Source organism: Fonsecaea monophora, assembly GCF_001642475.1.
Source record: "Fonsecaea monophora strain CBS 269.37 chromosome Unknown Scaff119, whole genome shotgun sequence".
Taxonomy (NCBI): Eukaryota; Fungi; Ascomycota; class Eurotiomycetes; order Chaetothyriales; family Herpotrichiellaceae; genus Fonsecaea; species Fonsecaea monophora.
Genome location: NW_019174050.1, coordinates 1 through 68,367, shown reverse-complemented (window position 1 = coordinate 68,367; position 68,367 = coordinate 1). Strand labels below are relative to the sequence as shown.

At 52.3% G+C, this 68,367-nt stretch overlaps 15 protein-coding genes across 15 annotated transcripts in view; 6 read left to right on the top strand and 9 right to left on the bottom strand.

Annotated features, from left to right (window-relative positions):
• AYO21_10417 (hypothetical protein) overlaps positions 1-237 on the bottom strand; it is a gene marked incomplete at both ends in the record, with an annotated part of 982 nt that extends 745 nt beyond the window's left edge. The window contains one exon of the mRNA XM_022660336.1: positions 1-237. This exon is cut by the window's left edge and continues 134 nt beyond it. Coding sequence (XP_022507359.1) covers positions 1-237 — 237 coding nt within the window.
• Positions 238-572: 335 nt separating this feature from the next.
• Positions 573-2,291, bottom strand: AYO21_10416 (hypothetical protein; the record flags this gene model as incomplete). Its single annotated transcript, XM_022660335.1, has 3 exons — positions 573-708; positions 758-1,158; positions 1,206-2,291. 3 exons carry the CDS (start codon positions 2,289-2,291, stop codon positions 573-575), a joined length of 1,623 nt encoding a protein of 540 aa, XP_022507358.1.
• Positions 2,292-3,299: 1,008 nt separating this feature from the next.
• On the top strand, positions 3,300-4,379 carry AYO21_10415 (hypothetical protein; the record flags this gene model as incomplete). Its single annotated transcript, XM_022660334.1, has 1 exon — positions 3,300-4,379. One exon carries the CDS (start codon positions 3,300-3,302, stop codon positions 4,377-4,379), a length of 1,080 nt encoding a protein of 359 aa, XP_022507357.1.
• Positions 4,380-4,922: 543 nt separating this feature from the next.
• AYO21_10414 (hypothetical protein) lies at positions 4,923-7,406 on the bottom strand (the record flags this gene model as incomplete). Its single annotated transcript, XM_022660333.1, has 1 exon — positions 4,923-7,406. One exon carries the CDS (start codon positions 7,404-7,406, stop codon positions 4,923-4,925), a length of 2,484 nt encoding a protein of 827 aa, XP_022507356.1.
• Positions 7,407-8,610: 1,204 nt separating this feature from the next.
• AYO21_10413 (hypothetical protein) lies at positions 8,611-14,848 on the bottom strand (the record flags this gene model as incomplete). The annotated part of the gene is made up of 2 exons (XM_022660332.1): positions 8,611-8,796; positions 8,855-14,848. The coding sequence occupies 2 exons, from the start codon at positions 14,846-14,848 to the stop codon at positions 8,611-8,613; spliced, it is 6,180 nt and encodes a 2,059-aa protein (XP_022507355.1).
• Positions 14,849-16,600: 1,752 nt separating this feature from the next.
• Positions 16,601-20,010, bottom strand: AYO21_10412 (hypothetical protein; the record flags this gene model as incomplete). Its single annotated transcript, XM_022660331.1, has 3 exons — positions 16,601-16,890; positions 16,959-19,149; positions 19,198-20,010. The coding sequence occupies 3 exons, from the start codon at positions 20,008-20,010 to the stop codon at positions 16,601-16,603; spliced, it is 3,294 nt and encodes a 1,097-aa protein (XP_022507354.1).
• Positions 20,011-21,450: 1,440 nt separating this feature from the next.
• AYO21_10411 (hypothetical protein) lies at positions 21,451-22,967 on the top strand (the record flags this gene model as incomplete). The annotated part of the gene is made up of 3 exons (XM_022660330.1): positions 21,451-22,587; positions 22,666-22,782; positions 22,857-22,967. 3 exons carry the CDS (start codon positions 21,451-21,453, stop codon positions 22,965-22,967), a joined length of 1,365 nt encoding a protein of 454 aa, XP_022507353.1.
• A 9,945-nt stretch (positions 22,968-32,912) lies between these two features.
• AYO21_10410 (hypothetical protein) lies at positions 32,913-33,788 on the top strand (the record flags this gene model as incomplete). The annotated part of the gene is made up of 1 exon (XM_022660329.1): positions 32,913-33,788. One exon carries the CDS (start codon positions 32,913-32,915, stop codon positions 33,786-33,788), a length of 876 nt encoding a protein of 291 aa, XP_022507352.1.
• A 10,806-nt stretch (positions 33,789-44,594) lies between these two features.
• Positions 44,595-47,464, top strand: AYO21_10409 (hypothetical protein; the record flags this gene model as incomplete). The annotated part of the gene is made up of 3 exons (XM_022660328.1): positions 44,595-44,619; positions 44,850-44,976; positions 45,379-47,464. The coding sequence occupies 3 exons, from the start codon at positions 44,595-44,597 to the stop codon at positions 47,462-47,464; spliced, it is 2,238 nt and encodes a 745-aa protein (XP_022507351.1).
• A 521-nt stretch (positions 47,465-47,985) lies between these two features.
• Positions 47,986-50,089, bottom strand: AYO21_10408 (hypothetical protein; the record flags this gene model as incomplete). The annotated part of the gene is made up of 2 exons (XM_022660327.1): positions 47,986-49,889; positions 49,951-50,089. 2 exons carry the CDS (start codon positions 50,087-50,089, stop codon positions 47,986-47,988), a joined length of 2,043 nt encoding a protein of 680 aa, XP_022507350.1.
• A 735-nt stretch (positions 50,090-50,824) lies between these two features.
• On the bottom strand, positions 50,825-52,573 carry AYO21_10407 (T-complex protein 1 subunit epsilon; the record flags this gene model as incomplete). The annotated part of the gene is made up of 3 exons (XM_022660326.1): positions 50,825-50,878; positions 50,932-51,011; positions 51,061-52,573. The coding sequence occupies 3 exons, from the start codon at positions 52,571-52,573 to the stop codon at positions 50,825-50,827; spliced, it is 1,647 nt and encodes a 548-aa protein (XP_022507349.1).
• Positions 52,574-54,101: 1,528 nt separating this feature from the next.
• Positions 54,102-55,077, top strand: AYO21_10406 (hypothetical protein; the record flags this gene model as incomplete). The annotated part of the gene is made up of 3 exons (XM_022660325.1): positions 54,102-54,117; positions 54,220-54,601; positions 54,696-55,077. The coding sequence occupies 3 exons, from the start codon at positions 54,102-54,104 to the stop codon at positions 55,075-55,077; spliced, it is 780 nt and encodes a 259-aa protein (XP_022507348.1).
• A 1,326-nt stretch (positions 55,078-56,403) lies between these two features.
• Positions 56,404-59,418, bottom strand: AYO21_10405 (hypothetical protein; the record flags this gene model as incomplete). Its single annotated transcript, XM_022660324.1, has 1 exon — positions 56,404-59,418. One exon carries the CDS (start codon positions 59,416-59,418, stop codon positions 56,404-56,406), a length of 3,015 nt encoding a protein of 1,004 aa, XP_022507347.1.
• Positions 59,419-60,204: 786 nt separating this feature from the next.
• Positions 60,205-60,759, top strand: AYO21_10404 (hypothetical protein; the record flags this gene model as incomplete). The annotated part of the gene is made up of 2 exons (XM_022660323.1): positions 60,205-60,317; positions 60,465-60,759. The coding sequence occupies 2 exons, from the start codon at positions 60,205-60,207 to the stop codon at positions 60,757-60,759; spliced, it is 408 nt and encodes a 135-aa protein (XP_022507346.1).
• Positions 60,760-63,061: 2,302 nt separating this feature from the next.
• On the bottom strand, positions 63,062-65,368 carry AYO21_10403 (hypothetical protein; the record flags this gene model as incomplete). Its single annotated transcript, XM_022660322.1, has 6 exons — positions 63,062-63,789; positions 63,843-64,031; positions 64,088-64,708; positions 64,765-64,885; positions 64,965-65,224; positions 65,329-65,368. 6 exons carry the CDS (start codon positions 65,366-65,368, stop codon positions 63,062-63,064), a joined length of 1,959 nt encoding a protein of 652 aa, XP_022507345.1.
• Positions 65,369-68,367: the final 2,999 nt, after the last annotated feature.

The window sequence follows — 68,367 nt, the reverse complement described above, 5'->3', positions numbered from 1 at the left end:
GCCTCGAATGTCATGTACCGTAACATCGACTGGTTGGATTGGTCTTTCGTAGGTCTCTGGCTTGCCAACATAAGTTGGAGGCGGTGGGCTTCCATCCTCAGAATCCTTGTGATAGTTCAACTGGGTATGGACATGGTGTTTCTCCTGTTGAGGCACCGAAGTACTCTTCAGTTGCGCCGTCAAAGGTTCGAACGAGGTCGAGTGACCGCCGGGTTGTTGAACTGCTGCTGATGCCATTGTTGTCGCTTTCGCTTGCTGGATAGTTCTCGGAGCTGTGCCGACAAGTGAAGGGCACCCTGTACTTATGGTCCAGGCCACAGTATTTCCTGATTTGTCAGATAGCACGCCATCCCGGGTTCTATACACGCGATGCTCAGATGGAGTGTGGGGTAAGCCATCCAAAACGTGTGTTTACCAATACCCGAGGCGAATGGGCATCTATGCCATTGGATGATGTGCCTCCAATTGCTCAGGCGTTCACAGTCTTATGTTCAGTGAAGCGAAGTATTCAGAGTGATTGTTTCATGATCTTCCAATCGGCGTCCCGTATGCTTATCAATACAGTGCACTGATTATAATTCCTTGCGGACGAGTTTCGTGATTGTTGTCCCGTCACCGAGCACGTCCGCTTCTTCCTCCAGCCTATAGCCTCTATAGTGAGGTAATGCAATGGTCCACACAAACCAATAGACGAGTCCGAAAACAAGACTATAAATATGGTCAGTATATGGCGTTTTGGGGCATAGAAGCTGCTTACATTGCAATCCCAACCAAGGCATATGTAGCATAGAAGAAATTGACATCTGAAGCTCCTTTGCTGGAAGGGAACAGCGGAGCACCAATCAACGCCACAGACAGGATGATTCTGAACCAAACAGCCGGAATCCAAGCTTTGAATGGTCGCCGGAGATCGGGCTTCTTGGTGCGGAGAATGATCAAGCCAGCACCAACAGCAAGCGCGAAAAACTGTCCTGCGTAGCCTTCGACATCTGCAATGAAAGCGTACACCGTAGCAGAAGGCGGGAGAACAATGACCAACACAGATGGCACGTAGTGGACAATGAGACCACCAAGGGGAGCACCAAAGGGTTTGGAAGAAGCCAGGATCTCTGAAAAAGGAAGAAACCCTTGCCGAGCAACTTCCTGATTGACTCGAGCCTGGCAAATCGTTAGGACGTTCATAGCTAGGTGGAGAGGATACATACCAGGCTAAAGGTGACCACCATGACATTCCCTACAGCGCTGAGAGCGATGGCAAGAGGAAGGAACTTGTTGCCAAAGCCAGCTCCAAAGACTCGCTCGAAGAAAAGAGCTGCTATGAGCTCTCTGCTGCGCTTGACCTCCTCAAGTGGCACCACCGAGAGATATGCGACATTGACCAGCACATACATCGTACAAGCCGTCAACAGCGCAGCTGGTCCGACCGTTTTGAGAGTTCGCACAGGGTTCTTTACCTCGTTGAGGACATTGTTGACGTTGCTGAGTCCTGCATACGAGTAGAGAATCTTGAAAAATGCCGTCGACAAAGTATTCCACGCCCAATCGGAGCCAGTCCACAGGTCATCCCATGCTGTGGCCGAGGCGGGGTCCGGGATGCTGCTGGGTGAGGTGTGAGGCCGAAATAAAACCACGAATAATCCAGTCAGGATCATGAACACGATCAGCCCAACCTTGACCCAACCGAGGACATTCTGAATCCAGATTCCTGTCTTGTAGAAACAGCTGTGTACGACGGTGATCCAGGTCAGTAGTCCGACTGCGAGTAATTTGGTATTCAGGTCGTTGGGAGTGGCGCCGGCGGCAAAAATGGTGTATTTTGCAAAGACGATACAATTGCTTGCCGTGAACCCGAGGAGGACAGCTTGAACAGCAACCAGAGTCGAGGTGAGGAACCGCGGCTTGCGAAAGGTATATTCCAGATACACTTTTACTCCGCCTGAGCGTGGAAGCATGCATCCATACTCCATGTCGATGGCTAGTCCAGCCCACGCAACGATGGCTCCAATAACCCACAGGACCAGAGCTAGGCCAGGACTGCCTACATTCTGGACAATGGTTCCAGGCATGGCGAAAATGCCTGATCCGATGACTCGAGAGATGACGAGGATGTAGGCGCTGCCCCAACCAATGTTCCTCCCCGCCGTCGATGTTTCTGGCAGCACATCGTTGTCAATATTTCTCTCATCCTTTGCTGTAGTCGACACGAGGCTCTCCGAATCGTGCACCGAGCCCTGCTCTGGGTTGGGGGATAAGAGAGGCGACGTTTCGAGGTCCTGCATCTCGGGAGCCATAAACCAAACAAATTCACGAGTGATGAACGGCGCTCTTCAGGCTGACCTGAACGACAAGACGACCACAGCGCAGCGGCATATAAAGGAAGGCTGGGATTGTGCAAACCGGCAGAGGGCGAAACATGCTACTGCACAGGCAGCCCCGTGCTGACAAACTTGACACGCTGGGACGTATGTCGACATGTCAATATAATATTTGATCGGATGTATCGCATCAGTCCGCGGGTCAGTCGCGTCACGGCGATGTGGCCAGTAGGGAGATGATTGGACTTGCTCATCCGGGGCCTGCATCACGCCATAACCTCTTATCTCAGGGGCTGACATTCCTGACACGGCAGCACGGCCAGGTCAGATAATATTCCCGCAAAGGCACAGGATGAGAACGCATTCTACTCCTTCCCAATGTGCTTTGCGATAAGGCAGGTTGGGCAGAGTTATACATGGTTCGTCTTTTCCCCCAAGCTGCCGTCATTCGACCAAGACAGCTAGACATGTGACAGCCTGATGAGGTGAGTCTTGTTGGGCACAGCAATTGCCAAGCCAAGATTAGTCACCCGGATAAACAGCGGCATCAGCGGACCACTCGGCAACTTCCAGGATGCCAAGCTCCCCCGCAAAAAGATGTACATGGGGTATCTAGTCACGTGTCGATATCTAAGCCTCGGTTGTTTGCTCTAAACTAACTAGCAAGACTGACATGCTTACACCGAGAGCAACAGGAGGTAACCAGCATATTTATGTCAACTCAGCTCTCATCATCTTCTCTCCTCTTGATAAGTCATCATTGCGAGGGAAATTAGCACGAGTCAACATCTTTGACTATTGAAAGTGGGGGAAGTTTTGCAATTGGACCGTGAACCGAGGGCAACGTCCAGATCCGTCTAGACGGAGCAAGTCCAGCATTCTGTCAACCGAGCCAGGGTCAGAGGTGTGTATATAATCACGTCAGTATTTGGATAAAGACACAGGTGAAGGGACAAAAGCCTCACGAATACGTGCATCTCCACCATGGCTTTCGAACAACAGTCCAGAGTCGACAAGATCAAAGTCAAGAATGACCCGCGCGTCTCTTTCCGCTCGGCGTTTTTGAACGGGAGGACATACGGCTACCTGTTCAGCCCGGCGTCAGGGTCGGTGCCGAAACGGGGCACCGTCTTCCTGATCCACGGCTTCCCCGACATCAGCATGGGCTGGCGCTACCAGATCCCCTTCTTCACCAAGCTCGGGCTCGACGTGGTGGCGCCGGACTCGATGGGCTACGGACGGACCGACGCGCCCAAGTGGACACTGCAGGACTACAGCTTCAAACGGGCGGCCGACGACCTGGCCGAGCTGTGCCGGCAGATGGGGCTGAGCAAGATCATCCTGGGCGGGCACGACTGGGGCGGGTCGATCGTGTACCGGGTGGCCCAGTACTACCCGAACCTGATCGCGGCGGTGTTCAGCATCTGCACGCCCTACTCGCCGCCCAACGCGAGCTACGAGCCGCTGGGGATCCTGGTGCAGAAGCGGCTGCCCAACTTCGGGTACCAGGAGCACTTTGTGTCGGGGGAGATCGAGGAGGCGGTGCGGTCCAAGGACGAGATCCGCCAGTTCCTGGTCAACATGTACGGCGGGCGCACTGTGGACACGCGCGAGGTGGCCTTTGACGCGCACAAGGGGCTTGACCTGGCGCGGCAGCGGCGGATGGGCGCGACGCGGCTCCTCACCCCCGACGAGCTCGACTACTACGTCGACGAGTACGCGCGGCACGGCGTCCACGGCCCTCTCAACTGGTACCGCACGCGCGAGGTCAACTACATGAACGAGTGGCGCGACTTCTACGACAACGGGCGCAAGGACCCCCGCCAGGCCGACCGCGACACCCAGCTGCGGCAGGAGGTCCTGTTCGTCCTCAGCACAAAGGACCAGGCCCTCAAACCCTTCATGGCCGCCAAGATGGGCGAGCGCATCCCGCGCCTGACCCGCCGGGACGTCGACGCCGGCCACTGGGCCCTGTGGGAGAAGCCCGAGGACTGCAACCGCCTGATTGGCGAGTGGTTGGAGGCCAAGGTGTTTCCGACTTTTGGCCGCGATAGTAAATTGTGAATTCCCCAGGGAAGAGAGAGATGTTCTTGCGGCGATGAAAAAAGGCCCGTCGTCCCCTTTTTCCCGAGGGACGATTCAAACGAAGAAGAAGAAGAAGGAGAATTGTCTAGAAATCTTCTGTATCTACCATATCACCTTGTCACACATACTTGAGTTCGGAAGAGATCCTATTGACTGACTTTACCAGTCTTGACGGACGTTTAGGAGATTGCTTGCAAAAGCGTTGTTGCTTTGAAGCATAGGTAAGAGTATCAAGCACACATGCGCACACTGTTCATGCATGGAAAGAGACCACCTCCTCTGTCTCTCTTTTTTTTTGTATCGGAGTATCATCCACAGATTATCCCTTGTCTGTCTATCTCTTATATCTTTGCTATGCTTTTATCTAGCTCTCTCTCTCTCCATCTCTCTCTTTTCAATGCCTCAACCACAAGTCCATGACTCTGACATTCTGAGAGAGTACTCACTCCCTCCGCACCAGCAATCCTCCTTTACAAGTTCAAACTCCTCCTCACTCACTCCATCACTAACTCATCGACTTCGTCACAAATGCATGCCTCGGACATCACTCAAAATCAACTCTGCCACCGGCCCGGTCAGGGACTCGTCGATGCCAAGACTCATCAACTTGCCCATCTTGACGTTGATGGCGCTGTCCCTGTCGTCGACGATGCTCCAGATCTTGTCCTTGACGTCGAACTCGGTCTGGTAGTCGAGCAGCAGCTTCTCGATGCGCGGCTTGTGGTCCAGCACGCTCAGTTGCGGGTCGCCGCCGCCGCCGCGTTCGCCGGAGAGAGACACGGTGATGGTGTACGTGTCGGTGCGCGCGGCCGGGGAAGCTTGAGGGGAAGGGACGTGCACGAGCATCGAGGGCGTGTCGGGGAATTTTGAGATGGAGACGCCGGTGTCCCTGGTGCGGTCTTGGCCGTCGACCGTGACTTTGAGTTCCTTGGGCGTCTCGGTGACGGCGAGGAAGCGGAAGCTCCACGTCCGCCCGTGCGTGATATGAGCCGTGAGTTCGCCCTTGGCCTGGTTCCATTGGATCAGGGAAGTGCGCTCGCCTGCGGTCTGAGGAAGAGTCTCTTTCTTGGCTTGATCCGAGTTGTCGTCGTCGGCAGGATCCTCGACGACGGACGTCTGCCCATCGCGGCCAATCACCACGAGAACCTCAAAGTGCTCTGGGTTGAGCCCACCGTTGCCGGGCGTCCGGTTCGCGTCCAGGGGGATGATGCTGCCCTCGTGCGCCAACACGGGGATCTCGTGCAACGGGCGGTACATGTTGAGTTCCCTGTTCCCGTCGTAGACGGTGCCCGTGAAAATGTCCACGTGGCGGTGCATGGGCGGCAACCAGGCCTTGACGCAGGCCAGATTCGTCCGCCGGTCCCGTGGCTTCACGATCGGCGCCACCATGAGCTCCGAACCAAAGAAGTACTGGTTCGGCACCTGGTAAGCCTCGCCGCGCTCGGGGAAGAGCCAGTACATGGGCTGCATGAGGGGCTCGTCCTGGGTCGAGGCGCGGACGTTGCACGTGTAGAGGTACGGGATCATACGGTGTCGAAGGCGCATGAATGTCTCGATGACATGTTCGCTCTCCTCCCGATACAGCCAGGGCTCCTTGGACGTCCACCTCGAGTTGGAGGAATGCAGACGCATGATGGGGCTGAAGACGCCAAACTGCACCCAGCGCGTGACCAGCTCGTCGTCGCGTTTCCCGTGGAAGTGGCCGCCAATGTCGTGACTCCACCAGCCGTACCCGATGTTGGACGCCGTGGCGGTGAACTCGGGCTGAAACTCCAGCGAGGCCCATGTTGTCACCGTGTCCCCCGAGAACCCCACGGGATAGCGATGGCTGCCTGGGCCGGCATATCGCGAAAAGATGAGCGGGCGTTTGCCATCCAGGGCGTTGTCGAGGAAATGGAAGTGATTGAGCAACCACAACGGGTCAATTCCCGGCACTTTGGTATGAGAGCCCTGTTGCCAGTCAATCCACCAGAAATCACAGGCAATCTTCTCTATACTCCGGTGGAGAATCCCCAGATACGCTTCCATAAACTTGGGAGTCGTCGGATCAAACAGGATAGGATTCTTCTGAGAGGTGTCGTGGCTCAGGAACTTGGCCATGTCCTCGTACGAATCTTCATGCGAATGGATGCCCGAGTGCGGGTGGTCGTTGAGGGTGATCTTCAGGTTCCGACTGTGAATCTCCCGTCCAAACGTGGCGGGATCGGGGAACAGCTTCTTGTCCCAGGTATAACCCGTCCATCCAGCATGAGGGACGCGAGGATCGTCCACCATGTGCCAATCCATATCCACCACCGCGACCGACAAGGGAACCTCTTTGCTCTTGAATTGGTCCATCAGGCCAATGTACTCGTCCTGACGGTACTTGTAGTATCTCGACCACCAATTCCCGAGCGCCCAGCGGGGAAGTAAGGGCTGTTTGCCGCTGACGGCGTAAAAGTCCCTGATGGCGCCCTTGTAATCGTGACCGTGGCAGAAGAGATATCCATCAATCCGATCACCAGGTCGTCGACCAGCCACGAAGCCCTGACCATCAAACAGCATCGACTTGCTATCGTCAAGGGCGGCATAACCAAACCTCGACAGCACGCCGTTGCCCATGTCACATCGTCCATCAACCTCGTCCAATGTCCGTGCCGTTCCACCCAGGTTCTCCTGTCTGCCATGGCTGGGTTGAGCATCGAATCGCCATTGCGCTCCCCAGAGAGTGACCTTGGCTGAGAAGCTGCACAATAGTCCACTCGCGCTGAACCGCTTCTTGTCGTAGCTCAGATGGAAATGATCATTGATGATCTCGAGTTCATCTGGCCTGTCGACCACCTGGAACTTGGGCACAGGAAACTCACGGTTGATGGCAAAAGTCGAAGCTCGATCTTCGAATTTGCCGTCATAAGACCATTCGTACCGAATCAGACGGTCGGTGAGGACAGTGAAGCGGTAATGAGGTCCCGAGACGATAGCATCGGCATGAGCCACTGGCTTGCTTTCAAAGTGATAGTGTTTCATTTGGAAAGAAGACTCTGTCTTTTTCTCGGAAATCTCAAAGGTTGATGAAGGAGGCAGTAGTACTAAGGTCTTATTCCTGTCTACGTACCATGGTACTCGGAGTAATGCTCGGAGAAATGTAGTCGATCAGCCATTTACCATCCGAATCCAAGTTTGCGATCCTGACCTCTGGGTAGTAATGCGGTCATAGCAGACGCCGATCATGTACCTCGTATATAGCAGCCCCACGTCTCCCAGTTGTGGCTTGGAGGATGAGGCTGAACCCAGATAGCGACACTAAAACGGAAGGAGGAAAAGGACGAATTTGATATCAAGTGCTGGTCTTTTATTGGATTGTTGTCGAGAACCGCGAGCGTGGCGGCATGAGAACCCCTTTTGGTTACAAATACCGCATAATATGCATGGCATGGCATGCTGTACCACGGCTGCGACAAACATATTGGCCACAAACTTGAAACAACCAAGGCGGGAGAGAAACAAAGTCATAGTCGTCTCTTTAGGAACCTGTAGCTCTGCTCTGCGCTGTGCTGTCTCTGCCCTATTGTCCTGTCATGTACCTGTACCGTCCTGTGCTGTCCGTCCCCTGCTGATCGCTTCTTCAGCTCCCTCAAAGCTGATCTCAAACCCTCCGTGTTGCTCCTCTCACTCTCAACACCATCGACAGCGACCGAACCAACTGCTGGACCATAAAAAGAAGCCATATTTCCAGAGGATAGCCATATCCTGAACAACCTTTCCCTTTTCTCTCAAGTACACAAGTAATAAGTTATGTGCATAGGGGACCCAATCCAAAAAAAGAAAGAAAAACTTCCAGACGCTCGACAACGCATTTCAGAGTGTTCGTAACGGCGTTCATCCCTTCCCAAATGCCCCCTCCCTGGTTGTTGTATGAAAACCCTCATCAAACAGCAGTTCCCATCCCAGCCGCCCTAGATTAGGCACCATGCCTAAATTGCAAAGTGCCGAATGATTTTGTTGTGTTCATAACTTCCATCCCAATGCCCTCCCAATACTAATAGCAGATCCTTCCATGCCTTGGAAGTATCAATTACCGAGCTATGAGCTCCCTAGTTGTACGTCTCATTCGTCGATGTGTAGCCGACAATTAGGGTCTCGAGCGGTGTGAATATCGCGTGCCGGAGTCAGTGTCTCCACCTTGTAGACATCATCGTCGTCAACATCGAATGAGGCGATCCCTCCAGCCTCATTCCGAGTCGGTTTCTTCTCCAGTGTCGGGAGTATGAATCTGGTTGCGCTCTTCTTTGACTTCCGCGAGGATTGTCGATATCTCGCGCAGAATCTCGCTGATTGGCTTAGCCTGATCAAAGAGGCTGACTCCCTTCTGGAAAGGCTGGTACATGTGTCGAAGTTGCAGGGTCGTTGCACATGCCTACCAAATGTGTTAGCTTGTCTCCCACACAGACGATAGAATTAGCTATTCTGCTTACCTCGACTCGCGTCACCTGGTGTTCCAGAAGATTCATCATGAACCCATCTGTTTGGACGCCGCCCCGTTCTTTCATTCGGGTGAGCAGACTCAATTCAGGCTTGTGCAGTCCGGCTGACCGCTCCGGAGCCTCTAGACAGCTGCACAACATCTCCAGGCGCAGAGCAATATCCCAGAGTTTCCAGACCTCGTCCAGCTGCAGATCCTTCAGTTGGCTATCTTTGCCGAGAGTGCCCGGTTGGCCTTTGTCGTCGCCCGTGGAAGGCGACTCGCCTCCCAGCTGGACTTTCTGCTCCGCACCAGGCGGTATTTCCAGCCGACTTGCCAACGAGTGAGGATACATCAGGTAGATGTATTCCGGGTTTTCGAGGCCCTTCAGCTTCTTCTCTCCAAGATCCTTGACCTCAAACCCTTGGCTGCTCAGTTGACGGAGCTCGCGGCGAATCTGGACCGACAACGGATCGTCATTAACTGTATCCTCTGAGCCGACAGAATCTCGCCGGTCATCGTCTGCATAGCTTTCCAGTGTCCTTTGAACCTCGGCAATAAAGTCGCTGCTCACAGTAATCTGTCCGCCGTCGGCCACAGCGGAGACTCTGGCAGCTTTATTGACCATGGGACCGAAGTAATCCATTCTTCGAGTGATCGGATCCTGCTCACACACGGGCCGCCCCCAGTGCATTCCCATTCTGACTGACAGCCCACGGTAGATGGTGTTCTGCTCCGAGTCCAACTTTTCCTGGCAATGAACCGTCTCCAGGATCTCCTGGGGCCAGGGCAATTCTAGAAGGTGACTCTGGCAGCTGAAACACCAAAGCAACGCTGATGTCACGGTGGGAAATGACACCATGAATGCATCGCCTTCCGTCTTAACTTCATAACCACCGATGATACGAAGCTGTCGCCGCATGAGCTCGTTGTGCATCATTATCGCCGATCTCATGGGCACTGGAAGGATTTCCCATAATGCCGTTGAATTCTTGATGTCAGTGAAGCATATCGCAACATCGCCCACTGGTGGTTCCGGCTCTTCGAGTCGAGCAAGCCGGGAGTCGCCAACGAGTGTCTCTCCCTTCCGCCGAGCTTTCCGGGAACTCGGGAATATAGCCCCTTCGTCGAGACCCATCTCCTTCGCCATCGACAGACTGGTCCCGCGGAAACGATGATTGCCTCTCTTTCTCAGGTCGGAAATTCCGAGGACCATGACCATGATCTTGTCTCTCGCACCAAACGCCATTGCAAGATCCCTTAGTTTCTGAGCAGCCAGCATGAGATCGTTCTTCTCGGCTCGAGCCGCGTCGACCGCGACATCCACCGTAACGTAATCCCAAAACTCTTTCGTGGCCACGACGATGAGCTCGTCCGACTCGGTAATCTGGCATTTGAACGTGTGTGGCGCGGCGATGACTGAGGGCATATGGCTGTAGTAGCCAAATGCTCGGCTAACTTCGAGGACATCGTTGAGTCTGCCTTGCCTAGAGACATACCCTCCAGCCTCCCTAATCCGTTCCCGTTCACCAGGCTCCGCTGGGTCGTGTTTTCTCGTCAATTGCCGATGCTGCCCATTGGATTGGATGAGAATGGCCTCAATATCACCCACATTCGCGACGTGCAGTTCCTGTCCACTGATATACAAGACTGCCGCCACCCCCCCTGAACTCAAATCGTCGGGACCCAGGATGTTTGCGACAGTCGAACCCCGGTGACCATTAGCCAACCTGTGCTCCTTCGTGTCGAAGTTGCTGCTCGCAAAATTGGCCATGTCCTTGTTGATTGTCAGGAAAGTTCGTCTAAGGGCATCTATCGGAGTGTCCTTCAGATTCTCTGCCTTTTTCAGCTCGTCATAGAAGACTGCCGAGAAGTTCTCGTGCAAATACTTGGCAATCCTGGAACCGCCGCTCGACATGGTCTGGCCGTCGAACATCCCAATGAGTATCTCGCTATCTTGGCCTCGAAAATTCGGTTTCAGGAGATCCAAGGTTGACAGATGCTCGTTCTTGCCCAGAGTATCTGCCATACCATACATCAATGCCCCAACGACGGATGCCGAGGTTCGTACACGGCGATCTTCGTTATCATCCGGAATCGTGTTCGTCAAAAGTGTCACATCCATAAGACCCAGCACGCGGAGGTACTTCAGGGTATTGAAGCTTGTGAGGTCCGTAGTGTCATTGCGGTTCATTGAATGGAAATGTGACTGGTTCTGGTGCGCAGCAGGCTTGATTTCTAGGCGTTTGTTGGCGGAGAAGTTCAAGTACTTGAGATTCGTGTTGCGGTTCCAGTTCCAGTCGTACGGCCAGTTTGAGACGTTGTACTTCAGTGAGTTGCTCCCGACATCGAGGGTTGACAGTTTGTGCACATTGCAGAGCTCGGCCGGAAGAACTTGGAAACGGTTTGCGTTCAAATGCAATATTCTCAGATTACTACTCTCTTCGAGGTCATCGGAAGGTAGAGATGTGAGCTCATTTCCTGAGAGATAGAGCTCACTCATTTGAGGCCAGCGTCGCAACACGCCCTGGGGGAAGTCGTCTAGTTCGTTGTATGACAGATTGAGAACGCGGAGCTCTGGCAAGAGGACGAGTTCCCGGAAGACGTCGTCTTCAAGGCGATTGTCAGCCAAGTACAGGTACCGCAGTGAGCCGGCAAATGTATTTTGTAGTCGAGCTTGTGATATGTTGGAATCCTTCCGAGTCGCGGTCGACATCGAATACTCTGTATTTGTTCTTGAGATCACGGATTGCTTTCGATGAGCACTCAACGAAACGACGGAATTCTTCCGTGCGCCTGGGGAGCTACCGATACTCATCATTCCCGATGACGCCTGGCTTGGTCGGCGGGCCTGGAAGTCTTCAAGCTTGCCCAGATCGTCGAAGCTGGGAGAAGTTGACAGGCCTGGAGTAGCTGTAGGTGTGTAGTCTTTGGGCTCACTTGGAGGCGGAGCCGCGTTCTGCTTGGGAAAGGTCTCCAACACATTTGAGGAAAGATTCAGTGTCTCCAGCTTCCTGCAGTACCAGATCTCAGGAGGGAGGCTCTTGACATTGCACTCCCTGAGGTTCAGAAATTTGAGCTCCGCGAGATTGCCAATGGACGGAGGAACTATGTTCAGCGGGTTTTTGGCCATGCTCAGGAACTCAAGTTTCGTCAGCCGTCCGATCTGAGAAGACATATTCGAAAGGTGGTTCTTGTCCAGGTTCAGCTTTTGCAAGTTTGGCATGTGGTCGAACATTGTTTCCTTGAACTCGACTAGTTTCGCTGAAGCAATATTAAGGCTAGACAGCGTAGGCACAGGCTGATCCAACTCGAACGACGTGATCGGGCAGTGATCCAGGACCAATACTCGCAACTTCGGAAACGAGCCTTTGAATGTCGTGATGTTGTTGTGACCGACAAGTAACTGTTCGAGATTCGGAAGACCTGTTACATTATCGATGTTGGTAATTGCGTTGAACCTTGCATCGATCTCCTTCAGATTGATCAGACTTGCGAAAGTCTCGTTGAAGGGGCCTTTCAGATCATTGTTCGTGACCCACAGGCGTTCGAGAGTGGTCAGTTGTGAGATTTTCGGGAGCGAGGAGAGCTTGTTGAAGCTGATGTCAAGGTCGACCAAGGACTTCAAGCTGCATATGTTTTCTGGAAATGTGGTAAAGTTGTTGGAGGAAACGTTCAGGCTGCGAAGCTGGCGAAAGTACGAAAAGTTGGGCGGCAATTCCGACAACTTATTGTTTGCCAGCTTCAAGCTCACAAGGCCCATTAATCTGTGCAGTTCAGCGTGTTCCAATTGTTCCAGCCGATTGTTTGACACGTCAAGCACAGTCAGCCGGCTCGCCCAGGCCAAGCTGGGTGGTAGCCGCCACGCTTCATTGCCCGTGAATTTGATCTCGCGCAGATTGATGCAGGCGGTGATAAAGTCCTTTGGCACCTTGAGTGCAAGGTTCCGTGAAAGATTGATGGAAATTATTTCCGAGGCCTTTGTATAAAGGATAATCGGTATTGTTACAAGCGACTTCCCGGAAAGATCCACATGGCTGAATTTCTGCATCTTGTTGAAAGCCGGGTCTTTGTCAAGGCCGCTGCCGTAACCCGTCTGTTTCTCATGGCTGAACGTGAATCGAATGAGGTAGCTGTTGTCCTCTCTGCCCACCTCTTCCACCCTGTCCCTTTCTGTGTACCCTGCAAGGTACAAGAGCTTTTTCTGCATGGCCACAGGACGTTCTCCCGACCCCAACTGTCTGGACAATTGATGTTTGCGCATGAGGAGTTGGTAGTTTTCAATAGAGTCATGGAGAACGGATTTTTTGGCAAGAGATTGAAGCACCTCTGCCACAGTCGCATTAATAGACATGGACAAGGTCGCAAACGTCCCATCGGTCCTGAAGACACGCATAAAGTAGGATATGCCATCCTCTTCCTGGATGGCCGGCAGGCCGTCCTCATTGATTTCTGGCAAGCTGTCAAGCACCTCATCTTCCTGCCCCTTAACAGCCCAACTATCCGGGGCATCCCAAGCGGGGGCAGAGAGTTCTGACATGGGCGTCGCGGAAGCTTTTCCCGTCCAGATCCCTGCTTCCCCAGGAGTTTTTGGGACTGGTGGCTGAGAAATAATGTCTGACATATCATCAAAATTCGTGTCAAGGCTGAAGACCCCCGCTTGCATCGGAGCCTGTGCACTTGTTGCTTTGCCCTTCTCCGAGGTATCACTTTGGATGCTAGGTCCACGATGTCTCCCATGACGAGTGAACCTACTCGTCTTTGATGACGCCGTTTGTGTGCGATCAAGCTTCGGAGAGGGGTCGGTGGCTTTGATCGTTGATGCGCTGTCAACCGATGCAACGCTCGTCTCTCTATCTCTTTTATTATCAGAGATATCCGAGGCGGTGGTTCTGGTCGACTGTGTTCTACCCTTCTTGTGCTCCTCTGGTGGCCGTGGCGGCTCAACAGTGGTCTTGATCGGCTCAGGCTGGGACGGCTGTTTGTCCTTACGCGATTTCGTGAGTTTCGAAAATATCGATCTCTTTTCGGATTGCGTCGGAGCGTCCTTGCGTGATTGAGGCGCTGGGCTGGCATTGCGCGTGAGCGTTGTAGAAGAGCTCATGGGCGTGCTGTTTGGCGGTGTATTGCGGTAGAAGGCCAGGTTGCTCGTCGATGACTCGCGACTTGTCGAAGGCCTTTTGGGCATTGAGGCCGGGGTTTGCAGGCCTTTTGGTGGGTCTTCTTTACTTCTTGTGTGTCGATGAAGCAAACCACGCCTGTGAGTAGAGGCCGGTGGAACTGGCTGTAAGGTTTCGTGTTGCGGCTGTTGCTGCTGTTGTTGCTCCTGTCGGATCGGTGCCGAACCAAAGTTTGAGACATCTTCAAAATTTTGATAAGCCCAAGGCGTAACATCACTAGAAGGAAGAGGAGCAGGAGTCTTGGGTCGATCATCAACGGTGGTCTGAGTCTGGACAGAACCACTCCGCTGTGATGGCTTGTCCGACGAACTGGCAAGTGGCACTGACTCTCCTAAGTCTGCCGTCGATCCCTTCCGGGAATCTGTAGGATCTTCACCAAAGAAACCCTTCAAGCTTTTATGGAACCGGCCATTAGCGGTGCTGCTCCTTGAACCTGTACTGCTGACCGTTGTAGCACTAGCTATCGACGGCCGTCTTGCATCACCATCATAATCCGGCGAATCTGATGTATTTGTTCTGGCCGTATCCGGACGCCTTGACGAACCTGGAGCATCCCGGCCGCTAGAATCGTTGAAATAAGATGAATTCAGTGGCCGCGTGCCTGAAATATGTGCCTGGGGATCGCGTTCCCAAGGCACTATATCGTCATCGTCAGGAAGCTGGGTGTCCCAAGGAGCGATGTCATGAAGCGCCCGAGATTGCGAGAACTGCTGACGGCTTGTAGTATTCGTGGGACCTCCGGTTCCAAAGATGGCCATGGCTTTCGGGGGCATTGACTGCGGAGGCCTGGTGTCCCACGGCGCCACATCATTGTTCGTACGGGACATGGCGAGAAATAGGAAAGCAAGGACTTGGTCCGGATCTGGGATTCCACGTCAATTCAACTGCGCAACCATGTCTCAGGCATGTTGGACAGAAAACACGAATGTAAAATAGCAATATGACCAAAGGAGTAGCCCAACGAACACAGAGCAAATAGCGCAAACCCAGGCAAGAGTGAGCAAACGGCCAACAAGCACGCAAATTGCTGTGCGAAGCAGCAATGATGTCCAGGTGCAGAAGTTCAGAACCTCAATGTCCAGATAGGCTCTTGCTCGCAAATTGTAATGTGCGTGCTGCGTACCTTCTCTTTTCCCCGGTAAATGTTCCTTCGACGTTGACTCTTCACCCTTGCCGCTGTTCCCTTCCGCTCATGGTCTGATATAGTTGATATGGATCTCGCGTCGGGCGCAGGGAGATGCAGTCACCATGCTCGGTTCAGTCCCAGGGTAGGCCGGCTCAGGAGCGAAATGCGAGGTTCTCGTGATGCTGAGACGTCTTCGAACACCGAGACGGACTCGACAGGAGTATGTAGATATACCGGCGAACCTCTAGATACGTATAAGTAGGTTCAGTTGTAGCTGGTCAGGCATCGCGGGCTTGCAGGCTCAATCGTCGACGGCGGCCGTGTGGAGGTAGTCAACTGTTCAATCGAGGAATAAGGGTTGTGTAAGAAATATGAGATAGGTGTCTTGATGATGATCGATGAAGAGGAATCAGCAAACATTGAACGCAGGTAGGCTGAAATTGAAGACGACGACGAAGTTGAGGTGCGAGATCGAGGTGCGAGGTGCGAGGTGCAGCCGATGAGGAATGGATGATGGCAACGAGTCAAGCACGCATGCGAGTACGAGTAGGCGTCGGCGTTGGTTGTTGGTTGGTTTGTGGAGATGGGGTTTGACCTCGAGGCCACCAGGCTTCCAGGGTTGCAGGCTTGCAAGGCCCGAGTTCTGGACCAAAGTTGATCAATGGGCATCAATTGGCTACCCGGGCGCCCACCCGCTCTCGCCTGCCTTAAATTTAGCCTTATGCCTTTGGCCGTGATGCCGGCAACTGAGCCCCTCACCTGCACCGACTTCCCTTTACTCTCTAGGTACTTGGGTACGGGCAACACCTTGCCTAAGTCATTGGAGTCCTGTACCAAGCGGCACCGCACCCCATCTCCAGACTGCGTTTCACAAGGTAAAAGTCCATGCACACCGGTCAGCTGTTCATGCTTCAAACTCACCACCCAGCCAACTGTCCATTCACCACTCACTGTCCCCTGCTTTATAAATTCTGACCATGGTTTTCACTATGGACAAATGTGGCCGAGACACAGAGAGTCGCTCTGCCTCACTCGCTGTGCCCATATCCGCTCCCCGGGTGCGCCCCCAAGCCTCCCACACTTCCTCCTCGCCAGCAGCCCTCACGGCGCCCGCCGACCGCCAGGGAACTTAATCAGGGCAAGCAATTCTGAGCCGTTGAATCGCGTGACGGATCGACCTTCTCTGACTGGTGACAGTATCCGGACACATCTCATGTCTAGCCTTCTCGGCACCACTGGGAGCTACAGAACACTCGGCCACATTCTTCCCTCATTGGACATTACAGGCTTCACACTGTACTTGTACAAGCGTCGGTCGATACGCTTGTCCCAAAATGATACATTCGAAGATACCCATCAGCTCTTGCTGCACAACAATCAAAGCCAAGCTTGTGAATATCCATAGGATTAGATTAAAAGGATTTATCATCTTATATGCACCCTGCTCACCTGTTCAGCATGCTTGGATTGCCAACCAGTAGCTCGAAAACTGAGAAGCCCCTTCAATATCCAACAGCGCCTTTGCCACAGACTTTGCTGAAACGATACACCAAGTCATTTCTTCGTATCTCCCCGGAACCAGAGTACGTCTTTGCCAGACGTAGTCATCATGTCCGCTTGAGGGGGTGGAACTGCCTCTGAGCCTGCCTTTGGTGCTGATCCAGTCCCATTCGTTGTAGTTGTTGTTGCTGCCGTCCCCGTTGTCGTCGTCGTCGTTGTGTGTATAGAAGCCCTTTCTGAGCTCTTTGCAGTAGTGACGCTGCTGCTATCCGCAATGCTCCCCCGGAACAGACTTTTCCATCCACTCTTACTTCCCTCCCCAGCATTGCTGTTTTTCTTCTTCTTTTTCTTCTGCTTACGTTCTCCCTCAAATTGTCCCGCAGAGGCAAAATCAGGTTCCACCATCGGTCGGCCTCCTGGAGCTGGGGGCGCAGGAGCCCGCTCCGGGGGTCCTAGCGAACGGGACGATTGGTGCGACCAGCGTTGTGCCGAATTTGAAGAGACACTCGAAGCTGATCGGGCATGGATAGGTGAACCTGGTGGTGTATAGGAGAGTTTGTCGATGATATCTGCAACAACATCTATTTTGAGCTTGGGGCCCGGACTATCCACTCTCTGCGAACTCCCGCCAGGGCTCGAGACTTGTACGGGAACAATCTTGCCGTCTTTCTTGGCGAGCTTCAACTTCAAGGGTCGAATCGGCTCTGGCTTGTTCGAACCCCCAAAGTCCTTGGGCTTCATGCCAGGTTTGATTGTGAGTTCGGAGGGCAGCTTGAATAAGTCGCCAGGGGGGCTTTTGCTGGCACGAGGAGTTTCCTTTTCTGGAATTTCGACTGGTCTTGGAGGCAACTTGAACACGTCGCTAGGAGGGCTTTTGTTGGCACGAGGAATTTCTTTCTCTGGTATTTCGGCCAGGGCAACGGGTCTCGGAGGCAGCTTGAACAAGTCGGCAGGCAGGCCTTTGCTGGCGCGAGGAATTTCTTCTACTGGGATTTCGGCCACAGCAACTGGCCTTGGAGGCAGCTTGAATGTTTGATGTGGAGCTTCCAGCTCTACAGGTCCGAACTCTTCCTTCGGTTTGGGTTGAGGGTTAGGGACATGGGCCTCTAACTCGGCAATAAATTCTCTTTTTGGGCTCAGTGTGTCGACTTGCTGAGCAAGCACGTTATTTGAGACGTTACCTGATGTTGTTTGAGATGTGACCTGGTCTTCAAAAATTGTGAACGCAGCGACGGGAATTGCTGATCTTTCGCCGTCATTGGCGTTTTCGGTTTCTTTAGACGGCGGAGGCGCTGCAGCTGCGATCTGAGGCTGCAAAGGTGTCACCACCGACCCATATGCAGCATTTTGTGTGCTGTTTCTCGCATCCACTTGGGTTTGAAGATGAATCTGTATCTCCATTTCGGCCTTTCCCTGCCCTTCCTCTTCGCCGGATGCTGGCACGACAGCAACGGTGATCGTCGGTTGCTCAATGGCCGTTGTCGTGTCCAGCGCTGAAGCGGAAGTTGACCTTGTCATTTCACCTTCATTCAACTCTGGTCCAGGTTCCCCCAGGCTAGAAAATTGAGAGCCTTTCCGCGAGGACGGAGAGTTCAACAACTCTTCTCTGACTACTGTCTCAACCGGGGCCGGCAGCTCTACCGGAGGAGCTGCCATGGACATCACAGCAGGATGAGAGGTGAATGCTGGGTTAGGGATTGATGAGCGACGCGTTACTGGCCTTGATGGATCCACTATCGAGGCCCGAGCCGACGCCTGAGCGCCTGTTGGAGACGGTTTGGCAGAGTCGATGCCATTTTTGTGATCCGGGTTTAATACCCCTAACGAGGGACTATGTTCGCGAGAGAGAAAGAAGTCAGCGTTACCTTCTGGAATGACAGGCGACATCACTGTCTGCACCGGTGTGCCTTTCGAATTTGCGGTCTGAGGGGTAAGTAACAGAGAGGATATAGCAGGGGACTTTAGAAGGTCACCCAACGCTCTGGGATAGTAGACACTAGATATGCGGTGACTCGTATTGTCTTTTGGTTTCAGCCCGAGTGTCATGCTCAATCGATTCTTAATCGAGACCGGCGCTTGCCGAAGTAGATCTTCAGGAACATCGGCTGGAAGTTCAACGAGATGCTCCTCGCCGTGTTGAATGAGTAGGCCCCCCAGACTGTGAATTCGGTCTGAGGCGAGCTGTGGCCCTTCGGTCGCCAGCATTTCGGCAGGAAATGACTGCCCAGGTATTCCTTCATTACCTGGTCTTCTAGATCCTGGAGATTGCGGCGTCTGATGGCCGTAAGACTGAGGTTGTGAATTCAGTCCTTGACTTGACTTGCGGCCGCTGTTCGGTCGACTGGAGAAGCTGGTAAGTTGGGTACTTCGAGATGAATTCCTGGTCGAGTGTTGACGACCTGGTTCACTGGGGAGTGGCTTGTGCTCGGCGATGGACCCTAACTGAGACGGGGCACGGCCAGCATCCTGAGAAGTAATGTGTTTGGTCTTCTGAGCTCTAGCCTAGCAACGGTAAGAAGAGAGACAACAAGAGGGCAGACATCGTCTTACCACAAGATTTCTGCTGACAGCCGCAGCTCTTTGCTCCATCTCAGAAACCACCTCCGCGAGCTTCTTCAGAGACCCAGCCAGCTTGTTCCCTTGTAGATGCAACTCCAGGAAAGCTCGGCGCCAACCTTCGACGTTCCCAAGCATAGCGACTAGAACGGCTTCGTGCTCAGGCGATTCCCTCTTCCATGTCGAGTTCAACTTTGACAGGTATTTTTCCATGACGTTGGTAGCATCGAATCCCTTCTGTACATCCTTCAGAGCATCTTTTGCCGCTCTCTTGGTCCGGCTGATGACATGATCAATCTTTTCGTTCCCCTCGAGAATGGAAGCGCGAAATGCCCGATCCTCCAACATTCGGTCAAACACTTCTCCATGTGCAAGCGGGAGCTTGAGACAACGTATTCTCTCATGGATATCGCTTTGTGCAAGATCGAAATCCTCTGTGGTCCGTTCCAGGAAGGCATCGATATCGTCGACGTGAGACTGCAAGATTCTCATGACCTCCTCTTCCGAAATGGCCATGTTCTGTGATAATAGATGCATCCCAAAGGTTAATTGCGCCACGAGTTTCCAGAGTGGATGATATTTTTCTCCCGGTTTCTGCTTCCACCTGCCCGCAATCACCCGTTCATAGGTAGGAGCCTCGAGAAGCATTGTCCTTCGTGTCATGGCGTCGGTAGGGACATCTTCCGGGACCTGATCAGATATTGATTCCAGCATTGACTCCTCAAAAGGTTTTTGTAATTGCGGTACTGGATGCGCAGGCGGACGGACAAAGGCTTGCCCTCCATTGCTGCCCTTGTCTATCGACATTGCGCGGGAGCAGACTCCTTGAGACAACCCGACGCAGGTGCCGATCAATTGATACAAGGGTGGTTATTATTCACGAGCACCTTGTCCCCACATGAACACATGTTCGTAGAACACAGCCTCTTGACCCTGAACCCCATGTACTTAGATACTTTTTCTCAATAATCTCTTCTTGTGTGCTCTTAAGTACGCACCAAGGCGCCGATGTTCAGGAGAAGGCACGATAAGTCGAGAATATAGCACCTGGCCCCGTGCAACCTGAGTCCCTCCAAACGTCTCAGCTGTTGTGTAATAACGGCGGACTATCGGCCTAGCAGAGGATACCCGGGTGAACGCGTATAGAGATACTTCCAACGGCCGGTTACAAGTGTCAACTTCCGTGACTTGGTTCAAGAGGTCGGTGTTCACAGGCCTGACGCGGCACGCGCAGTCGAAGGAGGGCGGACAACAGAAAGGACTTGGGACAGCCGGTGTGAGGCTGGGTCGAGGGAGAGAGGGAAAGCTAAAGTCTCTGAACGCGTGCCCACGCAGAGAAGGACTGATGGGAGGAGGGATAGGTAGTCCTCGCTCGTGGAAGTAAGCAGCAAATGCAGATCCATATCAAGCCACCAACGGGATGGGCCAGGGTATCTCGCCTGCGGCCGTGAATTTGAGGCCTGATGCGCCATGGGGCCGAGTCTTGACCAGGCTTCGATTGTTTCAGCGCGTTGAAAGCAGCGTGGGACTTTGCGCTCTGCTCGAGAAAATGCAAAGCGACCGAGGGGGAGTCAACAGCAGACCATGTGGGATTGGTCACGCCCGTAGTGGGCGTCGCCAATGGTGAAACCAGACTTGCATTTCAGCCTCTCCCGCGATAGGCCGCAGGAAATTTCCCGACTCAGAGCTAAGGAATAGCTCATCAAAATTGACCCAACATGCAGTGCATGCCTAACCCACAGATGAGAAAACGCGATCGGGTTATTGCCGATGATCATTCTCCCCGGCGCCTTATTTTAAGTGATGGACAGTGACCAGACGATAAGGACACAGGGCGTACGCACCTCTACGGAACATCTACTGCAGATATTTCGGGCTCAGCATTGACTCTCTCTACAGGACCGGGCCAGAAAGAGAGGCAGTGGAAGCGACAGCAGCACCTACTCGAGGTCATCCTTCTACTCCTGATTCACATTTCCACCGTGGGACCCTGGTTCGCCCCCCGCTCCTAGTTGCACGGGTGTCCCTTGAAAGGAGGCCGTTGCTTGTTATCACCAAGACGCCAAAAAAGGGAACAAAATCACGTCAAAGAGATACCACGCAGCCAAGTCATTCCTCCTCGATCCTTCTCCTTCACGACAGTATCTCCAAATAAATCTACAGCTTATGTGACTGTCTCGAGCACAAACCTTGCGTCTCCTTAACAACGTCCTATCTCAGCCAAAGGTGATCTTATCAAACCACAGTATGTCGACCACAGCCTATCCTCTCTCATCAAGAGAGGCCCTACTTCAGGCGTACCAATCTCAGTCGCTGCACGATGTACCGATGCCAGCAGCGGTTATAGATGTGGCAAAGGTAAAGGCAAACTGTGTTGCTATGCTGAATGCTGTCAAAGAGCTGGGTGTCAGTTTCAGAGCTCACGTCAAGACTCACAAGACAACAGAAATTACGAGGATCCAGGTCGGCGAAGATTGCAATGACGTGAGGTTGATCGTGTCGACCATTATCGAAGCAGAGCAGTTGGTCCCTGTTCTGCTGGAATATAAAGGTCGGAATGCAAAGATCAACGTCTTATATGGCGTCCCTCTAGGCCCTTCACATGTGGACCGGCTCGCTGCTGTGGCTCATCAGCTTGGTGCAGGGTCCATCACGGTCATGATTGACCATCCAGAGCAGTTGAAATGCTTGCCGTCGTTCAAAGAAAAAGCCGGATTTCCCGCCCTGGTTTTTATAAAGACCGACTCGGGCTACCACAGAGCTGGTCTGAGTCCAGAGTCGAGAGATATGATGGATCTTGTGAAAGAAGTCAGTATCAGTGAACAGCAAGGCCATCTCTGGTTGCTCGGCTTTTATTCACATAACAGTCTCAGCTATGGCGGCTCGTCCCCAGACGATGCGATGGACAACCTCAAGGTCGAAATTGATGTCTGCCGGGAAGCTTCCCAGCACTTTAAGCGAGACGGCCAGACAGCGCTTCTCGTTTCTGTTGGAGCATCTCCCACTGCACTCTCTCTGCAGAACATTCTGCCTTCATCGGCTAGTTCTACCCCCTCGGCTAATGCTCTTAAGGGCACGCTTGAGTTGACCAAATCTAACCTGGAGCTTGAAGTCCATGCTGGCGTCTACCCAATCTTCGACATTCAGCAGGTAGCTGCTAGCAGTCGCAGCTTTACCTCTGATCCTCATGATACTATTGCGGTATCTGTGCTCGCTGAAGTCTGCTCTCTGTACCCCAACCGAACTGAACAGCCTGAAGCACTGATCTCTGCCGGTGCTCTGGCACTAGCGAGAGAACCTTGCAAGGACTATTCTGGGTGGGGTGTTGTAAGTCCGTGGAACATGCCGGGTGATTATGGCACGACAAAGAAAGATCGCATCATTGTGAGTCGGATAAGTCAGGAGCACGGCATCTTGGCTTTTGAAGACAATAGTATAGAGAATCGACAACTGCCTTTGCAGTATGGACAAAAGCTGCGCATCTGGCCGAATCATGCATGCATCACTCTAGCAATGTTCAGTTGGTATTTTATCGTCGATACAGAGACCGACACTCCGGACAAGATTGTTGATATCTGGGTAAGATGGCGAGGTTGGTAACGAAAAGGGCGCAGGAAGGACAGGTCTGTTGCAACCGGGCTTGGTCAGTACAGCAGGTCGACGTGATTGTGATTGTGATGGCGATTGTGATTCTTGTTCGAGCCACAGCCAGGATATCTCACGAGGCACAATCCAACACGAGAAGGTTGAATCCGATGAGCTAGAGGCTCTTCTCACCAGGCCAGTCCCTAGCCAAGTCCTGTCTATATATCACAACGCAACAGATTATAATATGGACTGCAAACCGAAACCAAAACCGAGGCTTCTCTCTTATTTTCTTCACTGTCTGGGTCCGATACACCTCTGCTGACTACCACTCCACTTCTTTTTCCAGGAGACCGGGCACGGCAGAAGAAACACTCTGTGTCATGAATCCCTGATGGGCTTATTGATCGGGTTGATGATCAAATTCTCTCCGGAGATAACTGCCAGGATTGTCGGAAAACGAAACTCGCATGGTTGCCTGTAAAAGGTAAGAGACTTTCCACGACTGGGACAGAATCGAATTATCAAGGAACATCCTTTTTCGGTCCTTTGCCTCTCGGAGCTGCACGGTGGATATATCTGCAGGCGATGGGACTGCAAAGGGGGGTTGTTACTGGACGGGACGAGGATGGTGTGTTCCCTACTTGTGTAACCACCCAGTCTGCCCGGATTGAACTTCCGGGCGTCCTTCGCGAATGCCTTGCGGACTTCCGACGCCCATCGGACAGCGCTATGCAAGGCTGTTGGCATTCTCGTCTGTTCGCCTAGCTGCTCGCGGTAATCACCTCCGTCCTACAGGAATGTCAGATCGAGATTGAAAGTCAGGTGACAAAAGGTCTATTTCAACAGTAGAGTCAACAAGTCCGGAGAAAGCCTTGCTCGTGAGGAAAGGACAGTAAGGTCGGCATTTGTCGCTCGTTCTTGATCCTATATGACAGTGTCCGAGTCGTCTGAGCTGAAGATGCAGCAATTCCTGACTACGCAGAGTGACATGAAGCTTGCCAAACCTCCATACTCCCTCGTCCTTGCTTATCGTCCAAGTCAACCGTGTCAGCCAAGCTTGAGACCTGTGCGAAGCTCTGCTCCAACACTTGGAGCTGGTGACCAGAAGTCAATCAACAAGGAGAGAACTTGTATGGCTCAAGTTTTGACGGGATCGTTGATTCGGTGCCCTCAACTTGCTTCTCTCTTCAAGGATCCGCAGCTGTGTGCAGAATCGCCATGATCGATGCAGGTCTTTCAGCCTCCTGTTTTTGACGCGTACCTAGTGTGTGCTGATATGCTCGCTCAGATAACGCCAGGCTTTCCTTGCACTCCCTCCTCTTTGCTCCTCTCCAAATCTGCCGACGTCCGCGGCGACATCACCATCCACGATTTATGAACTCACAGCTCGGACCATCAATCCGTGACCTGGACATCTCTTCTGCCATAGAATCAGCCGCAGGCTCGCTAGACCAGCGCATACTGCATCGCACATAAGGGATGAGATTGATCAACGTTAACTGCGCAAAATCTATAGAGAACCGGTACAAACCCGTCCGCGACCTTTTGCTCCATGCAATACGAAAAAGGCGAAGACTGAGCAAAGCACCGACTGTTCCGTATTGATATACAAATAGTACAGGACTTGGAGAGAAGTACTATTTACATGGACATTTGAACAACAACCGCTGGGCAGCGATGTAATATTATTATTCAATATCCGACTCTCCTGATCAGGTTAAGCCCCAAGCCACTCAAGTACTCGAAAAACCAAAATTTGACTTCTCACTTCTTTTCATTCTTTGCCAACCCCCGTCAACAATGCAATTACTTGTCCGCCGAACAACTTTCGAATGGCCTAGTAAATGAGTTGCTCCAGTGTCTCTTGTCTCGGTATCTTGAAAAGCTTTCAATGTGATTGTGGTCTTGACTTCCACTTGCGCGAGCAGCAGCAGCTCGCCCCGTGAAGATGAACTCGACATGTCAGGTCGTCGGCATCATAGTACCTGGCTGATCATGGCCCCTTTCTCTATAAGGACGAGAAGGGTAGACAGATACATTCTCCCTGTTCTCTGGCAGCAGCAGAAAAACGCGAGTGGAAGGGTTCACCCCCTCATTCATTCTTGCCGCACCGAGCCACTCTGTCGGGTCGAATCCAAACTCTGGGACGCCAATTGCGCGCTGTTCCCTTGATCAACAAAAATACAAGCAATGCACCATGAACGGAACCAAACAATGAGTCACCCACACTCGTCTCTCGCACACCTACCACCAAAACACCCCTCTGAATCTCTTTCCTGAGCAAAAAAAAGAATAAACAACAGAGATACTGGTGCCTGGATTCGAACCAGGGTCGCTTCGGATTATTGTTAGGGAGTTAGATGACTGTTTGTTGACCCCTCCCACTTTTGTGGTTGAGGGGGTTAAATGCAGTTACGATGCACCCATAACTTATTGACGAAGCATGCTAACCACTACACCACACCAGCGGATGTGTGTTTCTTTGTTCGATCCTGAGTGAGGATTTGAATTGTTGAAGTGTTTTGCGCGGGAGTAATAGAAGAATATTTTCTTCCTGTCCCTCTTCGAGGAGGGGCACCGTAGCCGCTCGAACCAAGGGATCGTGGCAGTATTGGGTGTGGGTGTGGATATGGTTCGTGAGTCTACCAGAAGAATATCCCTCACGGGTTCCGAGGACCTGGGACTTCTGGTGCACGGTACTCGGTGCAGGGCCTGGTGGGAGGGCATGTGACAACTTAGGTGTGAGGGAAATACAGAGTCCCTCTCTCGCTCAGAGCCCTTGGGTTCTTCAGTACTGACCTGTCTGTGTCGTTGGAAGAATGGCCTGGTCCCATTCATTTGCTGATCCCCCGTTATGCATACCTAGGGATCCATGTCATCTCTGATTGAGCCTCACATCGACTCAAGATGCCACACCAGACAGACACGAGACGTCCAGACCATCATCCAGGTCCGTCCGCCAACAGTGTTGTTTCACACGCGTAGACCGGAGGCCCCCGACCATGAGAGGTTGGAAGGGCGGAAGGGATGAAAGGGGTGGAAGACGACCCGTCCCCCGTTTTGAGCCAGTCTCTGGCCCGAGCACAAATCCACATACCAACCTTGCCAGTGATCGTCCTGTCCGACGGACCACGACACCTCGTCGAAAGGGAGTAGGCGAAGGAGGTGAGGCAAAACCAAAAGAAGGTGACAGGGGCAAGGTGTAATGTAATGTACATACTTGTACATACCAAAGGGAGCCCGATGCATGACGAAGCCAGGAGGCAGAGGTAAGGGATGTTCCTTTTTCGTACTGATAATTCGGTGACATCAGAAAAGAGACCGGGAGGGCAGCGGGAGGAGGAGAGGACGGTTTGTTTTGGTAAGAAGTGACCAGGACCTGCACACACATTCGTACCTAGAGATAGACATGCAGACCTGTAGACAAGTACCTAAAATGAGATATGTACATAACTATGTAACCATATATCTTGCCCTTGGGGAGAGGACTACGGAAACAACCCAAGAAAGCCTTTGACACCCTGAACACCCTCATGCAGACCTACAAACCTACAGACCTCGTAGCTACGCATAGGCATCATCAATATCATTACACACACCGCAACACCGTAACGCATCATGTGGTTTTTTTGTTTTTTGTTTTATGTTCTGTGGCGTTGGTGTGCTATGTGCTATGTATGATAATATCACACTTGTCCACCACACCCACATGCACATCCCCATCCCCATCTCCATGACAATCTCCCATCATCCACGACCCCGGAACCTACATACATACCTACATACAGAGAATCTCACCGCCTCGAAAATCCCTTTTTCTTTGAGCTTACTTTTCCTCCCACCGACATTTCCCTGTTTTCTGCTGGTAACATAAAGACAGACAAGGCAGTCCCTGTTATGCCGATATGGCGGTATGGCGATGCACATCTCGATGGTCATGTCATGCAGCCCAATTGTCAGGGAAATGCCATTCACTCATCTCACTCGATTCAACCTGCCCACCACACCACACCACACCTACCTCGTATACACCTGAAAACCCAAAGCATTGAATCCTTTGAGCCTCTAAATCAACCATACACGGCCTTGGGCGGGATAATACTTCGTATGCGTGGGTATGCAAGCACCAGCAAGGAAAGGTATTTATTTGATGACATCAGGGGCTGTGAGGGGAAGGGGGTGGAAGGGAAATTATGTTATTCATCATGTGTCCGTCCACATTCTCCTCATGACTTGACTTGACTGGTGACTGGCACCGGGGTATTTACATAGGTGGGTGAGTAGGTGCATGGATACATGACCGGAAAAGGGATGTTGAAGGGATATAGTAATAGTAATACCTGCTAAATACGCCATGCAAGGGAGAGTAGAAAGAGCGACCGACCGACAAACTCGCTTGCTCGTATAGAAAGAAACCTCTTTTGCATTAATCCCCGCAGATCACATCCCAAGGAAGTGGGGAGCGCGACGAAGCGGGAATGATGCAAGAAAGAGGCACCACCTCGATTGACACTGGGGGAAAGGCAAAGGAAAGTCCCGTTGGCATATTCCCATTATTGGCCTTGATTTTGAACCCTGCCCAGCCTTGCCCTGCCACCTCATGCACCCCGTGACCGAATAAATCTCAAGTCTCAGCAGTCTCAGCAGTCCGCGAGGTGGTGTGTGTGGCATGGGTCTTTTCCTTTTGCTTGGTCTTCGCCATCCTTGCTTTTTTGGTTCGCTAACACTGTATAACGATACATGAAAGAAATCGCATCCTGACAATTTGTCTTTTTCCAGAGACGACGACCGGGTGGGCCACGGGAGGATGCGCAGCGGCCAAGCCTCGAGGGCGCCAGCAATCAATCAGATCAATGGCCCGTCTATTGACCCGCACGGCATTGATCTGCTAAGCACAAGTAGGTACGAGAGTGGGCATGTATCAACATCCTAGTAAGTCCATTGCATATGAAATCAGAGTGCAAGATCAGGGCGAGGGACTCGTTCAGAATTCCCCTCAGAGCTGCCCCCCTTGAGCTTGCAGACGTTCCATATGGTAAAAAGGGGGGTGTTGTGTAACAGAAGATAAATGTCTTTCACAGTGGTGACAATACAAGGAGTCCCGTCCTGCATAATGGTCACAGGGTAAAAGACGCGGTGACAAGAGCGTCGCTGATGACACCAGAAAAGTCCAAAGGGACTTTTAGCCCTTGCATTCTTGTCGCAACTCGGTTTGACGTTGGGAGACCCTTTTCTTGAAAGCAACAGGCTCTATCTGGCTATAGGTTGTTAGCCTTCGGGTGAAGCTCTATCGGAAGAAGCTTCAGCTATGGGTCGTGAGATCGGACGATTGTGCACACCTCCACTACCGCAGCTGTCGTGTGTCGAAACTTCGGATCAAGCGGAGGTGCAAGGTTCAATGAAATGATGGTCGAGTTGATTCATGTTAGTCACAAGTGTGGGCAATCTGGTGGTAAGAGGCAGGGAACAGGCTTCAGATGCTGAGATTAAAAAGGCTGGAAACCTTCGCCCCGGAGCATCGCACAAGGTTGTCCCCAGGGCTTTGCGAAAAGGGAAGCTCTGGACAAATGTACTGGCAAAGGAGGGTGGGAATGGAGGAGTTTCCAAGAGACGCCGTAAAACGCCACTCCAGCAAGGAATAATTCCCCAAGGGGAAACAAATGTGCATATTGGCGGTGACGACTGTGCTCTCGCAATACGAGGGGATTGCACGAATGGCAAGGCTGCGAGAAGTCAATAGCCTACCAGATCGCCCGTCTGTTGCATCTCCGAGATGCCATTGATGACGAGGTTTGGGAAAGGGGGGGTGTGTGTGTGAGTGGGCTGTCCGGCATTGTCGTGGCAACATTGACGACTTGTGTGAAAGGCACCCCTGCTTTCTCATGTACGAGTCGTTTGGGCGCCACCAGGCTTTGAGAGTCCGTGTTCCCCGCCATACCCGGCATATGACTATGCAAACGAGTTTGATCCGCCCGGGGGCAGAGTTCACTTCAGGAGCAGTTGGTGATCCTGCACCTGCAGCCAAAGCGTCGAGAAGAGTACTCGTAATCCTACCTAAGGAGCGGCAATGGGGAAGGGAACCTAGGAAGAAGAACCTTAAAACGACAAGTTTGGGGGTGATTGTGAGGCATCCGAAGCGACCAGACCCGGCTCGTTCGTTGGTCGGTGCCAGCTCCGGGACAACGGTCTGCGGTTATGCGGTTCCGAGTGTCCCACCTCTTCCCCCTCGTACTATTGAATCGGGTGAAAGCCGGTGTCCGGGGAAGCTCCAGCACTGCGCATAGTTTGGTGAGGCAAGCAGGAAATGAAGGTTGGTTCCGCGTCAGGATTTGCTGAATCGACATGCTCCCCTTCCCTTTCGAGATTGAGCTTTGTCTTGAGCTGCTGATCACTTTGTTAAAATCTGTCCAGCCCGTTGCTCTTGGTAGCGTGATCGGTTTCGCCCCAAGCTTGATTGAGATGTGATTGCTGCGACAGGATCTTAGAGGACTCGTATACAAAGGACTGGAAATGCATTCCTGAGACAGCTTCGGAGGAAAAGGCAGCCGACGAATGGGGGAAGGGAATTTGTTCAGGATTGAACGACAACTGAAGTAAAAGCCCCGAGAGATAGACTGTCACGCATGCCCGTGAATGGACGCCTCTTAAGCCACAAACGCATGGGAGGTAGGGCCCTAACCGAATGCCGAGACGTGAAACGAGTGGGATGGGAACACAACATCATTACAGTGTGGCTTGGGAGAGGCTGCATCTTTCCTTGATGGGCGCGCGCACAGGGGGCCTGGGAGTTCCAACGCGGCCAAGCTGGGTATGGCAAAATCAATGAGATCCAAATGGCATGCGGGACGAAAAGAGGCCCGTGCATGAGAAACAAGGCGTTGAAATTGGTTGATCGTTACCCGGTGAGTCGATGGCCGCATTCGGACGATGCGATGGATCGGTGCCAGAGTGTCGGAGAGACAGAGATTCCACATTTCCTCCACCACGATAACTACTCCGTAGGGAGGGTACTCGATAGACAGCGACCTTTTGTGTCGTTCTGGGTTCGTGGCCACCGGCACTACACCCACATCAAGCTTGGGAACAACATAACATATACAGTAATGTAGCATCAGGATATCTTGTTGAGTAAGAAGGGGGGGTGAGGTAACTTGGTGCTTGGATAGGCAAGGAAATGATCGCCCCTGCGTATCTTGATGCTTGGGCACATGTCAAGGCAAGAATTGCAGAGCTGGCAGAAAGTAGTTCCACGTGCTGATGGAAAAAAAAGCTCTTCTCTTATTGCCTGTCCAGCTGACTCGACTCTGGGACCACTTGCCGGGCTTAGATTCCTTATGCTCCTCTCTTGATGAGCGTTTCCTTCCGCCGCGCTTATGGAGACAGCCTCTTGCCCCATCTTCCATTTAGCGCCAACGGGGAATCGGATGGCTGCAGAAGAAGGGTGACATGCTTACTCGACCCCCAAGTCGTCTGTGCTCCTGTACCGTAGTGGCTGGGAGAGATTACCTTTCTGGCCGATTTCAACCTTTTCCTTTTACTCCGCCAATCGCCGCAGTATGATGATGATGGGACGTCGTCCCATTCGTTCCGAGTCGAGTCAGCTGGCTTGACGAGTTTTGAGGATCTCTCCTTGTCTCGATGGATGGCATGGGTGGTTTGATGAGCTTTGGGGGGTACTTTCCAGGATGATGACTTGTATCTTGGTCAGTCACATTGACCCCTTTAGCCAAAGTATATGTAGGGGAACATCGCACACCATCACTCAGCCAGTCGCTAACACTTCCCGAGAACGATATATCGTTGCATGTCGGCAAGTCGTAGTCGTAGGGCAGAAGGAGGCGGAAGTACCTCGTACCACTACCGAGTAGTAGTACAGAGAAGTAGCCTGTGGCTGAGGCAAAAACAATCCCCCATCGGATCTAAGGCAAATGTTATTATTGGCATGTGACCCAAGCTCTGGAATACCACGGCAATATCAACTTCCAGACATTCATTTATCCATCGGTCTCACATGTCACTAGTGGTGATGAGTTACCATGATGTCCAATATCTTTTGGGAAAAAGGTTCACCACGCTACGTACAGAAGACTGTGAATGTGAATGCATAGTGGGTAGAAGAAGCAATAACGTCCAGAGTTTCCCGTGGTGATGAGTGATGGGCGACAATACTGATGCCTGGCCCAAGGAACAATTGGTGCCTGGATGGGACTTCGGGGGGGGAGGGGGCGCGCAAGTCAATGATCGGAGTCCCCCCAAGAAGATAACCAGATGGGCTGTGTGGGTGGTGCCCAAGGGTACCCAAAGGCCCCAAGGTATTCGTAGGCACTGCCAATCCCCAATCCCAGGCCAGTGTGACCCCGTTTCCCCCCCAAAGGAGCGATAATGCCATGAATCAGCTCCGAACGCCCCCCGAGGGACTCCTCGGCTTCGGGGTCCCTAAACCAAGTCGGCGGTTGGTGGCTGGTCTCCTGGTCTATCCTGTCATTACATCTGTTACCAGTGGATTCTAGTGTATTCACTAAAACTTGGGTCTTGCCAGAACGTCTTTTGCCCCCCCTTGCCTCTGCCACCCCCCCAAATCCCTCCTCCCCCTTGCCCCTTCTAGGCTTTCCCACACTTTTCGTCCCTCGTGTCTCGAACCTTGCACTATTGTCCAATAACCACCGAGTTAAAGGCACAAATCTGCAGTCACCTTTCTCACCTGGGTCGTCCGCTGCGTCTCCTCCTACCCTCTCGCCCTCTCGAATTCTGGTCTGTCCTGGACTCTCGCCCCGGTCTTCTGCCCACCTCCACTTGGATCCTCTTTGCTCGCTCCCCCCTGCTCGCTTTTTTCGTGCCTTGTGCCCTGGTCCAGCTCCCTCTGCAACTTACCATCTCGACAAACAACAACCCCTGCAAGTCGCACACCTGGCCCGGACTTGTGGTCCTTATACCGCTCGTCCCCATCCGCAAAGCCCCATCACCATTTCTTCACCCACACGTCTCTCAGACATAACCGCGCTCTCACACACACCCTAAAAGACCTACACAAGTCTTTCTCTCGTCGACACACATTCCCGTTCGACCTCGACATCCGTCTCACCGGACCTTGAATTCACCCTCTGTCAAATTGTCGGTAGCGTCCAAGTCGTCTGCACACGTCCCCCTTCGAGTCGGACCGAGGTCTTGAATTGCGTCACAAGCCGATCCCACCACATTCCCACCCGTTTGCGGCCCTGCAACTTCTGCCAACCTGCCAGCGCCAGCGCCGTCCTCTTTATGTGATCCTCCCCCTAGAATATTCGTTATTGGGCATCTCATCGACCTAGCTTCTCTCCTGACCAGTCCACACGAGGGTTCTCCTCGAAATGCCACCGCGCAAAATCCCCCATGTCCTATGTCTGGACCGGGGCAAGATGCACCATATCGATCCCTCGAATGCCTGCAGTTTGATGGCGATGTGGTCCATGTTCTCAAAATGCTCAGATACACTAGATGAGGGGCCCCGATTAGAGAATTTGAGTTGGCGGATATGGTCGCGAGAGTCGTTATGTGTGACGCCTTCCCCAAGCCAAGTGCCCTCCCTTAGCGCTTCATTGTCGTCAAATGACTGTCTGAGCGAAGGACGATGCAGTCCTGCTCACTCCAGGACCAGATCCCGGTCTCCCCCACAGGACGAATGCGCCAGCTCTCTCTCCAAGTCTCGACATCTGAGCCCCATCACATTAGAAAAGATTGTCGCTTCAATACAGGAAAAGACCGATCTTTGTCCCTTGTCTCCATCACTAGAGGCCAGTCGTCCTTTTACCAAAGTGCCATCTTCGAAGCAAGAGGCCTCAGAGAAAAGCGAGAACACTGCCGAAGCACGACCTCAACCTGTTCTGAAGCCCCTTCAAGATTCCACCGACTCATGTCTCTCCGTCACCACTGCCACAACATTGAGTACGGCTCGTCAAAGCGAGCATCGTGATTCTGATACTTCGGTATCTTCAGATGGACTAATCCCAAGCGGTTCTATTGTCCATGGATTTTCCCCTGTGGCGTCCTCATGTCGTTCTCGAACTGCCAGCTCAAGTGTCAAGCCACCTACAGCTCCTTCCAAGTTCATTGCTCCACCCAAAGGTGCTCTGAAGTCAACAGCCATGTTTACCCTTGGCGGCTCGTCGGAGGATGACGAATCCTCATTTGAACAGCGGGTACTGTCTGTCCGAGCACCTCCGCAGAGAAGCTCACTTTCCCAGAGTTTGAGCAAGCAGAATCTGTCGGAACGCAAGAGTGATCTCCCCCCAAAGAGAACTTCATTCCGGGATGTTGTTGCCGAGCGGAGAATCCAGGAAGACGCCGAAAACGACGAGGGCGCCATTGCAAGCAGTGATGAAGAGGACGATACTGACGAAGTTATGGAATCTGCCATCGACGAGGACGAGGAAGACGGCGATGACTGGGAAGATTCGACTTCGGACGATGGAAAGGTGGTTCAAGAACCTCATCTGTTTCGCCGGGTGGACAGCCGCAGCGTCTTGCCATCGCGGCGATCCATGTTGACTCTGGCCCTGAACAAAGGTCGAGCCGGCCTGGCCCACGCATATTCCCAGCCTGCTCTCCATCGGTCTCGCCAAACCTCACCCCCACAAGGACCGTCATTGGCCAATTCGCCCGAGGAAGAGGACGGCATGATGATGCAAACGTCGAATCGGCCACCCATCGCCATTCCACCACCCAAGTCATCCTCCAAACCTGTGGCCCATTCACCACGAACGACGAGACGGAACATGCTGTCGACGGAGCTGACCGAATCTCTCCGGAAGAACCTCCTATGGGAGAGACAACAGAAATCTCAGACAGTCAACGCCTTCCTCAAGCGGAGCCGTAACGCCCAGTCAATGGCCAATCTCCCCTCAGCTGGTCAGGCTGCAGGTGGGCCAGGAGGCCAACCTCAAGCGCCGGCCGTGGACTTGTCCAAGGACGACTCGTGGACCTTTGACAACACTTGGGAATATCATACCAAGGGCTGGTAGGCCTGGGCATCGAGCGTTGCTGCATCTTTTTACCATTTTTGCTATTCTTGTTTTTTACATCTGCGTTCTGAGCGGGGTCACGTTGTTCATGTGCTTTACGAACCACTTACACCACACCTTTACGATTGGCGAGTCCGGAAAACGGCAAGGATGGTGAGGCCCTGTTGCCCCATCCATGTACAACGGCGCATTTCGGACCATATTCTTTGGAGGCGGCGGCGGCTCAAAAGTGACGTGCATACTTTATTATCATGTTGAATGAATGGAGCTAGACACAATTGACCTCAAACCATACCGGCTACGACACTGAGGTATCGGCCCATTCCTTGGGTAATTGCTCTGATAGTCACCTACATTGTACCATACGATCGAATACACCAGATAGCTCGGGCTAGTTTTGCTGCTGGGAGAGAGAGAGAGGTTGTACCATTATGAGGAGGAGAAGCAATAAGATCAGAGCCTACAACCATCATCTATCTATCCATCCAGATTCAAGTTTTGCATTTCAGCGACGACGACAACGCACGGTTGATTATTGTAATACTATCAAGTAACCGTTTTTCATTAGGTACGATCTTTGATATTGGATTGGATTGGATTGGATTGGATTGGACTGGATTCGTTGGTTCGGAGGAACCGTGATTGGCCACAGTGGGCAACGCATGACATGACATGTTTTCCTTGCTCGTTTGTTAGTTGGTAGTTGTTTGTTGGGCGTAGATTTTTTTTTGTTGATGACTTGTCATGGATTGTCCACTCTCATGCATGGTGGTGTGCTCATGTGAGTAACTAGGTAGCTACTCGTAGTGAGTTGGACCCGTTTCTTTTCTTCTGGGGGGGTTTTTTTTGCCAACGTGCCTGCCAGCCAGCCAGCCAGGCCGCCCGTGGAGAGATTCGAGAGATCATGAGTCCAGACACGTCAATCGTCAACGGCAACAGCGCCATCGAGGCGGATGATTATCCACACTGTACTTGTACGTGTACCCAAGCTCATGTGAGTGAGAGTGAGAGAGGGAGGATGATATACAGTCCAAGTCGGATTACATACAAGGACGATGGAACTGGGAGTAATAGGACTCTTACATACCGAGGGCTTGATACTTGTATGGACTCTACGAGTAGTCTACTCTACTACTACTATAGAGGTATGTAACTGTGCAGGTCCATGTGTGTACCAGGTACTAGGCACAGAAGGTGAACATGTGACTTGGTAAAACAGTGCCTGTGCCTGGCGCAAGTGAAGGTGAAGGTGAGTTGTTGGCACGTGGTTGGCAATTATCGCAAGTCGCCGGATCCGGCACGTTCTTGCACAGCCGCCACCGCCTCCGTCGCCGCTTTCGGCATCTCCGTCTCGATTCGTCCCCCGAGTACCACCTACAAGAATGGACCTGCATCCTTTGTACAAGTGCAGTAGCGAGCACAAGTACAGGTACAAGTCCATGCAAGGGCAAGGGGTCTGCAAAAGACAAAAAGAAAGGGCAGAGTGAGAAAAACAACCCGAAGTCCAAGTACCAAGTACGAAGCCCAAGCCCAAAGGGGGGCGGGGGAATGATAACCGTACCTCTTACCGTCGGGTTGGAACGGTTTTTTTGTTTTTTGTTCCTCGCCTCTTCTTTTTTTTCTCCTTCTCGTGCTTTACTGATGACCTGATGACCTGATGACCTGAAGAAAATGCTTCTTCCGCCGCTTGCGCCTGTACTGCGCGTCCCCCCCCCCCACCCGGTTTCAGCCTCACGAAAACGGGGAAGGACGGGATTTCATTATTCGAGGGGAACGAGCCCCGACCTTTTTCGTCTTGGTGGCTTTTTGGGGTTTTGGGCTCTTCCGTGTGTGCCTGCCTGCACAGGCATAACGACTTAACTCGTGCGAGTAAGTCGAGTTCGTCCCCCGAGAGACTAGTCAGTCATGGTCAGGTAGTGGTAGTGCAGCAGCTCGGAACCGAGCACGCGCGGTCGCGGTCGCGAGTGACAGGGTCTGGTCCGAGTCCGAAAGGGGTCACAACGCAAAGCAGGTACAAGTACCGAGTACAAGTAGTACCTTCACACTACTACTGGTACTTGTACTCGGTGCGGAAATTGTTAGTCTGGTTGGTTAGTTGTGAGTGGGGAACGGGAACGTCGCTGCTGGTGGTCGCTTCCACATGTTCTCATGCTCGTGCTCGTGGTCTACGAGTATGCTGACTGTTATTATTTGATCCGAGAGCGAGGCCACGCCTCCAGGTCCACGAGACTATGGCCTGGTCTGGTGGTCTCACCCGACAACACAACAAGATCCACCTTCTAGTGAAGAAAATAAATGCAGAATCTACAACCTACAACCGCAACGAAAAAGGAAAGAAGAGGAATTCCGAAAAAGTGTTGTTGTTGTCTCGAGTGCCGACGCGAACGATAATGACCGTTGGGCCATGTGACACTCCCCAGATTAGGTAGATTCACTAACGGGGCCACGGAGCACCCTACTGACAAGGAAATGCAACACGGCTCGACGGTACGAGCAGTTAGTTCACTCAAAATCAGCAAATCGAACGGCCGAGAAACAAATCAGAACAGCACGAGACGGGAATGTTGTTGGACGTACCAAAAGTTGATACCCACACACACTGCGTCACTCTCACGCGGACGCACCGTTGAGAAGCACTTTCTACACTACGTTAGGACAAGACAGGTAGAGGTAGGGCCCAAAAGAAAGCGGGGGAGATGATTAAGCCGGCCCTACAAGTACCTAGCCGGCAAATAAACTCGGGGAAGAGGGATGGGCTTCGGTAATTCGTCTGGATGAATGGAATATGGCCGGCACGCGACCGCTGCAAAGGAGACGAGCATTACTACTTCTTGTGTAGTTGGCGAGTGAGAGAGTAACCGAGGATGGTAATAGATGATGCTTATGGTGAGTATGAGTAACCGAGCATGGACGCTGTCTTACTGGGGGATTTCATTTCCTCCATCTCCATGCCCGCTGCCCCGAACACCCCTGACACTACTCGATTCAGTCACGCGGTCTGACTCTGTTACATGCTTGCATGCATGAGAATATGGGGTTGCTGATATTGCGGGGGAAGAGGAATCGAGACAATGGAGAATTTAGACGATCAGCAGCCAGCAGTAGTCAGTCAGGAGATAGAAAGGATCATCCCGTTGCGATACCTTGTAGGTAGTGAGATGTGCGGTATGACGCGCAAGGAACACTTCACTGCAGCGGATGTGGGAGCCCGGATGGAGCACCGCAGCTCCCTACGAGTACTAATTCCGTGGCTGTGTCTCTTCGGCATTTGTATATTGTCAGGCGGGTAGAGGAAGCGACACTACTTCGTTATTGACCTGGGTATCTGGAGGACTCGGGGTTTGGGGTGGTGGCCCTGATGTGCCCCGGACCTATGTACTGTACTTATGCAAAGGTACTTTGGAGATTCAAAGGACAGACCTATCGGCATAAAATGTGGAGGGTACGGGGTATGTCTCGCACAGTGGCCTGTAGCACCCTATACCCAGTACATAGCCGGGGTACATACAGTGCGAGGTACATGCACTGCCCTGACTTGACTGACCGCACAATGCGAGCCGCAGCAAGGGGAAATTACAAGTACAACACAGCCCAGACGCTTGAGCAACAAGGTACCGGTACTGCGGTACCTACAAGGCCGCCAAAATTTTATAGCAAAGTAGGTACCCGGGACTCTAGGGCCTAGACTTGGAGTGGTCTGGAACTTTTGGTGCTTCTGGACCCTACGGGTTAAATAATAATTGGGGTGGAATAATTACTCCAACATCCACAGCGTGTATCACGAGAACAAAAGGAGAAAGAAAGAGTTCGCCCTAATTACTGTCTACTCCTCGGTTCGAAGCAAGAGTGTAGAGGCGGGCCATACTTGGAGAGTCCCTCCCTCTCTCCATTATTGTCTAGAACGTGTAGAAGAGAGCAGCTCCAGGTACCTGTAATTGAATACCGACAAGACATGTCGTGACTGTCTGTCGTGACTTTGCAGGTCTAGAACATGCTAGATATTGTGGGGGTACAGACCAAGTCTCGACACACACGCGCGTGTGTGCATGCGTGCAAATGCAACACTACATTACTACTACCACTACCATCACCCGGATACTTCGGCGGTCGCTTGCTACGCTGAATTCGAACGAAGCGGCTATCCTGCTTGTCCTTGTACGAAGTATGGTGTTGACATGAAAAATCACTGAAGAATATGTGAGACGGGGTTCGAGGCGAGGACAAGTACCTCGTACAGTACAAAGGACATGCATTTTCGCCTATTCTTCGTACAAAGTACAAGGCCTGGATCTCCTTGATACTTGTCCACTTTCCCACTTGCCCGAGCAGCCCGAGGAACTTGACAGTCAATACTCGGTATTGACTCTTGAATACCTGACTACGCCACTGCTACGATTGGTGTGAAGCACCGGAAAATTATGTACCACCGTTGCACCTGAAAACCCCGTTGACTGGTTGTGAGGCATTCGTCATCTCGGTATATCGCCAGCCGACGTGCATTAAAAGTGGACGGACCCAAGGAACCTCGGATCCATGCAGGGGAAGAAGGGGGGATCCTTGTCGCGTGAGAAACCCACGAATCCGGAACTCGGCCTTACAAGTCCGTAACATGTGCGAGTACCAGGTACAGAAGTCCCGCCGATGCAGTCAACTTGTTCTTTGTCTCTCATCTCTTATGAGACACGGCTTTCTCCTCGGGGATGGATGGCGAGAAGGATCATGTTCCCGGCAACGTTAAATCGCCCCGAACTTCATCCCCTATTATTGTTACTTTGTACAGGCAACGCCGGCGTCGGGCTTTCTGTCCCATGGAACCCAACGGCCGAGCCCGCAAATCGGACTTCCGAAGTGAATCGGCCAACCTGAGTCACGCTCAACATACTAACTTTGTTGTATGATTCGGCCAACGACAATAATTCGTCCGAAAAACGAAAAGCTGCGATTGCTCGCTCGCCTCATATTTATGGTATTCAGCCAAGCCGCCGTGTCGCTGATGCTCTGTGTAATCGATTAGGGCAACGGGGAAACCATGTATATTCGCGTCACAACAACGTCCGTGTGGGCGCCGAGTACCGAGTAATAGTCCACACACCCTTTCATCAATCCGATGAACCGTGAGATGTGAGATGTGGAAGTGCAGCGAATCCCAGGGCAAGTACCAGGTAGGAAGATTCCCAGGGAAGAGCAGCCTTTAGAGCCAGTGATATTTTCAGGTCTCGCCAAAAGTACATACCTTGTACAGATCTGCTCCTACAATGCCAGGTTTCGCGCGAGAATGCCCTGTCGTCTTCTTCCAAGTATGTATGTACCCCTGCCCGACTTCTCTGAGTCGGTCGTAGCTAAAGCACTTGCGCAGTTTTCCTCGCCTTTTCAGCCCTCCATGCCTTCAGTCCATGTTTTAAGATCATCCCGACAGAAAGGGGGCGGATCATTCATGTCTGCTGAACAGGACACCAGGCGTCAAGGAAACTGCCGGGTCAGCTGCTCACCGCTCACCTCTCATCTTTGCTTTGCTGACGGCTTTGATGTGCTGTGCTCAGCAGTGTAGTGCAGTGAAGTGCAGAGCCGTGCCAGGTATCCCATACTCGCCCTGTCCCTTGCCCTTGCCCTTGCCATGGGGCCGGCACATTTCCCGTGCAAACGCCATTTACGAGTATAGCGCGGCAGCAGGTACCGGGGTACCGGGGTTCCCTGCGCCTATCTAAATAAGAGGGAGATCCATCGTAGGATCGTTGAAAGTATGTTACCAAGACATGTAATATGCAACATGTCAGATCTACAGGAGAGCATCATGGCCAGGCAAACAAATACCATCGTCAATACCCAAGTAACCCCGATAATCCGCGAGAAACAGAGGACGTAGCATACTATGCCGTGCATTATTGTCGGGGGTGATTTGTGGCGTCTCACACACCAAGCATTTCCTTCGTAGGGACAAGGTTCTCCTCACAAGCCCTTGCAAGGGAGTTGAAACTGTGGGGGAATTCAACGGGGGACGGGACATCATTTAGCCTCGACCACCAGCCTAGTAGCATCCATCAAACATCCATCTGGGACATTTCCTTTACCTTTTCCCCAGTAACTATTCAAAATACCTATTTCGAAATATGGAACCGTTCTACCACCCTCCGTTCAGTAGTGGCATTAAGAGGGGCTGGTGACTTGGTCGGCTTTCCAAGTCTCAAACACGTCCGTCGTTGTTCGTCTTTTCGTATTCGTTCATCATGTTCATTTTGGGCCGTACCACCACTCACCCACCCACTCACTCCAAGTTACTTTTTGAAAGGGGGATGTAACCTCACCTTGGATAGCGCGCGAGCTCTTCCATTCTGACAATGGTCGGTTAGTAGGTACGTGCGAAAGTTAATCTCGCAGCACCTTGGGAGGCACCGGCACTCTGGGTCGACAAGGAAGAGGGAGGGAGGTATTTGCTGGAAGTGGTAGGTTTGTAGGATGTGGGGGAACGAAAGGATCGCACGCGGACGATGATGACAAGGAGGAGGATTGGGTCGGGCACCAGGCTGCCAGGTTGAGTACCTGACTGGCGAGAGTCTACGAGGACGAGGTCCTGGTTGGGTGTGTTGGTAGGTAGGTGAGCGCTTGATACCTGTGAGTATCTGCCCAGGCTGCTACGAGGTGCTATTTACAAGGATGAACCTGGGGTGCTATACTATGCGCTTCCTCATGCTATGCAGTACTCGAGGACACTCCCATCTCTCTCATAGTAATCACATGTCTCTCCTGCTGGGGGTTATGCACGAGCAGCTCCCTCCCCGTCCTTTATGTAAGAAACCTGTCTGTTCACAAATGATATTCCAAGAAGGGGAAGGAAACCCCAGAAACAAAAGTTCCAAGATGATTCTGGAAGTTTTCCCCCCTTTGCGGTTTATTCGTAGAGTGGAGCCTCCCACCTTATCTGTGTGCCTGCCTACCTAGTCCTAGGAAGGTGCTGGCGACAGCAACCCAACCTATTTCGACAGGGTAATTTCACCCCCCCGGCAAATTGACCCTTCTCTCTTTCTCACATGTATCTACAATATTTACATACTCTCAGCATAAGGACAGGTACATACTCGGTACAGGTGCGGCTCATTATCAGCACCCGTTTCAAAAGGGAAGGTAGTTAGATAATAATAATAAGGATAAGGTCACCCATCACCCAACCAAGCACTAGTTAAGGAAGTGACCAGGCATGTGGGTAACTAACCAACTAAGCCACCGATTCAACGGCCAAATCGTCCAACGGCCGCAGTGATCCCCACCCACTCTACAAGTAGGTGAGGGAGGGGGTTACAGCACTCGGTCCCTAGTCGGTGCAGAATACTCCCCGCGACAGAGTGCACCTAGTAGTAGTATCTACCTCTAAACCGAGAACATGCACTTTTCCGAGTCCCAGACATCGTTATTGGTACCGAGTGCGCGTACCATTCGGAGGTGCTGTTGGACTACCTGATTTGGCAGTTAAAATGGGAAAGACAGGGGGTTGTTTTCGATATCAAGGGGACCCCTAACAAGTACCGAGTAGAGCCGGTACTACTCGGTAGTGTAAACTGCATGCAATAATCGTCTCGAAGGTCCATCGGCGTACCTACCGTATCTTGACTCTTGACTCGTGAGGTATCTAGTATCTACATATTCGGTACTCGTAGTAGGTAGTTAGTAGGGGGAGATTGAATTGCGCACGGCAGGGAACAGGCCTGCGACCTGCGACGACACTTTTGTACGGGGAACGGAATTGCAAAGCCTACGCCTACGCCTACACCAACGCCAGCGCCTATGCCTGAAGCAAAACTGTCGGGCAGAGATATTCTGCAAAATAGAACCCTTGGTAGCGATGGACTAATGACTATTTTTGCGAATCTATGTTTGTAAGGCAAGGCTGAGTAACAGGCCCAGGGCATGTCAAAGGCAGCTCCCTATTATCAATCATCTCTGTCATTGGTGGTGGTTACCCGACACATTGTAATTCCAAGCTTGTACTCGAAAGGCCAGTCACACACAATGGCAGGAAAACTGAAATAGTAGAGAGGCGACCAGTTCGGTCTCTACCGAGTACCTACCTTCCCTGTTAAATGGAGCTTCAGCTTGCAAAGGGTCCGGACACAATCACTGTACTCGGTACAAGATCTCATCTTCCAGCTCTGTAATCTCGAAGCACGTGAAAATGTCGTACAGCCCAGTGACCAGCATGGGGAGAGAGACGCATTTGAAGATCCCAAGCAACACAATGTGCCCAGGCCCCTGTACCACCTCCAAGGAGATTTGTGAGAGGTCAAAGCACCGGTTCGAGTAACCAAGTCGTAAGCCAGCATGTCAGGAATATGCTCAATGTCATGCAGGACATTCTCCATCTCGGGCCCAAATCATGTCGGTGCCAACGCACAATCAGGCGGTCAGTTATGTCGCAACATCTTGCCTATCAAGATTCAAGTAGAATCTCCCCCATGACGAATCACCCGACCTGTCCGAGGGATCGAACGGCTAATTCCTCTTTCGCGGATACGTGGAAAGGATGGAGATCTCCTTGTGGTTGTATCCCACGCGTCTCTTTCTTGGGTTGAACGAGAAAACTTCCTGCTCTTCATGCAACAAGACGACTCTGGGCATGAGGACAAGCAGAATCTGGACCTAGTCAGGGGATCAAATCGTTCAACGTGTTCAAAGCCAACTAAGGCCTGGCTAGGGTCAAAACAAAGAGGACCTCTCCCGAGAGCTAGAGAGTCTATCCCATGATCCGTTCAGAGACGGTCAATTCGCCAGGACAACAGGAAGGAAGAAGGAAGGAGGAAGGAGAGAATAAGTGGGAGACGGCGCTGCGGGCGCTGCGGGCGCTGCGTGCGGGCGATCAGGCTGTGGAACCGTGGAACCGTGGATCCCTAAGGCCCTGCGTGGCCCTGGAGCATGCCGAGCTCTTCCCATCGGGAACGGCACCTTCCGCACCGCAACTGACAGGGGGTATTTTCGAAATCATAAGCGAGCCAGGTGGTTTCGATGGCTAGCTTCCGAAGATGCATCGAGAGCATGTCCCTGTGATGATCGACCCGCACTAAGATATCCCGAGGGAATGGGTGTGCATCGAGGCGTGTGGTCTGCGCGCGCGAAGCGTAGCGCCGTCTCGTAAGGGAGGGTCTCGAATGGTGCGTGGCTTCACGTGGGATGGTTCTGATAGTGAGGCATCTGGATACACCTCGTACCGAGTTACCTATCTACCTGGGTCAGTTATCAGATAGAAGAAGCAGGTGACGGACACGTCAAGTTCCACGAGACTTAGGGAGGGCCCGACAGCGATGAGCTGGTAGGAGTAGCTCAACAAGGTGTCGCTTTGGGTTGAATTTGGTAATGACAATCAAGGATTTGTTGGCATTTTTGGGGGTTGGGGGTGGGTGAGACGTCCAGTAGAGTGGCCAGTTGGAGATTTGGGGGTCTGATTTGATTGTCATGATTGTATCGGTCAGAGAGTATTATTGCTTATGCCAGTTGTCAAAGATAGCTTTGTTGGTAGTTGTACATGCCTAGGTAGGTGAGGTTGGGGGTTAGTTGTTAGAGCCGGCGGTAAAGTTGGTGGTTGCTTGGGGGAGTGTGGGTGGGTGTGTGGGTGTCAAAACAAGTAACAAGGAACTAGGGGAGGCCAGGGGCGTACCTAGGGGAGCCGAAGGGGGGGGGGGGGGGGGGGCGGAGGGCGGAGTGACCCTGTAGGCTGCACAAATAGGTACTAACCAACTCGCCTAGGTAGCCAAGTAGCATCGTACTGTGCTAGGACAGTCCCTCGTACGAGGTACAGGTATCACCCCCCCTTTTCCTCTCCTCCAACTTAGGCTGTAACTTGGTTAAACTAGGCGAGCCAGTAACTGGCAATGAACTCATCACGTTGGGGCCCGAGTGCTCCCTGGGACGCGTACGAGTATCACCATCCATGATAAAAATATGTGATAACGGCCTCCGTAATGACCCAAAACAGGAGATACAGAATTCACGGAATTCCAGTTCTGATACACTTGAGTTACGATACAGAAATTTAGGTAGGTGGATAGGTATGTTTCCCGAAGAAGAAAGTGGTGGAAGTTCATTGCATGAGAGGGACGATGATGATCAACGGACAAGATGCGATATGCCCTGTAGTTGCTTCTAGGGGAGAGAATAGGGAGACCTTGACTCTCCAGGGGCTTTGGCAGGGCGGCACTGGGGGAGCATGGGAATCACTGTGAATCGGTTTCAGGGCAATGATGTCACAACCCACATTCCGAGTTTCTCACTTCTCACTTCTGGTTCTTCTGCACTGCACTTGAACCTCGCCTTCAACGCCGCTTCATACAGGAGAAACGCTGTGTCAAAGAATGTAGATGGGAGTCATTGTGTGACTCAACCATCCAAACTCTCCACTTGCCACAGCCCATCAATGACTCCATTGACGGTCTATACAGCCACCACCACCACCACGACGTCTATCAAAGGTAAAGAAGAGGGACTGTGATCTCGAGTCTGCCGCTGTGGCATCACTTGATCACTTTCACTTCCTCCTTCGCTTCTGTTTTCCTTCTCATACTTTCTCATCTCTCCGATCTACGATTAGACTTGTTACTATCGGTGTTCATCCCCCTCCCATCCTTTCATCCACCACCCCTGATCAGATTCGGAACCTTATCATCCGCCTTCTGTGCCTCACATCCCAATAGCCAGCCCAGAACTTGGTCTGCCGACCACCTCCGCCGACCTGCAAGCGGTCCATCATCTGGCCGACCAAAAACCGAAATCAAGGAACCTTTGTTGATGAATGAACGGCATCGTCTTGCCAACTCATCAATCATCATGTCACTTGACGACGCCAGCCTCAGTAAGCCTGCAGCTCTTTTGTTGCCTTGTTCAGTTTCGCCCTGCCTGGCGAGCTGGTTACGCGGGCTAAAACCCGTTCGCCACCGTTCAACTCGCCCCCATCCCGTTCCTCGACCCCCTCAAGGCGCCTCCGCGTCGAATCCCTTTCTGGCTTCAAGTGATGGGGACCCTGATGGTCCAGCCGATGAAACACTGCCCGTCGGTCATCTGACTGCTGAGTTGTTACCCCAGTTGCTGATCGCTTGCGCATTGCGCCCAACATCCAGGCACCAGCCGTGTCAGCACCCAAATTGAGCATCAACCACATCCTCGAATTTCACCACCAATCACTGCTACACCGGCTCAATCACAGCCCAGGGTATGTCGCTTTTTCAATACAAACAAAGGTAATCCGTCTTCTGTCTTTTACCCCCTAATTTTGTCATTGGTCCATCCCGTGTAATCAATTCCTCCAGTAGCCTAAATGGAAATATGCACGGCATTAAGTCTCATGCCTGGCTGACCCTCAGCTGCTGCGCACATCACTGGCCGTTGCGTGCACTCACAATCTTGGCCTTGTTTATCATACCAATGACTTCCACGTGATAGAGCAGCTAATCATTGTGCTAGGTTGTCGTGCTGGCTCGCAATGCCCGTTCAAACATCTTCAGCCTAAAGACGGAGTCACAAGCACTAAATCGAAACCTGACCAGCAACAACCTGACACTGTGCAAGGCCCATCGGCCGTGCAAGGACGCCAGCCTCTGTCTCACCGATCCAGGGCGTTGCTCTCTGGCCCTGATGCAAGTCAGAAGCCCCAATCCCAACTTCAGCAGCGCGATCCGCGCGAATTCGAGCTGGGTCAAGTGATTAAGAGGTTTCGTCCAGCTCGGAGAGAGACCAATGGGGGCACAATCTTGTCCTTTGCGCTGGCTCCGTCGGACCCTGACTTTCCATTCGAGCTGCAAGGTGGTCTCCGTTGCCAACTGACAGTGCCTTGCACCTATCCTCAAAATGGCAAACCGGCAATCAGAGTCACAAATGCCGAAATGGCCCGGGGATTTCAGATTAACGTCGAAAAGGGGTTCGACAGCCTTGTCGAAGCCTCGCCGAACAAGACGCTACTAGCATGGTTGAACGAGCTGGACAAGAACCTGGAGAGGTTCCTGACATCCGAAAAGGCGCAGACCATCAAGATCATTGCCAATGCCGACAAAAATCCCAGACTCCCTGATCCTGTGCCGGCCGTGGTTCGCCCTGCCTCATCACCGCCTATACGCGCGGCACCACGCCCACCAGTCTGGACAGCTGAGCAGAGGTCCAGCGCCTTATCAAAGAGAGAAGCTGATGTTCGTCAGCTAGAAGCACGCATGGGACGGCTTCCACACTACTCTAAAAGTTCTGATGGTACAAAATTCAACATTCCTATCCAAATAGCCCGATCCGAGCGGCTCCCACCCAGCCTACAATCGCTCAAGGAGGTCACTCTGATTGTCCCGAAGCTTTATAACCTTGAGCCTTGCACTGTCCTTCTGAACGGAGTCAGTGGCCCAGAGGCTGAGACTGTCCAGCTGGCCTTTGAAAGACATGTTCGGAAGAAACTCGACATGACCCTCATGGCTCATATGAATTACCTGACACAGAATATTCATTCCATGGCTTTGGAATCGGTAGAGAGCGCGGCTCCAGTGGCTTCATCAGATGTTCCACTTCCACCAGAGCCTCCTGTCGACGATGAACAAGGGGTTTTTTCGAAAAGGGAAGCCTCCGTAGAACCCAGAAAGCTGATCCTGGACGAGGACAGACCACATGTGAAATTCATCCCTCGACCCCCTGAATGGGATCGACAAGACTCCGATTCCGATTCTGAATCATCCTACAACTCTGATGAATATTCCGCTTCTGAGGATGAAGACGGGGAGTCAGAAAATGAACAAGGCGGCGCCATGCTGCCAGTCTTCTCGACCTCGACAGAAAAGGGAATTCACATTTCGTTCCCAAATTTGGAGCTCCACAACATTGAACTGTTGAACTTATCTTCCCTGTCACTTTCGGTCAAATGCCTGCGCTGTAAAGCACCCCTCGACATACCGAATATCAAACCCAACATTGACATAGCCGGTTCTTCCATGTCGAGTATACGCACGGAAACCTGCTCGAAGTGCACTACACCATTCACACTCTCCTATACACCTAATGCCCTGCACGCCAACGGCATCCGTGCTGGCACGATCGAGGTCACAGGGTGTACCATCACCGACCTCCTCCCGTCGGTCTTCCAACCCACCTGCGCGTCGTGCTCCACGACATTCCCCGTCCCTCCGGGTATGGTGTCGGTACGTGGCGACACTCCGATCCAAGTATGCCGCGCATGTCATGCCAAAATGACCTTTACGATCCACGAGGTCAAGTTCCTGCGTGCGTCCTCGGCATTTGCCTCGGGCGCGCTGCCACCCCGGCGGCCGAAGAAAGAAAACCTAGGCATCTCGGCCGGCACACCTCTACCGAGCAACGGCACCTGCGCACACTACCGCCACAGCTACCGATGGTTCCGCTTCAGCTGCTGCCAGCGCGTGTACCCGTGCGACCGATGCCACGATGCGGCCGAGGCGCACGTCAACGAGCACGCCGACCGCATGGTCTGCGGCTGGTGTTCGCGCGAGCAGCGGTTCCGGAGCGAGGACTGTGGTGTGTGCGGGAGGAGCGTCATCCGGCGACGCAAGGCCGCCGGCGGCTTCTGGGAAGGCGGCAAGGGGACCAGGGAGAAGGGGCTGATGAGCCGCAAGGAGAAGAGGAAATATAAACGGCCCAGGGGCAGCGCGGTGGGATCCGCCTCGACTGCGACCAAGAAGGACGGTACAAAGTAGCAAGCAAAGCAGCAAAATAGTCTTGTCCCTCATTGCCCCCTTTTTCGAGAAGGAGTCTCTAGCAAGCCCACCCTGACTGACTGATTGACGTTCAGTCGGTCGTTTGTGTGAAGGACCATGACCACGTTGATTCCTCACGTTGGCCTCGACTTCACACACACATACACACACAGAACAGAATGTAATAAAACACGAAGTATAAGACAATAAAATAACAATGATAATGCGAAAAGTCTACTCCAGTTGTTCTTCTCTCTACCTGCAGTGAGGTACCTAGATACTCAGGTATCATGTCATGGAGATAATCTATCTACCTACCTGCGCAGGTACCGATGCGAGTATGTGAGTATGTAGGTATGTAGGTATGTAGGTATGGTATGGTATGTATGTAAATTGACGAGCGATGACTAAACTCCTATGCGCCCCGTGCCCCCGTGCCCCCGTGCGCTTATGCAGTCGGTACTAGGTATTCAACACACCTCCCCCCGTTCGTTGTTCGTGCATGTTCGTGCCTGACTTACCTACTCCGGACATATCAAATCGCCAAAGTGCCATGATCCAGACCCAGACCCAGACCCAGGTGTCCTGCCAGCCTTGTTCCTTTCTCCCTGTGACTCGTGTGGTTGAGGATGTTTCTGCTGTGACATCGACGCAGATGAATGAATGCCACTCTCCTTTTCCGAGTTGGTCCCTGGTTTTCGTTCTCGTTCTCGTTCTTCACGGCAGTCATCACCATCGCCACGACCAGCGGGACGGAGTCTCGTCCACACTTTGCGTGCGCCCTTGTCACAAGCACGGTCGAGCCAGAGAAAATTCCGCATGAGCTCGCGGAAATGGGTGAATTGGCGGTGGGGGCTGTCGATACCCATTACCGTGGTGGACCAGGACGCCACAAGATCGAGGAAGAAGGGTTCATCCGCGGTGGTCTGGGACGCGAGAGCGCCTAGTACGGCGAGCCATAGGAGGAATGCCGATGGAGGATAAGAGGGAGGAGGAACAGAGCATTGTCCGTCGGTGGTGGCGGTGGTAGTACTAGTAGAGTGATGTGTGGGATATCTGCTATATTTGCCACTTCCATCGTGCGAAGCGGGTGTTGGTGCTTTAATGTTGATCTTTGGCGTCGAAGAAGTGCGAAGGAGAAAGTCCTCCAATGCATTCCTCAACTGAGCGACCAGCATGCGCAACGGTCTCGGTCGGGCAACCGGGTATATGACGCCGTAGCTGAAAATCATGGCTCCGAGACGACAGAGTTCCTCCTCGCGGTTCTCATAGCGGGGCAGACGCAGGAGTCGGTACTGGATGAGGTTGCGATAGACGTTTGTTTCCCAGCCACTGACGCGGGCACCGGGGTTGTCGGGGTCGGGACCACTACCAGCCTCGGAAAGATTGGATTCGGCGGCGGCGGCGGCGGCGGCGGCGGCGGTGGTGGTGGTGGTGGTGGTGGTGGCAACGACCCTATCTAGCTCCCGACAGTACATTCTCATGTCGAGGAGTAGATCCTTGAACTCGGCATCGGCAATGGCTGGGAAAGCCTCGTCGAGTCTCTCCCGCGGTGGGCGAATCAACTTGACGTGGTTGTCTAGGACATGCTGGTACAGGCGGCAGAGGGTGAAATATGGGCGGCGGATCGACAAGCTTGCCTGGAGAAGGTCGGTCGACTGGATCTGCTCGGCGATACCGGGCATCGTGACGCCTCGTAAACCTCCTCGCGCAGCCACTAGTGCAATGGTCGCTCGGATGTGGGACGGCGTCCAGCGAAAGTGGGAGAAATATTGTATCCACCCGAGCGATCGTAGCGGAGGATCGAAACCCCCGAAGCAGTCTTCTCCCGCGGCCTCCTGCACGGCGACATGTGGGTTAGTGTCGCGGATCGTGAGAGCGAGGACTCCAAAGATCACCGAGTCCGATACTTCGTTCCGCGCGATGTGCTCCCGGATCCCCTGGACGGCCTTGTTCTGGCAGGTGAACATGACCGTTTCGTTGTCACTGGCGGTATGACGCAGGTGCATCGACATTGCCATCGCGGCTGTCCATATGAATGAATTGAGCAGCAGCTCGTCGACCAGGCTGAGATGGAGGAAGGCTGAGGTCAAGGACTCGTTGGTCTCGAGGCTGTGATGCTTGAACGACGGCCAAAGAGTTTTGACAGTGTAGTCGTATACTCTCCGTACCTTGGGATTCGCCAGCAGCGCCGTACATGCGGGTTCTGAAGAGGAGATTCGACAAAGCACTGGCTGAGGGCTCAATGTGACCTGATGGCGGGCAACATTGTGGAACGAATCATCTCGCTTAGATTGCATCTGATTGACTTTTATTTCCGGATCTGCTGCAGGTACAACTTCCTTAGGTGCGAGTGGAACGAGTGTTTGCGGGCTGCAAGTCGCTGACGCCTGTTCGGCCGCTCGTTCAGCTGCTCTTCGGAGGCCTGGAAGCACAGCAGTTTGTCAGGCAACTGCATGATCGTTGGGCAGATTTCCTCAACATACGATAAGTCCGCTGATTCAGACGATTTTGAATTCTTCTCCTAATTCTTGCATCCGACAGGCCGGTCCAGTCGTCCTCTTCCCTCCTTGCCGCCGTCGGCAGTCTCCGTTCGAAGACAATTCGTGACGGTTGGACATGCATCGCGTCTTTCATTTCGTATGTTCCCTCTGCTCGAAGCACTGTCCATTTTGCGAGAGAATTCTTGTCAGCTTGTGGCGTCCCCAGGACAACACTTCAAACCCAGGGCAAGAACTGCGCAGAGCACTAAAACCTTCTCGTCATGCTGACTCGCAACTTTGTCAGTTGATGTGGAGCTGATATGCAAGCGGCTTACCTCTGAAGAGCCAATCAACATGGACACGGTTTCTCCAGCTCCACCTACAGCCTTGCATGATTCGGCTTTGTAAACTCCTGTCGATCGTGGGTCAGACGATTGGGGCTTCCCTTATATCGACATGAATGGGGCGAACACGACTGATACAAGACAAACCGCCTCTCTCATCCAAGGTGGAGGCTCTGAGAATATCTCAATATGATATCGAGCGGAAACTTGAGGCACTGCCAACAGCACGAACAACGGCGCCTTCGGTAGGAGAAGATCAAGGCTGTGTCTGCCGCTAGACTTGTCATCTCCCACAGGATGATCCCCAGATAGTGAAGACTCATAGACCTTTCCTCTACGAGAACCGAAGTCAAGCGAAATAATTCCAATGCAGACAAGGCCACTTTGATGACGTTCAACAGCTTTTGATTTTTCTATCCGATCTGCCGACGGGTATCATTTTGTACATTCTTTCGAATCATATCTTCATGCAGGTCTTTTGCATAAACGCCGTGAAATGCTGACGCGCTGCTGCTGCTGCTGCTTGAACACATCTAAAAATCGTTATCATCGTTCCCCGCCACAATCACATTGTTGATTTTCAGGACCTATTAGACATTCGTGAGCTACATGGATCACATGGCAGGACGACCGCACTTACCATTCGGCATAACTGTGTTGCAAGGAGCAACTGCTGCCGTTTTCCAATCAGGGGGTCGATGACAAAGTTGGCACGCATATCTTGCACAAGTCAGTAGAGGCCGAAGACCAGCAAAGCAATGTCACATACCATTATTTCCCGTTCCCATGCAATCAACACCCAGCCGAGAGTTTTGTTCTTTGATCTGCCGCGACTTCACCGCGGCCAATGTCTCAATTGGACTCAGACCAGAATTCTCTGCCAGTGCCATCGGAATTGCATCCAAGGCGTCGGCAAACGCTCTCATGGCATACTGTTCCAGACCCGGTGATTTCGAGGCCGCATCCTCGACAGCGATGGAACAAGCAATCTCAGCCGCACCGCCCCCGTAGACGACTCGGTTGTCTCTAACTAGATTACGAACAACACAGAGAGCGTCATGGAGTGATCTCTTCGCTTCGTCGATGATCATCTTGTTGCTGCCCCTCACGAAGACTGTGACCGCTCGCGTATTGGCGCACTCCTCGATCACCAACATCTTTTCTCGGGTGGTACCAAATGTCATTTCCCGAACAATACCAGCCGTGCCTAGCTTCTCGCTGCTCAAGTCCTCGAATCGCGGCACGATTCGACCGTTGGTGGCAATTGCAATCAGCTCGATCTCGGGTCCGCCAACCCAGCGTACAGCTGGAAGCTTGTTCTGAAGAAGCAGGTGGTTTGCCTCATCATCGAAACCCCACTGACAGATCACGAGATTTGCTCCCGTAGCTTTGATCATATCAATCATCTCCACAAATTTATTCTTTTCGTATTGTTGTAGCTTCTTGAATTCTTCGACCGTAGATATGTCGAGCTTGTGCTTCGTTTTCGGCTTGGGGGGTTCGAAGGCGCACGTCAGGATCGCCAGTTTGGCGTCCCTCACCTCGCTTGGCATTTGTGGATGAGAAAAGTCCTTGTCAATGATGACTCCTTTTACCAGCAGAGAGTCTTCGATCGAACCGCCCGCTTTGCCATCGACCTTGATGAGCTCAAAATCGACATCTTTGCGGTCGAGGTCGGCAACAGACATGACGGCATCGACAGCAATCTTCGCGAACTGGTCGTGAGACTTGCTGACGATCTTGCTTCCAAGACTCGTTTTGGCAACCTTGATCAGATTTTCCTGCTTCTCGCGACTGAAGGCAATCTCGTCGCTGATCTTGTCCAGATGTGCCACGGCAACCTCACAAGCCTGGTCGAAACCGTCTGCAATTCGAATGGGATGGATGCCTTTGTCGATGAGGTCTGCGGCTTGATCGAGGAGAGCAGCAGCCAGGACGACGACGCCCGTGGTACCATCACCAATTTCTTCATCTTGTGATTTTGAAAGTTCGACCATGAGTTTAGCAATGGGGTGTGTTATTTCCATCTCCGACATGATTGTGCGACCGTCGTTCGATATCTGAATGTCCCCGTCTGGAGATATGAGAATCTTATCGAGACCTCGTGGCCCCAACGAGGTTCTCACAATATTGGCGATCGTGCGAGCCGCAACGATGTGTTGCTTGACTGCTTCTATGCCATGTGTTCTCTTCTTCTTTCCCTGGTCTCGGACCACAATGAAAGGCCTTCCGGTCTCATCTTTCAGAATTTGTGCCTGAGATAGATCCAGTTGCATCGCCATGGTGAAGATATCTCGGTCCAACCAGACTCGCTCGCCTCTTCAGTCTGCGTCGCGAATTTCCGTTGATTCAACGTGGGCGTAAATATGGCGTGAATTGGTCGATGCCTGGTGGCTGCGTAGAGGTTGGCGCAGACGGATCGATGTAAAAGGGCGTTCGTTCCTAGGTTATTGGGTCTCAAATATTACCCCTGACAGAACCTGAAGTCGGATAAGACGTTGACAATCCAATATGCGTGTCCCCAAGTGATAGTTAACTGCCCGCAGATCTGGTTCACGAGTGGTAAAGCGAACATCTCAAAATTTTGGAGACCCTCGTGTCCCGCTGCTTTTGCGGCCCGAGCCAAGATGAACATCCCCTTGCCACGAACGGTTGACGCCGCCCTAATCCTGTTTCGAACTGTTAACTTCATGCCAGAATGCTTGAAGTTTACACCACCAGTAGTTCTTGATACATTCCGGTGCTCGGCTTGGCAGTCTCTGGCTCTACAATTCTGTGTTCTCAAACCATCTCTCTGACCATATACGAGTTCTCCTGGGCACTAGGGCGCCACGGGCACCAGTCATTCAATGTGGTCCAAAGCGCAGGAGCGGTTGAATCAACACTAGCCAGGATATGGAGCAGAATTTGGCGTTGCATTCCTGCTAGGTGAGACCATGAGTGACATGTTAGCCCAACAGATCTTCCACCTTCTCAGCATCAAGTCCGAATCACTCGGCCACCGCCTTGTGCGCCACGCCAACAATAGCCGTAACCCGAGCTCGCCAACGTATACCCGAACTGCCTGGGAATGCATGTCTCCGTCTAGAGATCTGGCCAGCGTCGCATGCGTTCGTCGTTGAGACAGGTGAATGAATGCCCAGACATTTGGTGCTGCACCGAGAGCTTCGACGCCAACGTCAACAGTGGACTGCCTGCAGATAGAGCCGACCTTTGTTGAGCTAGATCCCCTATCAACTGTGCTCCTGACCTCGTCACGCATCTGCCGCGTGACGTGGGTTTCACAAAAGCTGAGTCGAGGGGAAATCCTACTTAATCCCTATCATTTTGAGGGAGAATTGATGACACTATCGTGTTGCGGCCTCTGGGGGAAGTTTACATAGTTGAGGTTAATGGACTATGCAGGGCAGACGTTGAGAGAAACTCCGACACAATGACGGCTACGAAGCGTGGATTCGTTGTTTTGTATGAGGGTTTGGGCCGGATTGTATGGAGATTGATACCCTTTGTTCCTCGTCCACCACTGCCACTTGATTAAAGCAGCGTTTGTGAACAGGGACGACAAGTTCCAATACGGTGAACGCCAAGATAAACCGCTAGCGCCAGATTAAAGCAGCGGAATGGGGATGGATTTCCCACGTGAGGTCCGCAGTCGCTTTCTCCGCGTCGCGATATTGTCCCTCTCTCGTCTCGAGTAAGTCGTTGTGAAAGCTGGTGCCACTCTACATCTCAATCCTGTCGCGTCGCAAGTTTGTGCTAGAACTGTCATCCAACTGTGCGCGCTCTATCCACAGCTTGCAGCAGTTCAAAATGCCTCAAGGATTCGGTAGGTTGGATCATTGTCGACTCCACTTCGTCCTCTGCTTCACCTCCCGGGCAGCGGTTTGTCGCGCGCACAGCCTTGACCAATAGCTGACCGGTCGCGCAGAAGATATTGGAGATGCAGACGACATCTTTCACGACCCAGAGCCGGACGCCGACTCCGCGGCGAAGAAACAAGTCAACGGAGATTTGAAAGACAAGGCTGATGAAGAGGAAGAGAGTCCCCACGACGACAATGATGAGGAGGAGGCGCCAGAGGCTCCTAAAGGCAAGGCTCGGGCTTCAGAGGATGATACGACAGGCAGGGCCAAAGAAGACGACGACGACTCCGAAGACGACGACTCGGAAAGCATTGAAGAAGAAGCCATGTACAACGTCGAGACGATTCGAAATCACAAATTCCAAAAAGGCCAGGTGTTCTACTTGATCAAATGGCAAGGCTATAGTGAAAAAGAAAATACCTGGGAACCTGAAGAGCATTTATTACCGTATGTCTGACCAATGCCTCTATCTTGTTCGGCAGAGCGTCGCGATCGTGACCGCGACCACGGCTAACACAATTCCACCCTTTTTTTCTTCTAGACATGCTCGCCAGCTCCTCGCAGACTACCACGAAAAGATTGGCGGACGTCCAACTCCATCTGTCAAGAGGGCAAAGTCCAAGCAAAAGTTGCGCACACCAGCCTCTACCGTTGACCGGCCCGCAGCAAAGCGTCGGAAGCGCAACACTGACGCACCAGCGAATCCTGCCGAGGAGGCACTTGGTACGTGGCTCCCCGACAAAGAAAACTGGGAGGACCTGGTGGCCAAGGTCGAGACGGTGGAGCGAGATGAAGCCGGCAAATTATTCGCCTACATCAAGTTCAAGAATGGCAAACGGTCAAAAGTCCTTATGGATCTCATAGCCGATCATTGCCCCAAAGCGATGCTCAAGTTCTACGAAGAACATCTCAAGTTCAAGTAAGATAAGAGCCTAAAAATAATCCAAGAGCGGAAGCACGGAATGTTCTGACAAACGAGCTGCAGTTAGTGGACTCTGGTCCAAGCTTCTTCCCACCGAAGCCTGTATATTATTTCCTCGACCACTTTTCTAATCTTTTCAGTCGACAAAGTGATGGCAGCCTCCCCGGGGGTGATTCCTTTCTTGGATTGCTCGGAGATTTTGATGACTTCTTTTTGCGTATGTATGGCGCTGGAAACAACGGCATCCCCGGGGGAGGCCACAGCGTGTGTGTTTTGACCATGGAAGAGAGAGGAACATCACACAGGGGATTTCACGGCCAGGAGTGTTGCAGGTATTGGGAAAAAACTGGTCAAGGAGAGGTAGGTATTACCGACATGGACAGGGGGAAAAGAAATGAATGATTTCAACGGGTCGCCTCGAAGCAACGGAGCAGCACAATGTCACTAAGTAGTGTGGCAGTGAGCAGCTGAGAGCTGCATGTCTCAGTGAAACCCTCTCAAGAAGAGGGGGAGAAGACATCGAGAAAACATAGCAAGACCGCAAAACAGATGGGGAGCCCGTTTTTTTTTTTCTTCTTCCTTTTTTTTTCAACCCCTTCTTGCGAAAGATCTAGGGAACCACCGAATCGTGGTGGTTTGGGAGATGGAGGAACACTGCCAATTCGACGTACCTCGCGAGTACAGCTCAGCCTACGGACAGCACCAGACCCTGTCTTCTCTCTTCTGGACAAACGTCCTTTCCCTTGTTTGCATTCGTGATGTGGCCCTTGTCCTCGGGTTTGGGTTCGAAGCTGGGCTCAGTTGAACGTGGTACATCCCAAGAAGCCCGAAGCTGGTTCCGACTGGGCTGGAACCAGACAGTATAGGACGCGTACTCGTATACTGGATGGGAGCGAAGATGACGCTGTAGATATTGGTGGGTGAGCATGGAATTGTTTTTCTTGTAGCCGGTTCTATCGCGAGAGCTGGCTGGTACTGCTTCCTCAGGAGGTCTAGGGTGTAGCGTTCTTGGTGGCGGGTGATACAGTACGCAAAGGCTACGCGTGTCTTTCTTCTTCCGTCTCTTTACTTTTTCTGCCCTGCTTGCCTTTCATTTCAGCAATAGCTTGTAGTATCTGGATCAGCTCTGTTCCGGCCTCTCCTAGAATATCTCAGCTATCGCAGGCATGCCAGTATAGACAGCTTAAAATGTGTAATGAAAAGACCACAGCTCACCCACTCTCCGACAAGTTGCCGTTTCATATGTAGATCCTCGTCTGCTCGGACAACTCCATTTCCGTTGCGACAGATTGACTTCTAAGTGCTGTTGGTCCTCGCGATCCATCCGTCACTCCTCCACAAAGTGCCGCAAGAACTCGAAGCGCAAATCACATACGTTTCGCCCATGCTTCCTCAACACCGTATTCATATCGTTTGCGTCTGGACTAAGGAGGAGAGAGTCATCCGTCTCAGTCCAGACGCCCCGCATAGCTTGTGGGAGGAGACTCTCCATATCCAAGTTGGCTTCTGCTAGCTCAGTCAACCTTCCGGTCCCGCTCTTTAGGCCCCGCCCTCGCTGCTTCTCTAGGACACGACGTCGATTTGTTAGCATTATCTCCACGACTTCACTTGCAAGTCCAAAATCGAAGCTGGTGGACTCGAGGGCTTTGAACAGCACGGGTTCCAAGTCCGGGACGCTTGAATGCAGGGTTTGCTGAAGAGCCATCCATTCATCTGTTTCGTGACCGTCAGGCTCGGGAGACGAATCCTCTCTGGTGTCTTCTTGTTCTATCTGCTCTTCCTCGACTTCTCCCCTCTTGCCACTGGCATCTTCCGAGGAACTTGGCTTGTCTGCAGCGCCAGGTGACGCTTGCGGGTTCCCAAGAGCAGGATATGAGAGAATCGGAGGAGGTTCAAGAAAGCTGTGGTCACTCAGCCTGCGCTGGACTTTCAGAGAATCCTGGCTGTGGTCGGATTCATCTATTTCTGTCAGCCTCGTGACATTCTCCCTGGTATTTTCTTCATGAGCCACATCAGATATACTGTCGCTAACTGCATCGATCCTGTCTGAAGACTCCGGGTGTTCAATAGCTATGTCAAGCTCGGCTTTGATGTCTTCAAGCCGATTAGACAGTGCCAGTGGTGTCTTTCTCTGACCGTGTGACTGAAGCGGTTCTTCTGGTCCTGTCTCGTATTCCGGGATAGACTCCTGAGCAGTCTCGAATTGTTCAGACGCCTGGTCTCGCAAAAGGGTAGCAGAGCCGCTGAAATCTGCAGCTAGACCCGATTTTGATCTCCTATAGTGTTTGCGCATCTCGTCATCGTTGTCAGATTCCGTGGCAGAGACTGGGGAGTAGTCACGAAAGGTTCGTGCACGCTTTGGCGGGTTAGACGAAGCCATTGGGTGAAGGAGCGCATCATCCCACTGTGAATCCGTCACTGCCAGGCTGCGTGACGAACTGCGGATTGTGTTCTGTATCCTGATTGAAGAGTGTTGCCAATAACTTATGTCCCCCAGCTCATCTTGCGTAGGCTTACGTTTCCCTCCCGGAGAGACCAGGAACGCGGTTGCACCTTCTCGTGATGGGTCGTTTTCACTGACAGTTGAAGGTTGTGCATGGGTATCACTTTCCTTAGACTGGAAGTCTTGCATATCTGCTGTCAGACCTTTCGACCGTAGCGTTTGATTGTGGCTTTCCTGTCGAAGACTGTCATCCACGGCCTGGCTTTGAGTGCCGGATTGACTTGATTCCTGCGTAGACTGAGACTGTGAACCCTTTCCAGCACGCCTCTTCCTTGACTCGTTAGGTCCAGGTGGACGACTTGTGAGCGAAGTCTCAAGCTGAAATGAGGGTGGTGTGTCAGACGGTACCTGTTGAGAGTAGTCTCCGCGAACAGGCGCTGGAGGCCCAGTGCTGCCTACACGACTGGTATTTTGGGGAAGATTGGTGTTGGCGGCGGAATTGGTTCGACCGTCTGTGATGCGACGCTTTCTTGCATGTATTTCGGGTTGTTCGTCTTCGTCCTTGTTCATCGCAGCATCGTCGACTGACAAAGCTGTCGATGGCCTGTGATAGCCATGTCGTCTCACAAACTTGGCACATTCATCGCAAATGAGCTTGCCCTCTTTATCATGTCGCCATCTGACAGTTTTGGTGGTAAAGCAATTTGCACATTCGCCATCGTCTTGGGTTTCAGATGTGACAGATGTCGCCTCAACCTTTTCCCTGGAGTCGAGCAGTTCGACTGTGTTTGTAGTATGTTCGTCAGGTTCGCCCTCCAAATAAGGAGCAACCTCTGACACAGTCAAGTTCTTAGCTTTGCAATAGTCAGGAATAATCCTCGAAATAAAGAAATGCTTCCATTCGGCAGGTGTATGCGTACCACGCTGCCGGGCCAACTCCTCCCATGGCGTGTCGAAATCAATGAACTGTCCACCCTCAAATGTCGCTGCCAACTCATAAAGTTCGTCATATTCCTCTATATTGAATGAGGTGCGGATCATAGACTGGGGATTTGTTGAGGATTGTGTCTGGCTGACATCGTGATGCGTATCGGCAACAACTTCGGGACTTCTAGGAGTGGTCGGGACAGTGAGGCTTACTTCCCCCTGTGGAGCAGCAATGTTTGGCAGCCTGTCTCCGACTCTGCCACTCACGGCTGTTACACACTGACTTGGATCAACCCCAGGTTTGGCTCGTGCGCTGCCTCCATCATCAGGTAATTCTGGCCGATGCCTTCTTTTGTGTACACTATGCGATAGACGGGTTTCTGGCGCGTCCATACGAGGCCGCTCGGGGGCGACAGTCTCACGGACTTGTCGCTTGTGAAATTGAGTGTGTTTAATCCATCTGTCACGCCAACTCTGGTAGGTATGTCTCGGATTCGCCTCTTCCATCTGCTTGTAGATCTCATTTCCCTTCCAAGCCCCTCCACGGTCAATGAAGGGTTTCATCCAGTCCCAGAGGAACTGGTCATCCTCCGCAGTGAAGGGTGTCCTTCCAGACTTAGGGGCTGTGATAGTACTGCCGACAGGCCGGGAGACTCGTGAGGGCGCTCCGACGGCATGGTCGGCCAGGTTCTCGAGTTGGCCATTACGGAGGGAGAGTTCAACGTATCTGTACGAGTATGTTCCTGGCGCATTGTTCTTCCTGAGGTGGTCGACAAGTCTGACATCGGCCTCGGTATCTCTACTCACAACCACAGCGCCGTTGAGTTGAGCTTTCTGGATCATCTGCTGCCGTTGGGGGATAGCATGGGAGAACCATAGTTTTTGCCCCGCGAACAGCGTCGCGTGAGATTCCCGGTCGCTGTCATCATTGTGCGTGCGTGGCACACCATGATGTACAACGTGGCCTGACATTTACCGCAGAGTAGTGAGCATGTGGGATCTCGGTGGTCGTGCTATCGTTGCATCTCGTTGGGCGCAGGTGGTGTTGGCTTTGTTTACAGATGATGGAAGACACCCTCTCCGCACTACTTTTGGGTCCCTGGGTCCTTATCCGCGACCTGCTCGCCTGCACGAAAACACGTGACGTTAATAATTGCTTGGACCTTCGCATCCACCCACATCCCCCAGATTCCTGGAACGAGATACGGAATACGTCCCACCAGGCCCGACCAAATAAGGCAAACTTCTCCGAGGCCGAGTGAAGTGATGGCAGGGCGGAATTGAGCGCAACTATACTTGTTGACGACAAGTCGGTGGAAGACGGAAAGTCATCGGAAGCGGGCTGACAGGTTTGGGGCATCAAGTCCCGCCATGTTGGACCTTACCATCACCTGCCTTCCGATTCGCTTGCCGACCGAATATGAACCAAAGTGACCGGATTGTGTGCATGGCGGTTGCTGTGGCTCCACCACATGGTCCCTGCGCAGTTTCTTTCAGTTTCTCGGCCGCTGTTGTTGGCTTAATTACTGCGGCCACAACTGACTCTCCCCGACCGACAATCTGGCACTTCTCTTCACACAATAATCAATTGATAGATCCTCTCCTCTTCACTCGCACCCTCGCTGCTCCTTTCGTATCCATCGTCCTCCTCTTGTCCTCCCCTCCCGAGTCGAATTTTCACACGAATCCATCTCATCGACCCCGATTCGATAGAAGCCGTTCTCATCTCACCCAATCGCAGTCCCCAACTCCGCAGCCATGTCTCAAGACCTCACATACGCAGAGGTGTCGAAGCACAACACCAAGAAAGATCTCTATGTGGTCATCCACGACAAGGTTTACAATGCCTCATCTTTCGTCGACGAGCATCCGTATGTTGCTCCCACATGCTTTCCAATGCCTCTTTATCCCCCACCGCTGATGGCCCCACATTGTGATTGCGCATTTTGATGTCGAGTTCATGCTCCAGCCTGTTTCACGTGTGTTCGTGACTGATGCTTATGTGTAATCGTTTACAGTGGCGGTGAAGAAGTTCTCCTCGACGTAGGAGGTCAAGATGCAACCGAAGCCTTTGAAGACGTTGGCCATTCAGATGAAGCCCGCGAAATCCTGGAGGGCCTCATTGTCGGCTCCCTAAAACGCGCTCCGGGTGACCCAGCCCCCAAGGTCGGTGCCACTGACAAGATTGCTGCTGGTCCCGGCGGAAGTTCCGCAGACACCGGCACGGGTGTTGCCATGTATGCTGTCCTTTTGGTCGGTGCGGCCCTCGCATATTTCGGATACACCTACATGCAAACCCAAGACAAGAAATAGATGAATTGCCGAATGTGGGAGTGCTGGCTGTGAAATACCGGGTCACTGGGCTGGGTTGCAGGATCAACATGTCAACGTTCGATTTCGTTTCTGGGAAGTGCACATTTACAAAAGGTGGCTGCATTGCGTGTTGAGTGCAAAGCGAATGCGCCGGGCGCGGCAAATCTACTTGGGTCAGAACCACCTGTTCCACACATTTTGCTCAGCTGTGAATACAAAAACGGACAAAACCATGCTACTTCGACATCAAGCTACAAGTAATCGAGAAAGCCATCCACCCAGCTCAGACAACCAATCTGGAAGGATCCACGTACGACGCAGACTTGGAGCTCTCTTGCTCATGCTTTGGGTGTTTGGCAACGTTTCAGCCGAGTCTAGATGTTCGATGCTTAATACTACAACGATAGAGATCTGGGCTATGGGTGTGGTTTTCTGTAGTTGAAAGAGACTGCTCAAGTTCTGAAGTGTTTCGCATTGAGATATGACCCCCATGCCTTTTACCCATCCTCGCACATTGCGTTCGAGTGAGTTTGTGCTGTCCATTTCGAACCCAACTCGGACATCTCGGGATTCCTTTCCGAGCAGTCGCTTTCTCGGCCTACACGAGAACGAGAACAAGAAAATGGAGTGCCACTGCCAGCTGGACTCATAACTGAGCTATCTTTTGTAACGAAGTCTATCGAACTCCGACATACTATTGCTACCTACCTACGAGTAGATGGGTAACTAGGCGTAGGCATTGACAAAGACAGGGCAGGGGGTTCCGGGCGGGGTGGGGTAGGGGCAGAGAGGTAGGGGGTAGAGAGATGGATGGGTTCCGAGTTGGATGCAGTTACCAGTAATGTGGGGTGGGGGAACCTCTCGTCGTGTACCCAAGGGAAGTGAACCGTAGGAGACGCGTAAAGTACCGTATAATTGCCCGTAGGTCGGTAGGTGTATGTATGCTTGTTATGTATGTTATGTTTGTATAGGTATGTATGGGAAGCGAAGGACAAAACACTCCGACCTCCGAAGTCCCGAGACGCAGTACATACACATGACATGGTCATACCATGATCGACGGACGGACTGACTGGCAGACTGTACCCCGGGTGGTTTCGACGGAAGATGAAGATGAAGACTCTCCGGTATTGAGATCCATACGTACATACATATACTTCGAGTTCCCAACAAGAACCTTACAAGGGAACACCAATAACGATAACAACAACAAAAGTACGAAGATCTCATTCATTCATTCATCCATGTAGATTCATGTTCATGTCCATGTTCATGTGTATGTGCTGCGAATGCACCGCGAATATCTTTCCTAGCGGTTGAAAAATACGCCCCTTCCTTCAGAGTTCGAAAACTCCCCTCTTTCCCCCGGCGGCCGAACAAGGATGATTTGCTATTATTATTCAACTAACTGAGTCGGGCCGGGTCGAATCGAATCGAATCGAATCGAAGCGCATCGAGCCAAGCAAAGCAAATCAAAGCAGAGCAGAAGGAAAGTAAGGGAGGTAAGGGAAGTAGAAGTCACTATAGCGAAGCAGGGGAATCGACAACGAGAACGACAACTACAAGCTCGGAAAATCCCATGATCAACAAATATGTCCAATGTCATTGTAAACACAATATACTTTCACCCAACTTTAGAAGATTCGGACAATGAGTCATTCGTTCGTCATTTCATTTTGATTGGGGTCTTGTCTTTCATCGGTTCGGTCAATGAGTCAGTTAGCTGCGCAAGGCAAACGGCTTTCTTTCTTCGGGTCTCCGAAATTCTCCTGGCGCGCGTCGTTTATACGACACAACAGTCAGGTATCACACCTTATGGACACGGATAACGCAGCGCCACATCCACGCCACGATAATGCCTGTTGAAACACCAAACCAAACTTCCCTTGTTCCCTCCTTTCTCCTCATGTTCCTGCCGCATTTCGGATACGCCGAGCATTGGTCGTTAGTAGTCGTCAAGATCCCCTCCTAAAACTTCCAATGCCCAAATTCGGGTTCCCGCTTCCGCTGTGATGCGAAGAAAGCGCTCGTGGTCCCCAGAGATAACTCCACTTCATGGCTTCTACAGTCCATTTCAAGTCTCAAGGATAAAAGAGGGAGCCATGGATGGGGAATGCACAGGAGGGTGAAAGGATCTTGATTGAGTGTGCGTGATGACTCATGTTAGTGCACGCTGAGGTTGCAATGTGATCCAGATCCATGACGGGATCTTTGCGAGTCCTAGATGCGATCCCTCGGATGGCCATTCCCTTCCTCCCATCTCATTTTCCCTCGGCAGACTCCTGCCCGTCCGTAACCTCATTTACCTGTAATAACTCGTCGGTCTCTGACTATAAGCTTGATACTGCGGATTCGCTTGTGTCTGCGTCGGTGAAAACACTGGATAAGCCGAGTTCTGTGCTAGTGGCGTGATCGGTCTTTGCGCAGGATCGCTGGGGACCGCAGGTGGGCCATGATTGGGTGCTGGAGGTGGGGAGCTGATGGTGGGCACCGGATAATCGTATGACGCTGGTGGTTGAGACGATGGATACAGCGCGTGTGGAGGCTGCGAAGGTGGCTGTTGCCCCATAGGGATCCCTTGTTGTGGCGGATATGGCTGTGGAGGCCCCGAGGGAGGCTGTGATGTTGCTGGTAGATGTTGGTGGCTGAGATCCTCGGTCGAGTAGTTGGAAGGCGAGTAATCTTTCCCGTCCTCTCCATACTGCAACTGTGCTACATTCGGCGGCTGAATGGATGGGTACGATTGGCGTCCTGGTGGAGCAGAACCGTCACCGGCCGGAGGAAACGCCGCATAAGGCTCTGAAGGCGGAGGGTGTGATTGACGGCGGAGCGGTCCCTGTGCGGGATTCGGGTAAGCGGCGTAACTATCGGGTAGTTGAGAAGGGGGAGGTTGAGGTTGATTTGATGGCGTCTGGCTTGGGGGTGGCGGCGAGGCTACCGGATATGGAGGCTGAAAGGCTGGCTGTTGGGCTTGCTGGTTTGAAGCGTAGGGCATGGCATTGTTGGGAGGTTGGCCATCTGGAAATACCCCTGTTTAGATGGTGTTCTTGACGAGCTTGTCCCAAAAATGGTTCAGAACTCACCAGGCGTGTAGAATCTCTGAGGCGGATATCCCTGCTGGACTGGTGGTCCGCCCCCTGCAGGCCCATATCCGTATGCCGCAGGACCAGGACGAGCGTATTGTGCAGCGGATTGTGCCATGGATGACTCCAAAAGTGCTTCATAATCGCGGCGGGCTTTGATAAATTTCTCGTTGAGTTGCTGGAAATCGTCTGTACACGTTAGCATTTCATTGCACGGTACAAGTCCATCGTCCTTTCTGGATTACCTTTCTTTTGCGTATATTTCCCGATTAGTTCGATTAACTTTGGTCGTATTGCCAACGTGCTGTGGTACAGCTCGGTGATCTCTTCGTTGTCGCGCACGTTCGTGTCTCCCGTACTCGTGCTTAACAGGGCAAGCAGTTTCTCGACATTCTTGATCTGGCCAAAAACCTCTGCTTCCATTTGTGCTTCTTTCTGTAACTCCTCGGGAGTGGGGTCTTGTAGTTTTTCGACATAGTTGAGAGGAAAGATGCCTGTCTGGCCGCGCAAAGACCCCTTCCACCAGTCTTTGTATACGGACTCAAGAACGGCTATTACGTCGCCCTTGCGGAACTGAAGCTCGCCCGGTTCAGAAGGTTGAAAGTCAAAGAGAGCCCGTACTCGTGAAACTGTTGCGGCAGTTGTCCCTGAGGGTACGGGTTGATGCTCTGCCTGTTGCGAAACACTACCCGGCGGCTGGGCTGCTAGCTCCGCCGGACTGCTCGAGGGTTGAGTAGAGGGACCGACGACAGATTTGTCTTGGATCGAAAGTTTGAGAGCCATCTGTAGTTCTTCCTCTTCCCTTCGTCTGTCCCAATCCGTGATCGCACTCTTAACGGGGGCTTGAGGGGGTTGGAGGTTGGGATCTAGCCCTCGCGGTCAGCATCGGGGAGCACTCTTCTCCACCTCATGGCGAACTCACTCTGTGCTTTCAATCTCATGTATGCCTGCTCCATTATGCCCAACTCGGTATTGCTCGAGAAGTCTTTGGTCCAGGCCTCCATCCTCTCCACTATCTTGGATTTCACTTGTTGATGCGTATTCTAGATTCCACTCATCAGCCAATTTGTGCCTTGTCGTTGACATCACGGCCTTCTAGGCTCTTGGAAGGGAAGCACGCACTCGATCGTTTGCCAGCCGCAACAAAGCCTCTGTAAAACTCCGACTTGCCAGCTCCCTGTGCATCTGGATTCCACAATTCTGCGACAACGCATTGGCTAGCTCCAGGGTGTAGAGCTGGACGTTGGCGTTGCGATGTGCCAGCCGCTTGATCATGGCGGCCACGACATCTTTACTCCCGCTCTCGCTGGACGAGACTTTGTCGCAGACATCAAGGATGTACTCCCAGTTCTCGGAGGTCAGGTTCTCGTCGGTTGCTTTGGCTATATAGGACAAAAAGAAACAAAGGCGCATGTGTCAGTCCATGTATACAGATGTGAGGCAACAGTGATGGCGAAGCGCGGTGGTCTCAGGATTCAAAGCTTACCAACAGCGTCGTCAAATGCATTTTGTTGTGCCCGGAACATGGCGGGCAAGTCAACTTATTGATCGAACCAAGGGTTTCAACGAAGGAGAGATCAAGAGTTACGCGACAGCAGATAATTATGACATGGACAGAAGGCTCGGTATGGAAGCACGACTTATCTTTGGGGTTGGATGCGGCGCAGCCTGATGAACAAATGCTAGCACGAACTCACCTCCAGTTTTTAGCGCAGTTCGAATCTCGGTGACGCAGCAGGTCAGAGTGGCGGGTGAAAGGTGGAGAATGCCTCCACACAAGCCACACCAATATCACATCTGGCTCGCTGGTAGGGGATGGGATGTCTTTACAAAATGGTAGCTCTTGATTTCGAGGAGCTCTCTCGTCTACATGGCTCATCTGCCTGCCTTGCTGTTACAATTGAGGTCAAATTCCCTCGCCCTTCACGGCGCTTTTCAGACCTCTCCATACTATCGTCCCGGAATTGAGTAGCCACCAGACGGGCTCGAGTCCTTTCATGCCCATTGCCTTTGCTCATTGCCCATATTCCACAAAACTCCTTTGTCCGCTCATCTGATCATCATGTTTTCTTAATAGTCGTCAAGGCAACGGCAAGCTGATAGCCCGCAGGAAACGCTGCACAAAGTAAGAAAGAATACCGAGTACCGGCAAGTAATGCGAGCAACCCTGGATGGGAGGCGTGTCGAAAAGATAAAAGTCTGTAGCAGTGCGTCTAATAATCGCCTCTTCCCAGTTCTTCTTCTGGCTGTTAACAATGCATGTTTGGAGAACGCAAATAAGCATATCACCCTCCGACGCAGGATATCGAAAGCATATCGCGCTGAACGTGAGGTCGCAGTGTCCAAAACACAGCCAAGTCGGATAAGGGCTGGTCTCAGTCACACTTGGTCACAGTAATTGTACAAGAATCAGACCAGCACAACCATCAGTTGCCTCTATTCGCCTTCTCGGCAGCTCTGCTTTCTTTCGCTGATTGAACGAGCGGAGCCAGGCTGGAAAGCGGGGCACAATTATGCATGAATGGATGCTGTTGTTCCACGTTAGAGATCTACACCGAAGATGTAGGAGATCGCCTTACATGTAGCAAATCATGAGCACTTGCTCGCTTCTCGGGTTCAACCTTCAGGGCGAAATGGAGGAAATCTCGAAAGACCGGCGACAGGGCTTGCTCGTCCTTGATACGTGGTGTTCCGTACTTAGCGATCAAGTATAAGGCCCGCAGCGGTGACTCGGTCAGATATGGTGGTTCTCCCTCAATCATCTCGATCGCCATGATGCCCAAGCTCCAGATGTCGACCTTTCGTCCGTACTCTTTTCTCGTCACCACCTCTGGGGCCATCCAGTATGGCGTTCCAACCATGGTCGTGCGCTTGTTGTGAGTGTCATTAATTTGGGCACAGAAACCGAAATCTGTTAGCTTGATGTCCCCTCTTTCCGAAAGGAGGATGTTGTCAGATTTGATGTCTCGGTGTATCACGTTTTTAGAATGCAGGTGTTGTAAGCCGTAGAGCGTCTAAAACAGTCAGCAACGGAATGCTTACGCCGATTCCCCGGGACAATACTAACCTCCCGACACACTGCAGCAATTTGTCCTTCGCTCATGACATTGAATGTCACCACATCGGTTAAACTGCCACCTTGCATGTATTCCATGACAACCCACAGGTCTCCATCATGCAGATAGCTGTCGATAAAGTTGACAATATTCTTATGCTTACTGTCCTTCATCACAATGATCTCATTGATGATCAGGTCTTTCTTCGGTTGCTGTTCGAGGTTCATCTGCTTAATAGCAACACATCGCTTGGTGCCATTTTCGAAAGCCGTGTAGACACCACCAGAAGCACCCTGCCCGATTTTGTTGAGGTTGCTGTACTTCGCGGTCGGGTCACCAGGAGTGCAGATTGCTCGTAACCTGGCAGTAACATCCACGATATTGCTTTGTTGCCGTTTCTGTCGGGGTCGAGGTACGGCCGCTACCTGTGGAGTACCTTCGAGAGCCGGCGAAGCTGTCACTGCAGCAAATTGCGCTTGTGGAATGTTGGGGCTGACTTGTTGAGGCAAGATCTTTGGTGGAACCTCGGGGGCTCCTGGCGCAACTTGACGCTGGCTTCGACTTCGATCTAGTTGTTTGCTCTGAATAGCTTGCTGTGCTATCAGCATCGCCTGTTCTTGCTGCTGTTGATACTGGGCAGGAGATTGGATTGCCGGCTGGGCACGCGGTGGTGTTACCGATGGTCCTTTCGAGTTGGAGCGGCTCAGCGCTTCTTCTTGGGGAATAGATGGCGTATTAGGCTGGGAGGCTGGAGGCGGCTGTGGTTTCAACGGCTCCTGAATTGTCCGTAGCGGTAGATCTCGGGTTATAGGAGGAGGAGGCGCAGGCCGGGAGGGCGCCATATCTCTCAGGCTCTGTACAGGCGGTTTGGGAGCAGGTCGATTTGGCATCATAATAATTGGTGATTGACTCGGTTTCATACCTGCCATTGCACTAGCGGGAGGGCCTTTCGGTACGGGTGGTGGAGCGCGAGGGTTTTCGAAGCTGCCCTCGTGGTTCTGGGGAAATCGAGGACTGGCTGGGGGTGATATCACACCAGTCATGGGGGAGTACGAAGCAACGCTTGAGCCAATGATGGGCGTCACTGGGCTCTGGTAGCTGCTGTTGCTGCTTTGAGGGGAGTCAGAGAGTTTGGCGTGGTCAAACTTCTGCCACACCCCATCGTCGTTGCCGCCCAGATTGTTCTTGTACGTCTCGACAATGTTGACCATCATCTGTGGATTCTGGTCTTGCTCAGTCTTGGTGATGCCACTGTCGGCTAAGACCCTCTGCCATTCTGCAGGTAGTCCCTGTTTGGAACGCATCAGCTTGTCAGACACCAGAATGGGGGTTGATTCTAATCAATGGACGGATGGATGATCTGCTCAATTGGCTGCCGACTTACCGTAAACTGCCCGGTCTGGTTGTCGTAGCCAACGTGTATCATGTGCAAGGGATTTTCTGGCGCGGAGGATTTTGATTGGTTCCTT